The sequence below is a fragment of the Pinus tabuliformis genome, chromosome 2_1, assembly GCF_031772625.1.
Source record: "Pinus tabuliformis cultivar Carrire ecotype Pingquan chromosome 2_1, CPIR1, whole genome shotgun sequence".
NCBI classification, from domain to species: Eukaryota; Viridiplantae; Streptophyta; class Pinopsida; order Pinales; family Pinaceae; genus Pinus; species Pinus tabuliformis.
Window position 1 is genome coordinate 941,602,415 of NC_142299.1, and position 72,089 is coordinate 941,674,503.

General features: G+C 36.0%; 3 protein-coding genes across 3 annotated transcripts; all 3 read left to right on the forward strand.

The window, feature by feature from the left end:
* Positions 1-14,615: 14,615 nt before the first annotated feature.
* LOC149203741 (stearoyl-[acyl-carrier-protein] 9-desaturase, chloroplastic-like) lies at positions 14,616-16,274 on the forward strand. The gene is made up of 2 exons (XM_089400237.1): positions 14,616-15,107; positions 15,424-16,274. Exons 1-2 carry the CDS (start codon positions 14,670-14,672, stop codon positions 15,982-15,984), a joined length of 999 nt encoding a protein of 332 aa, XP_089256363.1. The 5' UTR covers positions 14,616-14,669; the 3' UTR covers positions 15,985-16,274.
* Positions 16,275-17,640: 1,366 nt separating this feature from the next.
* LOC149203742 (uncharacterized) lies at positions 17,641-21,481 on the forward strand. Its single transcript, XM_089401965.1, has 5 exons — positions 17,641-18,247; positions 19,869-19,966; positions 20,082-20,243; positions 20,544-21,042; positions 21,180-21,481. Exon 1 carries the CDS (start codon positions 17,641-17,643, stop codon positions 18,223-18,225), a length of 585 nt encoding a protein of 194 aa, XP_089258091.1. The 3' UTR covers positions 18,226-18,247; positions 19,869-19,966; positions 20,082-20,243; positions 20,544-21,042; positions 21,180-21,481.
* Positions 21,482-45,138: 23,657 nt separating this feature from the next.
* On the forward strand, positions 45,139-50,649 carry LOC149203743 (ABC transporter C family member 3-like). The gene is made up of 9 exons (XM_089401966.1): positions 45,139-45,619; positions 45,722-45,819; positions 46,078-47,112; positions 47,302-47,388; positions 47,561-47,791; positions 48,339-48,503; positions 49,946-50,009; positions 50,217-50,456; positions 50,558-50,649. Exons 1-9 carry the CDS (start codon positions 45,139-45,141, stop codon positions 50,647-50,649), a joined length of 2,493 nt encoding a protein of 830 aa, XP_089258092.1.
* The last annotated feature ends 21,440 nt before the right edge of the window (positions 50,650-72,089 follow it).

A 72,089-nucleotide genomic window follows, 5' to 3' on the forward strand; every position in this document is an offset into this window, starting at 1 on the left:
AAGCCTGTAGCAGCATTTCCCATCGGAAAATACACCGCCCAGAAGGGGTTGGGTAACGGAATTCCCACGCCTACATGTCCACCATTACATTATTACCGGTATGCATACTATTAATTGCATCACATTTTGTGTAATTTGTAGACTAGATTACGTTGCGTAAATTGTAAAATAGATTATGCTACATTTCTCGATTGTAAAATACATCTGGTTTTTCTCAATACAATGAAAGCGAATAGCTAAAACATTTTGTTGTAGTTCTTTTTTGGAAACATCGTTAAATAATGGCAAAAACCTAATTTGGCATCTCTGAAATGCAGCCTTCGTTTTCAAAGATAATTCAGCAGCAAATTTAGAAAAGATTCCATCAGCATTATTGTTGGTAAGTGATTTTGTTACAAAGCTCACTATATTTGGTTCTTGTGAATATCTTTACACTAGTTAGTAGAAAAAGTAATAGATAAACTTTCAATAATATTTGTTTTAATTAAATATTAACTGTAATGATCAACACCCAACTATAGAATGGTGTTTCTAGCTCTTCAATGGTCGATGTCAAACAGAGGCTTCAAGGTGACAGTACAGGTGAGAACGAGAGCACAAACTGGAAGTTCACTGAGGTAATGGAACCAGTCCATTGTAAGTCTATTAGATTAACAGATACACTGCCAACAGGAAAGGCAAGTTCTCTTCTTATATATAGTAGTTTGAAACTACTGGTTTTCATGTTCTCTCAATGCTCCCAATGTCATACTGCACCCTGCTTCTGTAAGAAACTCTATTGTCTATTGAAGGACCAGTCTATTTGATCTATCTTCAGGTTGATCCTTCACCTTTCCTCAGTAATCATCCTCCATCACCCAATTGGGCTTTTAGTGAAGCTGAATTGATGATTACTGGTGTAGTCTCCTTTCCTAAGATTACTTTCCACAGATTTCAAAGCTTTTGTGCTTATGCTAAATTGCCAATTGTTGTGATTATTTCGATGGAACTTATGGGAGAGAGTGAATAATGTTGTGTCCTGGATTTCCATCTTTTGAATCCAATAAACCCCTTTTCTTAATAGGTTTGTACCCCATTGAAAACATATTGATTCCTCCAAAGTAAAACACACCTATTCACATTTATCAACCAAACGAAATCAACTCTGAGTCCTTCCCAAAATTTATCTAGGTCTGTTTTTCCAAGGCTGGTAAACTCACATGGACTTTCTTTTTTATCAAAAACTCTCTTTCTACTACATACAAAAGTACTATTACTGTTTGAGAGACACCATATCTTACAGTTTAGAAAAAAAAAAAAAAAAAAAAAGGCTTTAGATTGACAAATTTGTTCAAATCTCTTTCTGCCCCTACTAGACATATTTAAGCTTTCTTAAAGGATATGAACAACTACTTGAAATGTGGGGGCAGAATTGAAACAAATTATGAAGGATTTCAAGATGACACAAACTTAAGGAAAAAAATATTTAACCTCTGTTCAGGTTGCCATGTTGGCTGTTACTCTAGAAAAGGCCTGTTTTGCTTGAGAAACGACCAGCACTGCTTGAGAAATGATCAGTGTTGCTCAAGAAGCACCTGTTTCTTGTGTAAAACATTTCCATCAAGAAACATGAAATGGTTGCCAGAAATGGCTTTTCTGACACGTTTCTCAGTTTGGACAGGTTTCAGCCAGAAGTGACATAGCTGTCGTTTCTGGTAACAGAGCTATTTACAACATCTTCACTTGGAAAATTAGGGAATACCTTAAAAGAATATGGTTTCGTGCTTTAAAATAGACTAGAAATCATTTGATATTGCATAAATTAGAGAGCAAACAGAGTATTCAAACAGATAAAATAGTGCCTATGAGAATTTGAAATGTAACTGGCAAAGCTTACCGAATTTCAAGAATGATAAAGCATAGCCAACAAACTAACAGACCATTATGCAAGTGACAAATAGTAGAATAATGTTTCTTTATGGTTGCCTAATGGAAAAGTTCAAGTGGGGACGTGACTGCAAATTTATTAGGAATTATAGGCAAGAATTGGTTACTAACTGTTTGCAACACTTTTACTAGAAAACATATGCAAGACTTTAACAGAGAATGGTGTTATGTAGATTATCCCGTGCTCACCACAGAAGAATTCATCTTTCCAGCGACTGTTTTCTCTTCCCGCTGAAGAGTTTCTTATCAATGACTTTGCATGTGCCGTAAGGATCAGACTTCCCTTGTAGGTTGAGATTCTTCTCCTATCAGACTCAATTTGCACAAACAAATCCATGCAACCAACCCTTTCACACATTCCCCTGCACGTGTGTATGTAATTCAGCCCAATTGCATAACGCATTTGAATAGCAATGCTGCACATAAGCTATGGATGTGGCAATGTAATGCTTTGAATCCATCTGGCAAGGTGTGTCTTCAACTTCGGTTTCACTTGCAGTAGTTGAATGCCTCTTCCATTATCGATTTAAGTTCAATTAATCTTTCCAACTTACTTTACAGGTTAAAACAAATGTTCACCCCACCCAATAGCACCCTTATGAAAAATGATACCAGTGACAGAAGCCTAAAAGAGGTTGTCCCTTGGTTAGCTTTGTCAAAGAATGATTCATATATAATGTCTGCTTGGGGTGGGAGAGTGTCCTTGTTCAACATGGTAACATCTAAGGTGAGGAATTCTTCTGCTATCTACACATGCGGTTCTGTTGAATTCATGAGTTTCTATAGTGTAACATTATAAAGCATGTATTACATGAATAAAAGGGACCGTGAGCACTGTGCACTATGGTACAAAAGCACTTCATCTGATGGTGCCACCTAAATAATCGAATGCCATCTTTGTTCCATTGGAAATCTAATAGTACCACTCGAATTCTCGAATGAATAGCCATCCCTGTTCCATTGGAATTGTTTTCGTTGTGCTGAGGAATAACCTCTACTTGTTGCTGGTAGTCCTGCAGGATGGTTGGCAAATCCTGGCACTCTTGTACAATGTGCTGCAATAGCTTCTGGTGCAGCTTCTCTCTTTCCACCTCTAAATGCAGGTTAGATAGTTGATATTCTATAGGTCTAATTTCATTGATGTGTGCATGCAGAAGTGGCACTTTCTCAGCATCTAGTTCACATTTTGTTGTAGTTCTTTTTTGGAAACATCGTTATAAGTGATTATTAGCTATACTTATTTCATGTTATGTTCAGGCCGCTCTTTCAAAAGAATCAGTGCCAGTAACCTTAATTCAGAAGAACCAAAAAGTTGCAACCAACTTTGTTTGCACTATCAAAACAATGCAATGCCAATGCAATATCAACGCTGCAATGTATATCAATGTTGGAGCTCAGTAAATACTCTTTGTTCCGAGAATCCCTTATGCATGGGGCAGGTCGTTGCTGTGCATTACTATACAACTCTGATCATTTATTAAGTTCAATAATAGTGCTTTCGTATGAACTACACATTTTTAGTTTATTCAATTTCGGGTGCTTAGCCTCTGCACTATCAAAACGATGCAATGCCAATGCAATATCAATGCTGCAATGTATATCAATGTTGGAGCTCAGCAAATACTCTTTGTTCCGAGAATCCCTTATGCATGGGGCAGGTCGTTGCTGTGCATTACTATACAACTCTGATCATTTATTAAGTTCAATAATAGTCATATGGGTGCAAGCATTCTACCACACTCAATGCAGGGACTTGCTGCCTCGCAGCCTCCCTTGTTTGAAATAGAAACCAAAGAGTCGAAGGTGAGTGATTCTATTGTACCAGTCAAAGTTTTTTTCTGAAAGTTTCCCTTTTCCGACCTCGGTTCATCTCTTCCCTTCCAGACAAGGTTTTTATGTATTTCAAATAACAATTATTGATATGTGAAGAGTAAGATGCAATGTACAAAAATATGGTCATCGTTTGATACTGTCTTTGTAAAAATAAAATTATTATATTTTTTTAATAGAGGATAATCTTAGTCGACTTACATTCTGCCAATTTTTTATTCTCGCGGGAAATGAACGAATTATACCCTTTATCTTATAGTTTGTCGAATTAGTATTTTATATTTGTTTTTCTCCTCGGATATGAGAGAACTTTTTTTTTTCTTTTCTTACTTGGTATATTGTTATTATAATTTTTTAAAAAGGACATTCCTCTAATGTTTTATTCTCCCATTCTGCTAATGCTTATTCTTATGGGAAATGAATAAATTATACTCTATATCTTATGGTTTGTAGAATTGGTATTCTGTATTTTCTTTTCTCCAGGTATATGAGAGACAAAATTTATTGAAATTTCATTTCTCACTTGGTATATGTATTATTGATAATGGAACCCTATAACAGTGACATGATTTGATACCATAAATTTGCTGTAATATGAGTTACATTTACTCAAATTTCCAGTTATTATTTTCTTCATTTCTATTAATAATATTATTTTTATAGCTTTTTGTTACTGGTTCCAGTTTTTTTAAATCCTTCTGGGAATTTAGAAAGAAAAAGTTGTCACTCGTCCTCACCTTGACTGGTAAACCTTTTCGGCAGCGCCTAACCAGCCATATATTGCGTATTCAATGCACCCGGAGATGCACGCGATATATGGTGTTAACACACAAATTACCTTTTTTATTTAAGGACGAGTTTTCAAATTTGCGTGTTAACCCCATATATCGCGTGCATCTCGAGGTGCATTGAATACGCGATATATGGCTGGTTAGGCGCTGCCAACCTTTTCCACAACCACAGTTTTTCCCTTGCGTGTTATTTTATACTTTGTTCTAGGATACATGTAGGAGGAAGTCAAAGCTACCCATTTCAGCACATAAGCAAGATGGATCGAGAAAAACATCAGGAAATGAATCAGATTTGGGCCCTTCGAAGTCTGTGCATATAAAAAAACAACATAAAATTGTCTCTCTCGCTTTGGAGGCAATGGAAAATTTGCATCATTCAATTTCTCATAAAATCACGTTCAAGGCCATGAAATAAAATATATTGTAAAAGAGATAGAAATACCCAAGGAACGACATCAATTTGTACAAGAAAATCACAGGAAAAATGCACTACAATAATACATATATGAGATTTATAAATCAACCAAGAAGAACCCGTATGTCTTTTAATAGATCAAGCAATCAGTTGTTAAGCTGGGAGAAAGGGTCATCTAAAACTAATCAGTGTAGTCAACAATCAATCAATGGTTTTACATTATATCATTCCTCAAAACCCATTCAGATAAGTTTACGTGGTACAAAGGACTTTTTGGATTCAAATAGGAATCTGAGCAACAACCATATTAATAACATTGTTAGGAATTTTGGGTCGCGCAAGGATGGATTCAAAGACATGGAAGACAAGTAGAATAAGACGGAAGAGAAGAAAGGTAATTCTTCAGTTGGAGTTAACGTGTCCCCGAAAAAACAGAATGAGTGATGGTCATTTGCAAGTCAAAAATATTGTCACTTGGACTCTGCATCAGATGATGAACGTACCATTTATCTTCAGAAAAATGGGAAGAAAGGTTCCTCCAGAGATTTTAAAGAACCATTGCCAAAGGCGAAGGGACGCAGTGGAATCAATAACAAGAAGGAATGTTAAAAAATAATTGAAACCTATAGATAAGGTATCAAAAGAGGTGAATGGGATGCTCAATAGGATTCTGAGAATTTTAGCAAGAGAATTGAATTGGCATCTTTCACATTTTCATCTCCAATAAGGTCTATATGTGGATCCCAAACAATAATTCGTTAAATGGAGAATAAGCGAGGCCAAGCAGTGGATTACTGGAGAGAAATAAATACCACCTGTTGGAGATATCCTTGCATAGATAGCGAACCTAATAAAATCATATCAGAGGTAACATGCTCATCTTATGTTGGTAACCATGATAATTGGCTTTTGTCACCTTTCGGTTCCTTCAAAGGATGAAGGAGATTTGTAGACAATGATGATAATGACCAGAAAACATAAAATTCAATGTGAAACACCATTTTCAAAATGATAGCTATTCCTACCTTTTTTTATTTGGTGTTTCAATTATTTTCTAAAAATTGACAGTGGCATGAGATAGTAATATTAATCAATCTGGACAATATTCTTATATGTTAAGGCCTTGTAATAACAAAATGAGTAGGATAATACAGTGAAATAACACCCCAATTATATATATATATATATATATATATATCACTACTAGGTTTTGTTGGTTTTTATTCCATATTTTGGCGGCTGCGTTATTTTGTTAGTAGTGCCAAGTAGATAGAGGATAAGAGAATTTGAGTGTTCTATAATACTCCAAACTGATTGGACCACTACTATGTATTTTATGATAAAAACAAACTGACTTGCAATTATGTTTGTATTATGTTGTGGCAAGAGCTCCAACTCACCATGATATTCATGCATGTTTTGTATGACTTTTTGGATCAACCTTATGTAATACAAGTAATGTGGTATATGAAATTCTTTAAACTTTCTAATATAACTTTCATATTTATTGACTGTAAAGTTAGAGTTATTAGTATGATCATGAGTTATGTAAGGAAATGGTCGATGTGCATATATATAAATAATTCCTTAGTTAATTTGTTGTTATTTACAAACTTACGGGGTTGTTTCTTTTTTTGGACAACAAAAACCTTCTAATAAGACTTGGTGATTCTGTAGCTAACTATGAACACAGTTTCCCCCTCATTTAGTTATTTGTGAACAAAAGTATGATACGGTCTTAAATGTTCATTTTCTTTCAATTTTATTTCTGGTTTCCAATAACAATGTAAGGAGTCTACTTACAGTTTTACATGCGTAAATATTGTGTGCAATTTTTATATATTCCAAAGAGAAATCATGCATTGATTTCTCATTAGTAGAGTTGTATGTTGTTTATAAGAGTTTTTGAGTGTGGTTTCAATCCCTAGCTTGTCTAGATCTTAAATATGTATTTCTTTAAGATCTTTACATACTACTAAGTTTAATTTACAAGAATATTGTGTTAGCAGAAGTTAGACTCCTATTTCCATCTTCACTTAATTATAATTAGTTCTACTGCCTGTCCATGTGTAAATATTACCAACCTAGTCGAAGTATGGAGGGAGTGTGGGCATCACCATAACCTTCATATCATTCCAAAATACTAATCCTCACGGTACGAGACTATTCTTTAATTAAGGACGTATTTTGGGCCTTTTAACTTAGATTACTAACCTCAACCCAAACAATTCACAAACTCAATTGCATTTTCTACATGAAAACAAGACTAAATTCTTTTGAAATAGTCACTTGAGGTACCAACATAAACACTTTTAGAAACACGACCACCATTGTTGAAGTTTGAATTTCATGTTTGGTTGATTTTTTTCTTTATTTCATACAATGTTTAAATATAAATGTTCATTGGCATTGTTCCTTAGTCCATGAAACCTTACCAGAGAAGGGATTAAGTGGGCTAGGAAAAACTCTTCGAGCTTTACAAATCATTCATCAGTATTTTATGTTGCTCCCATGAACTATAAAAGTAAGCGATGTGGGATCGGAAAAGTAAACAATTGCTCACTAATGTATATTTTCCTCCAGATACCCAAAACATGAGATTATAATTTTGAACTATGTTGATCAAATTTAATTTTTCTTTCTCATCTAAATTATCTAACTGAACATTGTGCATTGAGTTAGTAATCTATTTTGAGACAAATTACATTACTTTTGTCGAAGCACATCCTAACAAGGAACATTTCTCATATATGATTTTTATTTATGTTCTATATATTCACACATACATGATTTATATTTCTATGGACAAAACATGATAGCCATTTCTATTTCTTTTATCGTTGCGTGGATCCAATACATTGGACTTGGAGCATTGTTAACAAATGAAGAGGAATTAAAGAAAATAATTGTGTTTATGTGATCTATAACCTGTAAGGGGAAGGTATCTTCTATCTAGCTCATGTTACCTCTTCATAAAACACTCCCTTTTGGTAACATCAGTGGAAAAAGGAAAACATTGCAGAGTTGCAAGGAAATTAAGGGGAGAAGTGGGATGCTTACACAACTAGATTAAAAAGAGATTCAAGTTCGACTTAAGGAAGACAAAGAGTGACCTGGTCTAGTTAAAAAATTGCAATTGACATCCTTTAATTTGGAATCCTGAATTGAATTCCAGGTGAAGAGGCGGGGTGCAAAGTCATGCACAGTTTTGTTGAAAATTGGAAAAGTTACCCCTCAAGCCTAGTAACTAGTCCAAAGAAAGTGTACCTTGAATCCCTTCTAACAAAAACTATTACCCATTACATTGTTAATTAAAGGAGATATAGGATTACTTGTAATATGAAATATTTTATTTAAATCATTTGGTGTAGTTCTTGAATCTTAATGAAGAGAATTTTCATAAATCCTTTGTAGTTAAGGTGATGTTGTAGCTCATTTATGAAAAGTTTAAATTTCAAACTAAAGAAACAAAATTGCATAAAAATTGTACTTTCTAATACGCTACTCTTTCCTATGCTACCACCATACGACGTTTCTTTTATAACATGTGGTGTAATTTTGAGTACACACACACACACATATAGTTGAACTTGAAGTCAAATTTTATTGTTTAAGTTTTTATTATTTTATTTTTTTTTTTCGAATTTCAAGGTTGTAGAATTTGAACCCAAACTTGAGCTACACCAGCCTAGATCCATCTGAACCCCATATCTATCATGAAAACCTATATTAAACTGAAAAGAGATTTGATCCCTCTTGGAGCTTGATAGATTTCGGGTTAAGGTCGATCAAGGCTAGTTTTAATATACACATACTATATCTAGGTTGTATCCATCTCTCCCAGTGTCTCTCTCTTCCTTCCTTATATACTCTATTTATCCCTCTCTACCCCCTGTATCTCTATGTCTCCCTCCCTCTCACCTCTCCTCTCTATAAGCCCTCATATCCTCTCTCTATCTTTACATTATGATTATGTCTCTCTCTACCTCTATCTCTCTATGTCTTTGTCCTCGCCACTGTCCCCGCTCTCCCCTACCAACTCCATCTTTCTCTCCCTCCCTCTCTCCTCTCGCCACCCTCCTCTCTCTCTCTTCATTCTTCTTTCTCCCTCTCAATTACACCTCCCTCTCTCTCCCCCCTACCCATCTCTCTCTCTCTTCCCTCCACCTCTCACTATCTCCCTCCCTCTCTCCTCTACCACCTTCCTCGGCCCCTCTCTCTCATTATTAGTCCCTACCAAGGCAAGGCTCTAACAATCAATTTGTCTATTGATCACTATTAGTTTACCATTTCCCAATGCAAATTATAATGTTTAACTTTGAAAAAAAATTCAATATTATAGGAAAAAACAACAACAACAACATTTCATTAGACCATAATATACGACCTCATTGTAGCATTTGCACAATATAATTCCATGTGGATAATTGACTTATATATCAATATGCTTACAAGAGTTACTTCCCACAATTATTTATATTTTATTTAACACTTATGTAGAAGCAAAGTTGTAAATGTGTAGACTTTTACTACCCACCAAAAGTTATGCAAGATTTTTTGGTTGAGTAAGCCATTTAGTTAACCACTTCACATCTCAATTTATTTGTTAATGTTAAAGCAATACTATAGGATGACTTTTCCATCAGCCATTATTAATTTACCATTGACCAATGTAACTTGTAATTATTTATGCAATTTTTCCTAGAGCATAATTTCTAACTTGAGATGGAGGGCTAACCTGACATACAAATTAAAATTATAATAAAACAAATAGAATTTTATTTGTTTTGTTACTTTTAACTTTTTTATTATTAATTGAGCCAACTTTTACATGTTTACGTTACAAAATTATGTTTTGTAGGGCATTTTAACGCCTTGAAATCAAGTTATAAATTATACTCTACAAAAATTTGCATAAATAATTATAAGTTACATTGGTCAATGCTAAATAATTAATGGTTGATAGACAAATCATCCTGTAGTCTTCATTTAGTATTATCTAATAAATTGCGATGTAAATTGAATAAGTAAATTGCTTGCAAAGAACTTCCATAAATTTTGGTGGGTAGTAACCACTAGTAATTCTACACATTTACAATTTTACTCCTACATAATTGCCAAAGAAAAAATAAATAATAGTGGGAAGTAACTCATCTAAGTACCTTAGTTGTATCTTATTCCTATCTATTGTTATGCAAAGACTTGCTTAAATGATGGTGAGAATTAATTGGTGGTAGATATGTTATTTGCTTGAGTATAAGTTATTTTCAAATATTTTATTTTTGGATGGTTTTATTGAAAAGCCTATCAATATAGAATTACTACGAAAATATCTAAAAATGGTGAATGGATATCTCAACCATATCCATTAATTATGACATAAAATATGTAACTCAAGTATCCACATGGTATTATATTGTGAAAAGGCTCCGTTCAAAAAATAATATTGTGCAAAGGCTACAATAAGACGTCGAATTTATGGCACAATCAAATATTTGAACTTTTTTTAATAATGTTGAAAAATAAATATTTATTTTTCAATCTTTAACATTATAATTTATATTGGCCAATGCTAAGCTAATAATGATTCGATAACCATATTTATATTTAACTAATAAGCACATAAAAACTTAATACTTACAATATAACAAGTTTCTTAACGATGGATATCCAACCCCACTTTACCATGGATATTATTAACTTGTAAATAGGTTTTTCTACAATAACATTGACTATAAAGCCCACATGACAAAAAACATAACTCATTTCATGATAAAAAGGTAAAATGTGAAATATTTTAGACATTACATATAGAAATGATTAGATAGGGTGAAAATTATCCATCATATGGATGGAGGGGGGAGAGAAAAGGAGATAGTGACAGTGTTAGGGGATGGAGAGAGAGAGAATGATGGGGGTGGGAGATACAAAGGGGGGGAGAGAAGGAGATAGTGTCAACACTAGAAGATGGAGAGAGAAATAGTGATGGGCATGGCAGAGAGAAAGGGAGGTGTAAGAGAGAGGGATAGAGAAAAATGAAGAGAGAGAGGATGGGAGGGGGAGGAAAGAGAGAGGGAGAGAGAGGGAGAGAGATGGAGTTGTAGGGAGAGAGAGAGGGAGAGAGATGGAGTTGTAGGGAGAAAGAGAGGGACGGAGGAATACACGCATAGACATATACACGTAGACAGAGGGAATGATAAGGGAGAGAGGAGAGAGAGGGAGACATAGAGATGGAGAGGAGAGAAAGGGGGAGAGAGGGAAAGACAAAGGGAGGGAGATAATGATAGAGTTGGAGGGTAGAGGGAAAGAGAGAGATGGGGGGAGAGGCAAAGGGAGGTGAGAGAAAAAGTGGGATAGAGAGAGAGAGAGATGGGGGGAGAGACAGATGGAGGTGGGAGAGAAAGGCAGAGAGATGAAGGAAGAGACAAGATTTGAGAGAGAGATAGAGATAAGGTGGGAGAAAGAGATGGAGTTGGAGAGGGGAGAGAGAGGGAAGAAAGGAAATATAGAAATATGGAGGTGGAGAGAGATAGGGAGTGACAAGGGAGATATGGATAGAGAGTGAGTGAGAGAGGAGAGGAGGGAAGAGAGAGAGAATAATAGGAGAGAGAAAGGGAGAGAAGGGAATGAGAAAAAGGGACACATGAAGATGGAGGAGGGAAAAAGGGGAGAGAGAGAAGGAGATAGGGAGGGAGATAGTGATAGAGTTGGATGGAAAAGAGATAGAGTGATGGGGAGGAGAGAGAGGCGTAGGTGGGAGAGAAAGGGAGAGAGAGGAAGGAAAAGAGAGTGGAATTGAGGTAGATAAGGAGAGATGGAGGAAGAGAGAAATGGAGTTGTAGGGCGAGAGAGATGGAGGGAAGAATAAATGCATAAAGAGGGAAATATGGAGAGAGAGAGAGAGGGTGCCAAGAGAGAGATGGACAAAGAGTGAGGGAGAGATTAGAGTGGGAGGGAAGAGAGAGAGAAAGGGAGGAAAAGGGGAGGGAGAGATGGATCGAAGCTAGATATGGTATGTGTGTACATAAAAACCAACCTAGATCCATCATAACCTTTGATCTATCAAGTGCTGAGAGGGATCCAATTTATTTTCACTTTAAAAGAGGTTTGTATGTCAAGAGATTTGATCTCTCTTAGCGCTTGATAGATTTGGGGTTAAGATGGATCTAGGTAGGTTATTTTTTAATTGAGCCAACATATAAATGTTAAATGTTAAACATTTATGCCTCTACATCTACTTCAATATCGATTTTTAATTAGGGCCCACATCGATATTAGATTAAATTTGTTAAATGTTAAATGTTGCATGTTTAAGCTTGACATCTTTCCCATATTGTGTCTAGATCTCTTCTTGATTCAAGGACATAGGTTTTAGATCGCATTTTTAATTTATAAAATTTCTTAGATGGAACTTTTAGTTAACAACCCCATACTGAGTTGTAGAGCACCTCTTGGCACAATAACCTAGGTTTTAAATGAAATTTTTAATTAACAAAATATCTCATATGATACTTTTAGTGAACAAAGTTTTCACAACCTATTACACAATATTATGGTTAAGCTCTATTGCAATGCAAATGATTTCAAACAACATTTCTTAAAATGTGAGAATTAGAAATAGATATTTACATGCTTTCATCACGTTATTCTTACTTATAAGTATGGGAACCAGAAAACAAAACATTATTGAGATTTTAATAATTATTGGTTTAAATTTAAAGGGAAATTTTTAAAATTTTAATTTTACTAATTTCGATTTAAAAGAAATATTATATTTGTTTTTCTTCTTTTAACAAATAACTTTTCCTAATATAGTATTATATAATTGTAACATTTTAACCTAATATAGTATTATATAATTGTAACATTTTAATATAATTGTCACATTTTAATTAAATTTATTTTTCTTCTAATTTATAACTTTATTTTTAATTATGTAAGGGTAGTTTCTTTATCAATAATTAATAATTTCCTCAATCACATAAATTTCCTTTCAATGAGTAATAAATTCCATTTCTAGAAATGGTCCAAACTCTGTTTTTAAATCACCCCACCTAATTTTAGGCCAAACAAATTAAAACATAGTTTACTAAACAAGTACAAGTATAGTTCGTCTCTTTCATTGTATTTAAATTTGTAATATTCACTATCATGAATAATATATTTAAATAAATATTTTATATCAATATATCTACTTATGGTTTTTATATCTATTTAGCTCGCAATAATTGACGTTGTATTTAGTTCTTCGAAACAAATTTGACAACTACGAATATTATATTTTGAAAATAATATTGAACAAAAATTTTCAAATTAGTAAATTACAAAATTATTACTTTATATATAAATATTAAATTATTTCCAAGCTGCATATATGAAATTTTAAATTACGTATAAAACATTAATTTATTTCAACTTTCTACGTAGAAAAAGACTTTAATAAATTTAATATTTCAAAATAAAATATAGACCTACCCTTTAAAATTATATTTCTAGTTAAGACGGACCTGCTAATCTGGGATTTGATTTTAACTGGTCAATATAAAAAAGTTAAATAAATTTTATCCTCCAATATAAAACAAATTTGATGCCCGCGTGACAGATATCTCCCGCCTCGGATTTGATTGATCAATAATCGTCTATAAATAAATCTGGAGATGCTCTTTTGTCTATAGTGGTACTGGAGCTTCTCTCTTGTCTATATTTCGGTTTGCTTTGCAGTTACGAGTAGAAACTCGTTTTTCTTCTCATCACCAGAAGACATGGCATCTGCTCTTTCTATTGCAAAATGCACACCATTCTCTGCGCCTTCGCCATTGTTCCGCGGCGCCAAGCTTCGTTCCTCTGCCCCCCGCTCTAATTTGGCCACAGCGCACAAGATTTCCTTGACCCCAAGGTTGTCTTTAATGTCAAAAGTGTGTTACAGAAACATTTTATTGTCTTTAATATCAAAAGTGTGTTACAGAAACATTTTATTGTTTGGAATTTTTCTATCTTGGGAATTCTATTTAAATGGTTGGTTTTTTTTTGTCCTTTCAATTTGTTTCATGCGTCTATTTTTATGTGTTACCGAAAAATATTGTTGTTTGGATGTTTTCAATTTGTTTCATAGTTCTAATTTTATGTGTTACAGAAACGTATTGCTGTTTGGATTTTTTCTAGTTTGGGATTTGTATTTAAATGGTAGATATTTTTGTTTTTTCCATTTGTTTCCTAGGTCTATTTGTATGTAGTGTTACTGAAACGTTTTATTGTTCGGAATTTTTCTATTTTTGGAATTGTATTTAAATGGTTAATTTTTATGTCTATTTGTATATGTTTGATATGTGTTTGGAATTTTTTTATTTAGTGAAATCCAAAGAGCCTTTTCACTTACATGGCTAGTTTCCTTATAGCCATTTCACTTACAGTGCTAGCAAATCTATCTTATTAGCAAATTAACTTCTGGAATTTCAGAATTTCCATGAATTAAAGTGCAGATCCCTGTTAATCACATGTTTGGTAATGTAGTCATAAGTAGATTTTGTCTCTCAGTGATCCCTATTTTAACTTTTAAGACTTCATTTGTTATTTTGCAGAGCACCTGCATTTAATTCCCTAAATATGCATTTGATTCTCATGAATTTCTGATGTTATATTTCAGGGAAGTCGAAAAGATCAGAATCCATTTCCAACCACATGAAGCTCGCCAACAGGTGGCCCATTCCATGCCACCTGAGAAGGTTGAGATCTTTAAATCTCTGGAGGAGTGGGCAGAAAAAAATATACTGATTCATTTAAAGCCTGTTGAAAAGTCTTGGCAGCCACAAGACTTTTTGCCTGATCCTTCTTCTGAGGGCTTCATTGACCAACTTATAGAGTTGCGGGAGCGGTGCCATGAATTGCCGGATGACTATTTAGTTTGTCTAGTGGGAGACATGATTACTGAAGAAGCATTGCCTACTTATCAGACTCAGATTAACTCATATGATGGTGTAAGAGATGAAACTGGTGCCAGTCTCACTTCATGGGCAACATGGACACGTATGTGGACAGCAGAGGAGAATAGACATGGTGATCTTCTTCATAAATATCTTTACTTGTCTGGCCGAGTGGACATGAGACAGATTGAAAAAACCATACAATATCTTATGGGGTTTGGAATGGTACAGTGTCTTAACGTTGCAAGCATTTTGTCAAAGTATTTTATTATGTTTACTCTTGGTAGCAACAAGATGTGGGATTCCACTTTATTGGTTTATTATACATATTGGATGCTGGTATTTTTATGTTGATGGTAGAACTTCCTAATATTTTGATATTTGATAGACATAAACTAGGTTAAATAATTGATCTTCTTATGTCCCTCGGATTCTGAAATATTCCAGCAATCAGCTCAGGAATTGCGTGATGGAACCTTGTGTGTAGAGTATTTTAGTTTTAAATGAGATTTTTTTGACATTAGCATTTTTGACTGTTCAGTATCCAGGTACAGAAAATAGTCCCTATCTTGGATTCATGTACACTTCCTTCCAAGAAAGAGCAACATTCATATCACATGGCAACACTGCAAGATTTGCTAAAGGATATGGTGACCTGAAATTGGCCCAAATATGTGGAACTATTGCTGCAGACGAGAAGCGCCATGAGACTGCATACACAAAGATTGTTGAAAAGTTGTTTGAGATTGATCCTGACACCACAATGCTAGCTTTTGAAGATTTGATGCGCAAAAAGGTTATAATGCCTGCACATTTGATGTATGATGGGCAGGATGTTAATCTGTTTGACCACTTTTCTTCTGTTGCTCAGAGACTAGGAGTTTACACAGCAGGAGACTATGCTGACATCTTGGAATTCTTGGTTGAGAGATGGAATGTGAAGAAAATAGGTGGTCTTTCTGGTAAGGGAAGGAAGGCTCAGGATTATGTATGCAAGTTGGCACCTCGTATCAGAAAGGTAGAAGAGCGAGCTCAAGAAAGGGCAAAACAAGGACGAACGTGTGCTTTTAGTTGGATATTCAACAAAGAAGTCCTGCTGTAGAAACTTTCCTGTGCTTCATCTTAGGAAAACTGTTGTACTACGTTCTCTGTGTCTGTGTACTTTGTAGTAAAGTTCTGTGTGTCTGTAAAATTATAATCCCTGTACAGGAAACCAGTGACCTCAGTGGATTTGTTGGATTGATAGCCTTGGTGAGTTTGTTGGATTGGAAAATTCGAGCTGCACACTCTAGCATGGGAGGTGTAAAGGAAAACCTAGGAAGGCTAAATGGTCTCGGCCAAAATGTAAAATGTGTTCTCTGGAGTTTATGGGATATAATAACTTTGTCTTTTAGGATGTTTGAATCGCTGTTTTCCGAGCCCTTTCGCGGTCGCTTGCATCGGTATGATGGAGGGTAAGAATCCCGCGTATTGTCAAGGTTGTCTGTAATATTGTATTATAGTCTTTGTGAGGCAATAGTTTCTTCCTTTTTTTAAGTTTTCATATTTTTTTTATTTATTTTGAAATTATATGTTGTTTAATTATTTTAGCAATATAAATTATATGGTTGACGGATGGAGTAGTTGTTTGTAATATTATATTATAAACTTTGTGAGGCAATAGTTTCTCATTTTTAAAAGTTTTCATATTTTTTTATTTGTTTTGAAATTATATGTTGTTTAATTATTTTAGTAATATAAATTATATAGGATAAATATTTATAAATTTAGAATTTTAAAATGTATAAATAATATTAAATTTTATATATAAAAAGCAAATAATTTAATAAGTATCTAATTTAATAAAGAAAAACTTTTTTTAATTAAATTATCATAATATCTATAATTAGGTCGATAGGCCTTTTTTTGAAAGAGACTTTCGTCGTTCTTTTACTTCTAACGTTGACACCTGGTGTCCACATTCAACGGGCATTCAGCGGGAAATTGTTCATATGTGTCATGCAATTTATGTTTATTCTCAGCAATTTCGGAGAACAAGTGCCACCCTTCTGCTTTCGACTGACAGCTGTGCGTGCTGGAGTCTTTTACGCTAGAATTTCAGGAAAATGTGTTTGGAATGCGTTTCAATTTTTTTTTTAACACCACATGGTGAATCGGTAACTGCCAGGCCTAATCTATGGGAGACCAAGGATCAAACCTTATAGCTGCCACTATAACACCAAGAGCATAACCCTGCCACTATAACACCAAGAGCATAACCAACCACCTGCAAGTCGGGTATACTAAGTTCCTATGATTTTAGCAAGAGCAGACTCACGGGAAAGGGGAATCTGCCCCTCTAGCTGCCACCACAGCAAGTCATTGTACTCAATGAGATTTGAACTTCGGTCTGCCCAGGCTTCACCCATATGACTTACCGTCAAACCGCACATCACTGTACCATTTGAATTTTTTATGGAGTTTATGGCAGTGAACATGGAGGACACCATAATGCTCACAAGGACATCTGTGCGCGCTGGGGTCCTATAATCATGTCTTCGAGGTGGACGGGAAACAATGTATAAAGATGCATGGCGTTAGTTCTAAATTTTTGGTAAAACATCCCCTAGATCGTGACGTCCAACTGCATTTATAGTTACAGACGGGGAATGATATGAGAAATCTGGCTAAAAACAGATAATGGCGTGATTAAACACATTTGAGTGTTTTCATGTAATGAAGTGAAGCTGCATTTGGAGTTTCTGGCTTAGTGAGGGCAATGGTGTCAGTGCAGACTAGAGGAACTGAGAATGGATCACAGAATTTACAGGGCAAGAACAAGCCTGGACCATGGCCACCGAGAATAGAACCCTTACCCCATGATACAAATCACAACCCTAAAGTGTTGAAGACTTGGGCTAAGAGGACCGGATTTAGAAGTAATCTCTCTGGCGAGACTGTTAGCACCTCTGGCAATTTCGAGATAAGTAATGTGGATGAAGGGACCAACAGCGTTGTGCCCAAGCCACCGCCTCCTCCTCCGGCGCCTTCGGCTCGTCGAGTGGTGGATCTGGAGACAGGAGCTGTGAATGCTAATGGGGGTATTAAGGAAATTGAGAAGGCGAGAGCTGCACCGAGAGTGGCAGAGAATGGGAGTGCTGCGAATGCTGGCCCAGTTGTTCCATTCCCCCCTGCTTCGGTTCCTAGAGTTAAGAAAGGAGCTGATCCGGATCCTGTGAAGGCTACGGCAACCTCTCGACATGAGGTTCCTAAAGTGCAGAGAGAAACAGAGATTGATGTCATGTCGCAGTCGCAAGATGCTGATGATGCTATGTTGGCCAGGCAGTCACATATGAAATACTAGCTAAGGGAAACCCCTGGACTTGGTAAGTAGTTCTCTCTCTGTTTACTGTTGTATATTTTCGGTTGTATGGAGGTTTAAACACTTGCTCATATAAATCTCAGACTCCACTGTACCAATTTAAACCTTTTTTTTCGTCAGATTTCTCTGGATTTACCTCAATTAAACCCCGAAGGTCAAGTAGAAAACATATGTCAAAGAACTTTGGTGGAAACTCTGCTACAGAGTAGATGTAATCAATCACCAATTCTCTGCTACCATTTTTAATGCTTTATAAGCCCAAAATAACATATTTTATTCTGAATATGCTAAAAATAAATGTGAATCAGGAATTCCAAGCAGAATGATGATAATGGGCTTTTTTTTCCAAGGAAAAACCTGTAAGGTAACCCAAGGGATGCATGGCATATCTAGTAAACTTGTTGGTGTAGATTAGTGCATCTAGCTCGGAGATTTGAACTTGGTACCTGCTGACAGGAAACTAGAATAATGACGATGCATCGCACTGCAAATTCTAATAAACAGGAGAGTATCTCCTATATATACTAATCTCACAATCAATCCACATACCATTTACTTCCACAAATGATCCTTTACATTGGCTAAAGGGCCATAACAGTTGATCAATGTTTACTCATTCAAGACTTTAACAAATGATAGCATTGAACTACCATTACACATTGTGCATTCTAATTAGTGTATACATTTCAAGGTGTTGCTTTAGACTCCCTTGACCTGCTATATAGAAGAACACCTATGCTACAAAGTGCATTTAACTGCCATGGAACTGCTATATAGATGATTATGCATTCTAGGCCGTCACTGGAGAATGATTGTAACTATACAGTTTACCACATTCCAAATGATGTTATGAGAGGATGCATCAGGTTGCACCGTTGCCTATTGCAACTATATTGAATACCACATTCCAGATAATATTATGAGAGGATGCATGGGATTGTTACATAGACAGTCGTACATTCTTGGATGCTGATCTTTTCTGTTTCTGCTGTTTCGATATGCAATTTGATAATGCTTATGCCTATTTGAAATTGGTTGTCAGATTCACAAAATATTGATTAAAAAGTAATTGTTGGTCGCATATTAAAATAACATAGTAGTTCTTTAAGTCAAATAATGCATTGACCATAAGGAGTAAAGCTTATATTTTACTCTTGAAAAAGAGTTTCAGTTGCCCTAGCATTGGTAGGTGGTACAAGGCTATTTGGATGTAATGATTTATTAGCATGTATTCTTTGAAGGTATGATAATTGCACCCCTTGCAGCAATATAAGTATTGGGTTTTTCAAAGTAAGAAAATGAAAGTTTTCTCAAGGTTTTTGAGTTTTTTACAAGTTTTTCGTCACCACCTTGATGTTTTTGACGAGATGACTCAGTTTTTGCATTATTTTCTTATATATGTTGCTTGTCTTCATACTTTTATCTCTTTTGAATCTTGATGTCATATTTTGGATTCCATTTACATGTTTATTTAACGTTACTTGTTACCATGGGTGAGCTTCAATGTCCTTGAACAAAACAGAAAAAATGTTCTAAAATGTGATACAAAATTCACTTTCTACAGAAAATAGGTTATTTGTTGCCTTTGTGCTTCTTATGATATTGGTGGATATATTAACTTGCAGTTCCAATTTTCCTATATGGGATTCAACATTACTTGTCAATAGCTGGTTCACTTGTTCTTATACCGTTAGTTATCCTACCAGCAATGGGTGGGAGTGATGTAAGTAGCTTATATTATTCTCTTACTTCCTGCACTTTATTTTTCCTTCATACTCTAAATAGCTAGCAGTCTATTTGCAATAGCAAGATTCCAATGACAGTTACCATTATAACAGGATGACACTTCAAGGGTGATATCTACTGTGCTTATGGTATCCGGAGTAACAACACTGTTGCATTCATATTTTGGTTCAAGGTTACCATTAGTCCACAGGGGTCCTTCGTTTACCTGGCTCCTGCTCTAGCTATCATCGGAATTTCAAGGTCTCAATGAACATGTAAGTCTATTGTTTTCCTATCTCTTGTCTTTTGTATCAGTCTTCTGCGTGGTGTAGTCTCAATGCAATCCATTATTATATGCTTTATTATTTCTATGTTCTCTGCACAGTGCAGACTAGAGGTATAAGATTTCCTGTCTGTTGTGTGGGCACTGAGCAAATCCTCAAAACTTGATGCAGCAGACAATCATAAACTACCACAGTTTTGATGTTATGAACCTAGTTTTTTAGGAACCTGACTATTATGTGCCCAATACTGATCTAGACCCAAAGACTGTACTAACACTGTAATAATAGCAGGTTGACCCAAGTACTGCACTAACACTGGACTACTAGCAGGTTGAACATAACAACAACAACAAAAACAACAAAGTTATGCAATAACAGTGATAATTCAGCAATAGCAGAGGTAACTTCATTGATAATACTGGCAAATCAAGGAAAGCAGATTGTGAAATTTTGATTTGTAGTGGGCACAACACTCAAAATCACAACTAAATAATAGGGATTTCAGCACAGGGATTCCTCAAAAGATAAGAAGATTGGTGAATATAAGTAAATAATCTGAAGTTTGAACTGTAACTAAAATCCTGATATGATTCTGCTATCAAATGGGGTTCTGATACCATTGATGTGAGCCAACCCAGAATTCCATAAACTCAGATCACCAGAACCAATATGGTTGTGCTGGTCTAACTGTCCGCACTACTCTATACCTTTGAGCATTCCAATGAAGGAATTAAGAGTTTTATTCATAAAGGGAAGCAAGTTCAAAACACTATGGCAACATCAATCTCAGGTAATTAGTCAGGCCATTTATTGACATAAGGTTGTATTTATTTTCCTTAATTTATTGCAAATGTTGCTTTGGTTTTCAATATTCCGTCTTCGAATCCCGCAATGCACAAAACTTTTGACACCAAGGAAGAACTGTAGGTACCTCTGCATTTGAGGGAGTTGCATATCGCTACTGATAGTGTGTTAAAGATTCCAACGTCCATAGGGCAGCTGAATCAAATGGAGAAGATTGTCTTGGAACCTGACAAAATTCTTGGAAACGCAATGTCTAATTCAACTGTGTGGTCAGGGTTTAGTGCCCCTGGTCCTGGAAACGCAATGTCTAATCCTTCAATTGCATTTCCATAATATGAGCATAAGATGTCTATACTATGTTGTAAGTTTATGTTGTAAGTTTTGAATGGAAAGTATAATTATAAAATAGTTTGGGTTGGACATTATGACTCTGTAAATTATACAGAAAAAGAGGAAAGAAATTTACTGGTTGTGTATTCAAGATTATTTCCCCATATCTATATATATATATATATATATATATATATATATATATATATATATATATATATATATATATATATATATATATATATATATATATGCATGGAAAATTTACATAATAAATTTTTATTATGAACAATATATCGAGATGGATTCCCTGTAATGGTAAACGTACGTATTTCGCTGGTAGACCGTGGTTAAGGCATCGTTTTTTACATAAAATTAGTTGCATTACTGGCCCTTCTCTAGCAAATTCTGAATTTGTGAAAAATCATCTTTATTTTTTTGAAAATCTGTGTTCACTGTCTTGCCTCTGAATATAGAAGTTGACCCAAAGTCACCATACCCTATAATTCATGTCTAACACTATTTTTCAAATAATCCAGCTATATATCATATGTGAAATCTAGGCTTCCACTGAAGTTCTTTGTTTGTTGCTAAATGATACATAGAGGTGATTTCTATTTTATTTTGTCAATGAGGTTTTAAAATGATGAAATGACATCTAATTTCATTTTATCACTGACATTTTACAATGATGAAATGACATCTAAATATAACAATATTTCATATTGCATTGTAGAGCCTTGTTACAAAAGGAGAGAGATTTATCAGAATTAATGGTACTTTTGCAGAGTAAAGGTGAACTTTACACGCTAAGATCAGAAGCAGACACAGATAGATTCCTTGACACATCTTAACATTTTGTGGGCTATTTTGGTGATATAATTATTTTATGTTGTAGATTTTCTTTGTAGATGTGAAGGGATCATTGTTGAGGCAGCAACAAATCTTTTGCATTCTCGCCTTTAGCATATTAAACCCTTAAGTTACTTGTGAGAGAATATAGTTACTTTGTAGGAAATTCTGGACTGGGCTTCAAGAACAGATCAGAATATATTAAAGTTAGTGATGTACTTTTCCAAGGCTTAGACAGAATGGAGTTGTATGTTTTCATGTTGATGTTCCTGAAGAAACACATTTATAACAATGGAGTTGTATGTTTTCATGTTGATGTTCCTGAAGGAACACATTTATAAATATGCAATAGGGTGTATGGTAATAATAATTGTTGTATTCCTAAATGAATACAGCTCCTATAAAGTGGTTCTTAGTTGATTAACAATTATCTTGCAATGAACATAGTTTTACATCTACAAACAGATCATATAATGTGGAATGGACTGGAAATCCTATTGACAACATTTGATTAGTAATTTGAACCTAAATTGGACGTTAAGGAAAAAGTTATAGGCTTATAGCCACTCATTCTATGAAGTTATTCAAACGGAGTGATGGCTTCCTCAGCATGGATGGAGATAGTTGCATTTCTAATAGTGTGGTATTCATTCTCTATTTGTAAACTCTATTTGTATTTTATTGTTCTCTATTTGTAAACTCTATTTGTATTTTATTGTTCTCAGAATATACTTCTTTGTTACTGTTAATAAATAATTCTAATAACAATTCAATGACACCTAAAATCAAAAGTTTCGATAACAACTAAAATCAGAAGTTACAGCTAACAATAATGCTTACATTCAAGGTATAAATATAAATGATCTGAAAATGAACAAATAAAAAAAGAATGCACACAATAACACGTGGCCTTTTGTCAAGAAAATTTTCTAGTGGTATAAAAACTCCACCATACATGATACTATGTTTTACCATAAGAAAATAAGTATGATAGGGTGCTCTGTTTCATATTAATGGTGCACTAGGCTACATTCATTGCATATGGAGGATCTCGAGTACCTTACAACAACGTCGTGAACTCCCTTTTTACATTTCTCTGTTTTATCAGGATGGAAACTCAATCCTTTGTTGCTCGAAGAAGAAAAATAATTATTCCGGTTGTCTTCTATTTCCAATATTAAACAGATCTACAACCCACCAAATACACTTCATTTAGTTTCCCACATACTGAAATCTTCAATCTCCAACTATAGTTATAGTTATTTTCCCCACCTGCAAACTTCACCCTTTAGTTTTCAATCTCAAATCTTGATGTAGTATTCTGGCTGGACATTTTACTCTTAATAAGACAATTTAGAATTTAAATCTTCTACGGTGTATATCTCAATATGAAAATTTCTAGAATTTATGTAATGTCGTTGTCGAATAATCTGGAATTAAAACTTGAAACTTGCCAGAAATAATTTACGCAGTAAAACCTTGTCATAAATGAAGTTATTTCATAAATTTCATAAAAAAATAACGTCCAATATTCCATGATACCATTCACTGAAAATAATTTACTGCGATAAACCCTAGATACCAATTAAAAATATTCTAGATAAATAAATCATTCAAAACATAGCATCGATTCTGAATGGGGATTTTACTGGACATTTAATAATTATTTCCAAACCATGTCTGCCCAATACGAAATAATACAATGAAGCTCCTCGCTACAATGGCCTGCACAGATCCTGCAAAACTGTTATTGATAATGAAGCCTACTTGTGGATTTTGGCTGGACCGACCTAAAACACTGGTAGCATTGTGTTTAAATTCAACAATTCTAATTTAATAATCCTATCGGCCTCTCTTTGTACCTTTTGGGACAATTGCTAGTTAGGCCGATAGGCCTTCCTTTGAAAGAGACTTTTGTCGTCCTTTTGTCTCTACAGTTGACACGTGCCATCCATATTCAGTGGGCAAACAATTTTCGTATTAGGCCTCTCGATAGAAATTGTTCAGGTAGACGACCTTTCTACAACACGTCAGCACCTGCGTATTGGCCTCCCTGCAAGGAAGGGGCAAAGGTATTCATAGATGCCGAGGTTGGAGGGCAGAACGCTGGCATTGCCGGTGAGGGAGGCCACAAGAGACAATGGCCTCCCTGACAGACTAGAAGCCTTCACATAGCTGGACGATGCGCCTACGCCTGAAGAAACAAAGAACGCCCGTTCAACAACAAGTCTTCGTCTGATCCCCAATTTCGGAGACCGTTTCTTGCTCTCCTTCCATATCCGTCTATTTTCTGCTCTTCATGTTCTCTTCCACACCCTCTGCAATAATGTTTTTGTGCTTTTCCACTTACTGCTACAATAATGTGTCCCGCTTTTGCTGTGCAATCTGTTGTGCATGACCTAGCCCTCTGTTCACTCAGGTGCTCAAGTATACACTGTTTACACCTCCGTTTTACTCTTCAAAAATTGTTCTGCTCAATTTTCAGGTCAGTGCTCTCAAAAGTGGGTTTTTTGATCCCATTCTCTCCATTCTCTCTCCTTTTGCTTCCAACGTTTTAATTTTAGTCCAGTGTTTTCTTCTCACATGGGTTTTTCAATGGCAGGTACAGCTCTCTGTTTCCCTGTTCAGAAATTGTTCGCCCAGGTTCCCAGGTTCCCAGGTTCTCAGAATTCCTCTGTTCTGTTTAAATTGCAGGTTAGTGCTCTCGAAAATGGGTTTTCTGATCCCATTCTCTTTCTTTTTCTTGGTTTTTCCTGATTCTTGGCTGTATTATATAAATTACCCTAACAAAGCTTTGTAAATTTTATCGCTACAGAAGAAGAAACCCTAACTGATCAAATCTCCAAAGAAATTTGAACCAAAGAATCTACTTTTTGTTTTAAATGTTTTTGTTTTAAATGTCTTGTGTAAAGAAACGAGAAAATGCGAGGTAAGCGATGGAGAAGCCTGGCGACTAAGAGGAAACATGGCCACAAGAATGACTTGGTTCACTTCCAGGGTAAGGAGAAAATGTTGCTGCCACGGTTGCACTGTGGAAGCCATCAACAGTATAGACCTGTAGCTTTCCCCTGCAAATAAGGGGAAAAGGAAGTTGTATATGATCCATGTCCTGAGGAGCTGCGCTGCATAGTATGGCTTCCTTTGGCTTACAAGCCATGTATGAGGCATGTCTATTCTGCTAAAACAAAACCCCCAACCAAACATTGCTTTTTTCTCCTTTTTTGAATCGATTTTTGTATCCACTTTCCACTGTGGAGGATTTGGCAAAGGGATCTTGATGTTCTGTGGTCTTCTTCATTTATTTTTTTCACAAATTCGGCTCTGGTTGGTTTTGTTCTCCGGGTCATCTATAATTTTCCTGTTCTCAAAATTGGTCTTCTATAATTTTGGTTGCTTTCCTTTTGGTTATCTTCTAATCTAATTGTGTCTTATTTTCGTTTTCTGAACTTTTTGGATCCCACTGTGCTCTGAATGATTCTAGAGGAAAACCACAAAAGATAGGGCTAATTTCCCAAATAGTAGTAAATCGACCACCAATATACTTTGAGTGCGATGTTAAAATTCTATAATCCAATCTTCTAACTATAACTGGTTACTAGATTAATGTCTAACTACCGGATAACTGTTATGTTACCCTTGCTCCAAGTTCCACTTGTGATGGGAAATCCTTGTTGTAACAGTTGTGTTGGTTGTCGTGCCACAAAGGTTCGAATAACCTTCTCCTACTTTCCACAATTCAACATGCCCTATTAGGTTGTTCTAAGTTTGAAACTGCTACCTCTTAAAAGATCAAGGGGGACCCTCTTTTCTTCTGGTAGCCCTTGGTTAGAACTTTCTACCACCAAATAATTTGAATGATCCTGGATTGGTTGTGCTATTGTTTATGTTACTTGATCTGTCCTTACCCTCCAACTCGCTTCAACTGCCAAAAAAAAATTTACTTTGACCCTCCTGCAGCCTTATAGTCCAACGCTGATTCACTTTGCATAGAATTGTTGTTAACTGCCAAATGCTTTAAACAAAGGGGAGAAAACATTCAAATTTCTAGGTTGGCCCTACCAGTTCCTGTAGCATATGTAGAGCTCTTCAAAAACATTTCAAAGGCACAAATGTTGTCACTGCAGATCCTTGTATTGGTTGGAGTGAAACTGGTTTCCTCCTTTAAAGCATGTAACAGAAAGAGGGGGGAGAAGAGGGAATTCATTTACTGTATGTTTTCTACCAATGTTATTAAGGGCCAGACCTGTAACTTCATGTATGTTGTCACAAAAGACTGATAGAAATATGAGTATGAGGTCTTCAACTATCACACCATTCACTACCTCACCTGATCCACTTCTTACATCATGGTAAACCCTGTCTGATACAACACTTAAATTTAATATTTCAAGATATGCCTTGGCTTGGAAGTCAGTTTGCACAAGGATCTTAACACTGAGTTGTGATCCTTCAGAATTCTTTTTCTTTAATCAGGAGAGTGATGCTCTCAAGCAACTCAATCGAACTATGTTAATTGATAGCTATTGTCTTAGCGTTAATATTATCCAGTTAAGAGTTCATTTGGGAATTTCCTTGGCTTATTGTAAAATTCTCAACATTCTCAGTCAGCCCCTCAACAATATGGTAGTGGATGCATTGTGAATCCAATCTCATTGTTGCCTCGTTCATACAGTGAGATGGATGGCATGGTCTACTTGGGGCTATAAGATCCTTCAAAGATAATTTTCAAAGCGTTGGGCCTAGATTTTAGCTTTTGGTGTTGTATGACCTTATCAGAAATCCAAAGATTTATCTGTCAGATGAATATCATAAGTTTATATGATTCAATGTGGGGAAGTGAATGCTTCAATGGCAAATGTAATGCACGATGTAACTATCGATTGCAATGCCTAGGGAATGTTGAAGCCCTCTCATAGCACATCCTGCATGAGTTGACTTCTACAGATTCATGGCAATGCATTATACTTTGTTCCTTCATTCAGAATCACCCCACAATAATCACCCCCAGCACCTTGGAGGATCTCGGGCATTTCAGTACTTGTTTTGCCAGCGTCTTTCATGCATCTAGGGTAGTCCTTGTGCAGGCAGTCATTAGACGCCCTGCATCTTGGCAGATTCTGCATTTGAAGATTGTACTTCCATAGTCATCTGGCCGGGTTCATTGAGATCCTTTCAAATTTAGGTCAACCCTATGAGGCATACCTTTGTTGACTGTTCTACGCATGTTCAGGTGCAATTGAAGATTTTACTCTCCTCGTTGGTCTTATGAAATTTTATAAATTGACTTAAGAAATATCTGAACTCTTCCATAAAAACTACTCTTTTAATTTACCCCATAAAAAAGGAGAACCCTTGCAGCCTTATGACAGAATTACTGCAAGTCTGCAATGCTCCGTTAATATAAAGTCACACAGCCTATTGTGGTGAAGTTACGGTAGAGTTCATCACAGAATCTCAGTATCACATTAGTTGCAACAAATAATCATGTGAGAGTAAACCTTTGCATAGAACTCTTTAGGGAAGGAGTTCACTGTCGATTTTGTTTTCCATGACTGATTGTCCCAATTCTCTCTTTCCTCAGTTGTTTCTTCAACAGTGAAGCGACCAGCTTCCATCAAGACTAGTAGTCTTTTGTTAGTTTGACGTTTATGTCTTGTTATCAGAAATCATATAAATTATCTTTTTTCCTTGCATAAAAATGTTTTATTCATTTTATAAGAGCTTTCAAATGTGCAAAGACCACCTACCATTGAAAGAGACTTTTGTTGTCCTTTTGTCTCTATGGTTGACACATGTCATCCAAATTCAGTGGGAAAACAATTTTCGTATTAGGCCTCTCGATAGAAATTGTTTAGGCAGACGACTTTTCTACAACACGTTAGCACCTGCGTATCGGCCTCCCTGCAAGGAAGGGGCGGAGGTATTCATGGATGCCGAGGTTGGAGGGCAGAACGCCAGCGTTGCCGGTGAGGGAGGCCACAAGAGACGATGGCCTCGCTGACAGACTGGAAGCCTTCGCATAGCTGGACGATGCGCCCGCGCCCGACGGAACAAAGAACGCCCCGTTCAACAACAAGTCTTCGTCTGACCTCCAATTTCGGAGACCGTTTGTTGCTCTCCTTCCATATCTGTCTGTTTTCTGCTCCTCAAGTTCTCTTCCACGCCCTCTGCAATAATGTTTTTGTGCTTTTCCACTTATTGCTGAAATAATGTGTCCCATTTTTGCTGTGCAATCTATTGTGCGCGACCTAGCCCTTTGTTCACTCAGGTGCTCAAGTATACATTGTTTACACCTTTGCTTTATTGTTCAGGAATTGTTCTGCTCAATTTTCAGGTTAGTGCTCTCAAAAATGAGTTTTCTGATCCCATTCTCTCCATTCTCTCTCATTTTGCTTCCAATGTTTTAATTTTAGTCTAGTGTTTCCTTCTCACATGGGTTTTTCAATGGCAGGTACAGCTCTCTATTTCCCTGTTCAGAAATTGTTCGCCCAGGTTCCCAGGTTCTCAAAATTGCTCTGTTCTGTTTAAATTGCAGGTTAGTGCTCTCGAAAATGGGTTTTCTGATCCCATTCTCTTTCTTTTTCCTGGTTTTTCCTGATTCCTGGCTGTATTATATAAATTACCCTAACAAAGCTTTGTAAATTTTATCGCTACAGAAGAAGAAAACCTAACTGATCAAATCTCCAAAGAAATTTGAACCAAAGAATCTACTTTTTGTTTTAAATGTTTTTGTTTTAAATGTTTTTGTTTTAAATGTCTTGTGTAAAGAAACAAGAAAATGCGAGGTAAGCGATGGAGAAGCCTGGAGACTAAGAGGAAACATGGCCACAAGAATGACCTGGTTCACTTCTGGGGTAAGGAGAAAATGTTGTCGCCATAGTTGCACTGTGGAAGCCATCGACAGTATAGACCTGTAGCTTTCCCCTGCAAAGAAGGGGAAAAGGAAGTTGTATATGATGCATGTCCTGAGGAGTTGCACTGCATAGTATGGCTTCCTTTGGCTTACAAGCCATGTATGAGGCATGTCTATTCTGCTAAAACAAAACCCACAACCAAACATTGCTTTTTTCTCCTTGTTTGAATCGATTTTTGTATCCACTTTCCACTGTGGAGGATTTGGCAAAGGGATCTTGATGTTCTGTGGTCTTCTTCATTTCTTTTTTTCACAAATTCGGCTCTGGTTGGTTTTGTTCTCCGGGTCTTCTATAATTTTCCTGTTCTCAAAATTGGTCTTCTATAATTTTGGTTGCTTTCCTTTTGGTTATCTTCTGATCTAATTGTGTCTTATTTTCGTTTTCTCAACTTTTTGGATCGCACTGTGCTCTGAATGATTCTAGAGCAAAACCACAAAAGATAGGGCTAATTTCCCAAATAGTAGTAAATCGACCACCAATATACTTTGAGTGCGATGTTAAAATTCTATAATCCAATCTTCTAACTATAACTGGTTACTAGATTAATGTCTAACTACCGGATAACTGTTATGTTACCCTTGCTCCAAGTTCCACTTGTGATGGGAAATCCTTGTTGTAACAATTGTGTTGGTTGTCGTGCCACAAAGGTTCGAATAACCTTCTCCTACTTTCCACAATTCAACATGCCCTATTAGGTTGTTCCAGGTTTGAAACTGCTACCTCTTAAAAGATCAAGGGGGACCCTCTTTTCTTCTGGTAGCCCTTGGTTAGAACTTTCTACCACCAAATAATTTGAATGATCCTGGATTGGTTGTGCTATTGTTTCTGTTACCTAATCTGTCCTTACCCTCCAACCCGCTTCAACTGCCAAAATTTTTTTTACTTTGACCCTCCTGCAGCCTTATAGTCCAACGCTGATTCACTTTGCATAGAATTGTTGTTAACTGCCAAATGCTTTAAACAAAGGGGAGAAAACATTCAAATTTCTAGGTTGGCCCTACCAGTTCCTGTAGCATATGTAGAGCTCTTCAAAAACATTTCAAAGGCACAAATGTTGTCACTGCAGATCCTTGTATTGGTTGGAGTGAAACCGGTTTCGTCCTTTAAAGCATGTAACAGAAAGAGGGGGGAGAAGAGGGAATTCATTTACTATATGTTTTCTACCAATGTTATTAAGGGCCAGACCTGTAACTTCATGTATGTTGTCACAAAAGACTGATAGAAATATGAGTATGAGGCCTTCAACTATCACACCATTCACTACCTCACCTGATCCACTTCTTACATCATGGTAAACCCTGTCTGATACAACACTTAAATTTAATATTTCAAGATATGCCTCGGCTTGGAAGTTAGTTTGCACAAGGATCTTAACACTGAGTTGTGATCCTTCAGAATTCTTTTTCTTTAATCAGGAGAGTGATGCTCTCAAGCAACTCAATCGAACTATGTTAATTGATAGCTATTGTCTTAGCGTTAATATTATCCAGTTAAGAGTTCATTTGGGAATTTCCTTGGCTTATTGTAAAATTCTCAACATTCTCAGTCAGCCCCTCAACAATATGGTAGTGGATGCATTGTGAATCCAATCTCATTGTTGCCTCGTTCATACAGTGAGGTGGATGACATGGTCTACTTGGGGCTATAGGATCCTTCAAAGATAATTTTCAAAGCGTTGGGCCTAGATTTTAGCTTTTGGTGTTGTATGACCTTATCAGAAATCCAAAGATTTATCTGTCAGATGAATATCATAAGTTTATATGATTCAATGTGGGGAAGTGAATGCTTTAATGGCAAATGTAATGCACGATGTAACTATCAATTGCAATGCCTAGGGGATGTTGAAGCCCTCTCATAGCACATCCTGCATGAGTTGACTTCTACAGATTCATGGCAATGCATTATACTTTGTTCCTTCATTCAGAATCACCCCACAATAATCACCCCCAGCACCTTGGAGGATCTCGGGCATTTCAGTACTTGTTTGGCCAGCGTCTTTCATGCATCTAGGGTAGTCCTTGTGCAGGCAGTCATTAGACGCCCTGCATCTTGGAAGATTCTGCATTTGAAGATTGTACTTCCATAGTCATCTGGCCGAGTTCATTGAGATCCTTTCAAATTTAGGTCAACCCTATGAGGCATACCTTTGTTGACTGTTCTACGCATGTTCAGGTGCAATTGAAGATTTTACTCTCCTCGTTGGTCTTATGAAATTTTATAAATTGACCTAAGAAATATCTGAACTCTTCCATAAAAACTACTCTTTTACTTTACCCCATAAAAAAAGGAGAACCCTTGCAGCCTTATGACAGAATTACTGCAAGTCTGCAATGCTCCGTTAATATAAAGTCACACAGCCTATTGTGGTGAAGTTACGGTAGAGTTCATCACAGAATCTCAGTATCACATTAGTTGCAACAAATAATCATGTGAGAGTAAACCTTTGCATAGAACTCTTTAGGGAAGGAGTTCACTGTCGATTTTGTTTTCCATGACTGATTGTCCCAATTCTCTCTTTCCTCAGTTGTTTCTTCAAGAGTGAAGCGACCAGCTTCCATCAAGACTAGTAGTCTTTTGTTAGTTTGATGTTTATGTCTTGTTATCAGAAATCATATAAATTATCTTTTTTCCTTGCATCAAAATGTTTTATTCATTTTATAAGAGCTTTCAAATGTCCAAAGACCACCTACCATTGAAAGAGACTTTTGTTGTCCTTTTGTCTCTATGGTTGACACATGTCATCTAAATTCAGTGGGAAAACAGTTTTCGTATTAGGCCTCTCGATAGAAATTGTTTAGGCAGACGACTTTTCTACAACACGTTAGCACCTGCGTATCGGCCTCCCTGCAAGGAAGGGGCGGAGGTATTCATGGATGCCGAGGTTGGAGGACAGAACGCCAACATTGCCGGTGAGGGAGGCCATAAGAGACAATGGCCTCGCTGACAGACTGGAAGCCTTCGCATAGCTGGACGATGCGCCCACGCCCGAAAGAACAAAGAACGCCCCGTTTAACAACAAGTCTTCGTTTGACCTCCAATTTCGGAGACAGTTTGTTGCTCTCCTTCCATATCCGTCTGTTTTCTGCTCCTCAAGTTCTCTTCCACGCCCTCTGCAATAATGTTTTTGTGCTTTTCCACTTATTGCTGGAATAATGTGTCCCATTTTTGCTGTGCAATCTGTTGTGCACGACCTAGCCCTTTGTTCACTCAGGTGCTCAAGTATACATTGTTTACACCTTTGCTTTATTGTTCAGGAATTGTTCTGCTCAATTTTCAGGTTAGTGCTCTCAAAAATGAGTTTTCTGATCCCATTCTCTCCATTCTCTCTCATTTTGCTTCCAATGTTTTAATTTTAGTCTAGTGTTTCCTTCTCACATGGGTTTTTCAATGGCAGGTACAACTCTCTATTTCCCTGTTCAGAAATTGTTCGCCCAGGTTCCCAGGTTCCCAGGTTCTCAAAATTGCTCTGTTCTATTTAAATTGCAGGTTAGTGCTCTCGAAAATGGGTTTTATGATCCCATTCTCTTTCTTTTTCCTGGTTTTTCCTGATTCCTGGCTGTATTATATAAATTACCCTAACAAAGCTTTGTAAATTTTATCGCTACAGAAGAAGAAAACCTAACTGATCAAATCTCCAAAGAAATTTGAACCAAAGAATCTACTTTTTGTTTTAAATGTTTTTCTTTTAAATGTTTTTGTTTTAAATGTCTTGTGTAAAGAAACAAGAAAATGTGAGGTAAGCGATGGAGAAGCCTAGCGACTAAGAGGAAACATGGCCACAAGAATGACCTGGTTCACTTCCGGGGTAAGGAGAAAATGTTTTCGCCATAGTTGCACTGTGGAAGCCATCGACAGTATAGACCTGTAGCTTTCCCCTGCAAAGAAGGGGAAAAGGAAGTTGTATACGATGCATGTCCTGAGGAGTTGCACTGCATAGTATGGCTTCCTTTGGCTTACAAGCCATGTATGAGGCATGTCTATTCTGCTAAAACAAAACCCCCAACCAAACATTGCTTTTTGCTCCTTGTTTGAATCGATTTTTGTATCCACTTTCCACTGTGGAGGATTTGGCAAAGGGATCTTGATGTTCTGTGGTCTTCTTCATTTATTTTTTCCTCAAATTTGGCTTTGGTTGGTTTTGTTCTCATGGTCTTCTATAATTTTCTTGTTCTCAAATCTAGTCTTCTATAATTTTGGTTGCTTTCCTTTTGGTTATCTTCTAATCTAACCGGGTCTTATTTTCGTTTTCTCAACTTTTTGGATCCCACTACGCTCTGAATGATTCTATAGCAAAACCACAAAAGATAGGGCTAATTTCCCACATAGTAGTAAATCGACCACCAATATACTTTGAGTGCGATGTTAAAATTCTATAATCCAATCTTCTAACTATAACTGGTTACTAGATTAATGTCTAACTACCAGATAATTGTTATGTTACCCTTGCTCCAAGCTCCACTTGTGATGGGAAATCCTTGTTGTAAGAGTTGCATTGGTTGTCGTGCCACAAAGGTTCAAATAACCTTCTCCTACTTTCAACAATTCAACATGCCCTGTAAGGTTGTTCCAATTTTGAAACCGCTGCTTCTTAAAAGATCAAGGGGGACCCTCGCTGCTTCTGGTAGCCCTTGGTTAGAAATTTCTACCACCAAATAGTTTGAATGATCCCGGATTGGTTGCGCTATTGTTTCTGTTACTTGATCTATCCTTACCCTCCAACCTGCTTCAGCTGCCAAACAAAAATTTACTTTGACCCTCCTACGGCCTTATAGTCCAACGCTGGTTCACTTTGGATAGAATTGTTGTTAATTGCCAAATGCTTTAAACAAAGGGGAGAAAACATTCAAATTTCTAGGTTGGCCCTACCAGTTCCTGTAGCATATGTAGAGCTCTTCAAAAACATTTCAAAGGCACAAATGTTGTCACTGCAGATCCTTGCATTGGTTGGAGTGAGACTAGTTTCCTCCTTTAAAGCATGTAACAAAAAGATGGGGGAGAAGAGGGAATTCATTTATTGTATGTTTTCTACCAATGTTATTAAGGGCCAGACCTGTAACTTCATGTATGTTGTCAAAAAATACTGATAGAAAGATGAGTATGAGGTCTTCAACTATCACACCATTCACTACCTCACCTGATCCACTTCTTACATCATGGTAAACCCTCTCTGATACAACACTTAAGTTTAATATTTCAAGATATGCCTCGGCTTGGAAGTCAGTTTGCACAGGGATCTTAACACTGAGTTGTGCTCCTTCATAATTCTTTTTCTTTAATCAGGAGAGTGATGCTCTCAAGCAACTCAATTGAACTATGTTAATTGATAGCTATTGTCTTAGCATTAATATTCTCCAGTTAAGAACTTGTTTGGGAATTTCCTTGGCTTATTGTAAAATTCTCAACATTCTCAGTCAGGCCCTCAACAAGATGGTAGTGGATGCATTGTGAATCCAATCTCACTATTGCCTCATTCATATAGTGAGATGGATGACATGGTCTACTTGGGGCTATAGGATCCTTCAAAGATAATTTTCAAAGCGTTGGGCCTAGATTTTAGCTTTTGGTGTTGTATGACCTTATCAGAAATCCAAAGATTTATCTGTCAGATGAATATCATAAGTTTATATGATTCAATGTGGGGAAGTGAATGCTTCAATGGCAAATGTAATGCACGATGTAACTATCAATTGCAATGCCTAGGGGATGTTGAAGCCCTCTCATAGCACATCCTACATGAGTTGACTTCTACAGATTCATGGCAATGCATTATACTTTGTTCCTTCATTCAGAATCACCCCACAATAATCACCCCCAGCACCTTGGAGGATCTCGGGCATTTCAGTACTTGTTTGGCCAGCGTCTTTCATGCATCTAGGGTAGTCCTTGTGCAGGCAGTCATTAGACGCCCTGCATCTTGGAAGATTCTGCATTTGAAGATTGTAATTCCATAGTCATCTGGCCGAGTTCATTGAGATCCTTTCAAATTTAGGTCAACCCTATGAGGCATACCTTTGTTGACTGTTCTACCCATGTTCAGGTGCAATTGAAGATTTTACTCTCCTCGTTGGTCTTATGAAATTTTATAAATTGACTTAAGAAATATCTGAACTCTTCCATAAAAACTACTCTTTTAATTTACCCCATAAAAAAAGGAGAACCCTTGCAGCCTTATGACAGAATTACTGCAAGTTTGCAATGCTCCGTTAATATAAAGTCACACAGCCTATTGTGGTGAAGTTACAGTAGAGTTCATCACAGAATCTCAGTATCACATTAGTTGCAACAAATAATCATGTGAGAGTAAACCTTTGCATAGAACTCTTTAGGGAAGGAGTTCACTGTCGATTTTGTTTTCCATGACTGATTGTCCCAATTCTCTCTTTCCTCAGTTGTTTCTTCAAGAGTGAAGCGACCAGCTTCCATCAAGACTAGTAGTCTTTTGTTAGTTTGACTTTTATGTCTTGTTATCAGAAATCATATAAATTATCTTTTTTCCTTGCATAAAAATGTTTTATTCATTTTATAAGAGCTTTCAAATGTGCAAAGACCACCTACCATTGAAAGAGACTTTTGTTGTCCTTTTGTCTCTATGGTTGACACATGTCATCTAAATTCAGTGGGAAAACAGTTTTCGTATTAGGCCTCTCGATAGAAATTGTTTAGGCAAACGCCTTTTCTACAACACGTTAGCACCTGCGTATCGGCCTCCCTGCAAGGAAGGGGCGGAGGTATTCATGGATGCCGAGGTTGGAGGACAGAACACCAGCATTGCCGGTGAGGGAGGCCATAAGAGACAATGGCCTCGCTGACAGACTGGAAGCCTTCGCATAGCTGGACGATGCGCCCGCGCCCGAAAGAACAAAGAACGCCCCGTTTAACAACAAGTCTTCGTTTGACCTCCAATTTCGGAGACAGTTTGTTGCTCTCCTTCCATATCCGTCTGTTTTCTGCTCCTCAAGTTCTCTTCCACGCCCTCTGCAATAATGTTTTTGTGCTTGTCGACTTATTGCTGGAATAATGTGTCCCGTTTTTGCTGTGCAATCTGTTGTGCACGACCTAGCCCTTTGTTCACTCAGGTGCTCAAGTATACATTGTTTACACCTTTGCTTTATTGTTCAGGAATTGTTCTGCTCAATTTTCAGGTTAGTGCTCTCAAAAATGAGTTTTCTGATCCCATTCTCTCCATTCTCTCTCATTTTGCTTCCAATGTTTTAATTTTAGTCTAGTGTTTCCTTCTCACATGGGTTTTTCAACGGCAGATACAACTCTCTATTTCCCTGTTCAGAAATTGTTCGCCCAGGTTCCCAGGTTCTCAAAATTGCTCTGTTCTGTTTAAATTGCAGGTTAGTGCTCTCGAAAATGGGTTTTATGATCCCATTCTCTTTCTTTTTCCTGGTTTTTCCTGATTCCTGGCTGTATTATATAAATTACCCTAACAAAGCTTTGTAAATTTTATTGCTACAGAAGAAGAAAACCTAACTGGTGAAATCTCCAAAGAAATTTGAACCAAAGAATCTACTTTTTGTTTTAAATGTTTTTGTTTTAAATGTTTTTGTTTTAAATGTCTTGTGTAAAGAAACAAGAAAATGTGAGGTAAGCGATGGAGAAGCCTAGCGACTAAGAGGAAACATGGCCACAAGAATGACCTGGTTCACTTCCGGGGTAAGGAGAAAATGTTGTCGCCATAGTTGCACTGTGGAAGCCATCGACAGTATAGACCTGTAGCTTTCCCCTATAAAGAAGGGGAAAAGGAAGTTGTATACGATGCATGTCCTGAGGAGTTGCACTGCATAGTATGGCTTCCTTTGGCTTACAAGCCATGTATGAGGCATGTCTATTCTGCTAAAACAAAACCCCCAACCAAACATTGCTTTTTGCTCCTTGTTTGAATCGATTTTTGTATCCACTTTCCACTGTGGAGGATTTGGCAAAGGGATCTTGATGTTCTGTGGTCTTCTTCATTTCTTTTTTCCTCAAATTCGGCTTTGGTTGGTTTTGTTCTCATGGTCTTCTATAATTTTCTTGTTCTCAAATCTGGTCTTCTATAATTTTGGTTGCTTTCCTTTTGGTTATCTTCTAATCTAACCAGGTCTTATTTTCGTTTTCTCAACTTTTTGGATCCCACTACGCTCTGAATGATTCTATAGCAAAACCACAAAAGATAGGGCTAATTTCCCACATAGTAGTAAATCGACCACCAATATACTTTGAGTGCGATGTTAAAATTCTATAATCCAATCTTCTAACTATAACTGGTTACTAGATTAATGTCTAACTACCGGATAATTGTTATGTTACCCTTGCTCCAAGCTCCACTTGTGATGGGAAATCCTTGTTGTAAGAGTTGCATTGGTTGTCGTGCCACAAAGGTTCAAATAACCTTCTCCTACTTTCAACAATTCAACATGCCCTGTAAGGTTGTTCCAATTTTGAAACCGCTGCTTCTTAAAAGATCAAGGGGGACCCTCGCTGCTTTTGGTAGCCCTTGGTTAGAACTTTCTACCACCAAATAGTTTGAATGATCCCGGATTGGTTGCGCTATTGTTTCTGTTACTTGATCTATCCTTACCCTCCAACCTGCTTCAGCTGCCAAACAAAAATTTACTTTGACCCTCCTACGGCCTTATAGTCCAACGCTGGTTCACTTTGGATAGAATTGTTGTTAATTTCCAAATGCTTTAAACAAAGGGGAGAAAACATTCAAATTTCTAGGTTGGCCCTACCAGTTCCTGTAGCATATGTAGAGCTCTTCAAAAACATTTCAAAGGCACAAATGTTGTCACTGCAGATCCTTGCATTGGTTGGAGTGAGACTAGTTTCCTCCTTTAAAGCATGTAACAAAAAGATGGGGGAGAAGAGGGAATTCATTTACTGTATGTTTTCTACCAATGTTATTAAGGGCCAGACCTATAACTTCATGTATGTTGTCAAAAAATACTGATAGAAAGATGAGTATGAGGTCTTCAACTATCACACCATTCACTACCTCACCTGATCCACTTCTTACATCATGGTAAACCCTCTCTGATACAACACTTAAGTTTAATATTTCAAGATATGCCTCGGCTTGGAAGTCAGTTTGCACAGGGATCTTAACACTGAGTTGTGCTCCTTCATAATTCTTTTTCTTTAATCAGGAGAGTGATGCTCTCAAGCAACTCAATTGAACTATGTTAATTGATAGCTATTGTCTTAGCATTAATATTCTCCAGTTAAGAACTTGTTTGGGAATTTCCTTGGCTTATTGTAAAATTCTCAACATTCTCAGTCAGGCCCTCAACAAGATGGTAGTGGATGCATTGTGAATCCAATCTCACTATTGCCTCATTCATATAGTGAGATGGATGACATGGTCTACTTGGGGCTATAGGATCCTTCAAAGATAATTTTCAAAGCGTTGGGCCTAGATTTTAGCTTTTGGTGTTGTATGACCTTATCAGAAATCCAAAGAGTTATCTGTCAGATGAATATCATAAGTTTATATGCTTCAATGTGGGGAAGGGAATGCTTCAATGGAAAATGTAATGCACGATGTAACTGTTGATTTCAATGCCTAGGGAATGTTGAAGCCTTCTCATAGCACATCCTGCATGAGTTGACTTCTACAGATTGATGGCGATGCATTATACTTTGTTTCTTCATTCAGAACCACCCCACAATAATCACCCCCAGCACCTTAGAGGATCTCAGGCATTTCAGTACTTGTTTTGCCAGCGTCTTTCATGCATCTAGGGTAGTCCTTGTGCAGGCAGTCATTAGATGCCCTGCATCTTGGCAGATTCTGCATTTGAAGATTATACTTCCATAGCATCTGGCCGGGTTCATTGAGATGCTTTCAAATTTAGGTCAACCCTATGAGGCATACCTTTGTTGACTGTTCTACGCATGTTCAGGTGCAATTGAAGATTTTACTCTCCTCATTGGTCTTATGAAATTTTATAAATTGACCTAAGAAATATCTAAACTCTTCCATAAAAACTACTCTTTCACTTTACCCCATAAAAGAAGGAGAACCCTTGCAACCTTATGATAGAATTACTGCAAGTCTGCAATGCTCCATTAATATAAAGTCACACAGCCTATTGTGGTGAAGTTACGGTAGAGTTCATCACAGAATCTTAGTATCACATTAGTTGCAGCAAATAATCATGTGAGAGTAAACCTTTGCATAGAACTCTTTAGGGAAGGACTTCACTGTTGATTTTGTTTTCCATGACTGATTGTCCCAATTCTCTCTTTCCTCAGTTGTTTCTTCAAGAGTGAAGCGACTAGCTTCTGTCAAGGCTAGTAGTCTTTTGTTAGTTTTATGTTTATGTCTTGTTATCAGAAATCATATAAATTATCTTTTTTCCTTGCATCAAAATGTTTTATTCATTTTATAAGATCTTTCAAATGTCCAAAGACCGCCTACCTTTGAAAGAGACTTTCGTCGTCCTTTTGTCTCTACGGTTGACACGTGTCGTCCACATTCAGCGGGCAAACAGTTTTCATATTAGGCCTCTCGATAGAAATTGTTCAGGCAGACGACTTTTCTACAACACGTCAGCACCTGCGTATCGGCCTCCCTGCAAGGAAGGGGCGGAGGTATTCATGGATGCCGAGGTTGGAGGGCAGAACGCTGGCGTTGCCGGTGAGGGAGGCCACAAGAGACAATGGCCTCGCTGATAGACTGGAAGCCTTCGCATAGCTGGACGATGCGCCCGCGCCCGAAAGAACAAAGAACGCCCCGTTCAACAACAAGTCTCCGTCTGACCTCCAATTTCGGAGACCGTTTCTTGCTCTCCTTCCATATCCGTCTGTTTTCTACTCTTCATGTTCTCTTCCACGCCCTCTGCAATAATGTTTTTGTGCTTTTCCACTTACTGCTGCAATAATGTGTCCCGTTTTTGCTGTGCAATCTGTTGTGCATGACCTAGCCCTCTGTTCACTCAGGTGCTCAAGTATACATTGTTTACACCTCTGTTTTACTGTTCAGAAATTGTTCTGCTCAATTTTCAGGTCAGTGCTCTCAAAAATGGGTTTTCTGATCCCATTCTCTCCATTCTCTCTCATTTTGCTTCCAACGTTTTAATTTTAGTCCAGTGTTTTCTTCTCACATGGGTTTTTCAATGGCAGGTACAACTCTCTGTTTCCCTATTCAGAAATTGTTCGCCTAGGTTCTCAGGTTCCCAGGTTCTCAGAATTCCTCTCTTCTGTTTAAATTGCAGGTTAGTGCTCTCGAAAATGGGTTTTCTGATCCCATTCTCTTTCTTTTTCCTGGTTTTTCCTGATTCCTGGCTGTATTATATAAATTACCCTAGCAAAGCTTTGTAAATTTTATCGCTACAGAAGAAGAAACCCTAACTGATCAAATCTCCAAAGAAATTTGAACCAAAGAATCTACTTTTTGTTTTAAATGTCCTGTGTAAAGAAACGAGAAAATGCGAGGTAAGCGATGGAGAAGCCTGGTGACTAAGAGGAAACATGGCCACAAGAATGACCTGGTTCACTTCCGGGGTAAGGAGAAAATGTTGCCGCCACGGTTGCACTGTGGAAGCCATCAACAGTATAGACCTGTAGCTTTCCCATGCAAAGAAGGGGAAAAGGAAGTTGTATACGATGCATGTCCTGAGGAGCTGCGCTACATAGTATGGCTTCCTTTGGCTTACAAGCCATGTATGAGGCATGTCTATTCTACTAAAACAAAACCCCAAACCAAAAATTGCTTTTTGCTCCTTGTTTGAATCGATTTTTATATCCACTTTCCAATATGGAGGATTTGGCAAAGGGATCTTGATATTCTGTGGTCTTCTTCATTTCTTTTTTTCACAAACTCGGCTGTGGTTGGTTTTGTTCTCGTGGTCTTCTATAATTTTCCTGTTCTCAAATCTGGTCTTCTATAAGTTTGGTTGCTTTCCTTTTGGTTATCTTCTAATCCAACTGGGTCTTATTTTCTTTTTCTCAACTTTTTTGATCCCACTGCGCTCTGAATGATTCTATAGCAAAACCACAAAAGATAGGGCTAATTTCCCACATAGTAGTAAATCGACCAACAACATACTTTGAGTGCGATGTTAAAATTCTATAATCCAATCTTCTAACTATAACTGGTTATTAGATTAATGTCTAACTACCGGATAACTGTTATGTTACCCTTGCTCCAAGTTCCATTTGTGATGGGAAATCCTTGTGGTAACATTTGCGTTGGTTGTCGTGCCACAAAGGTTCGAATAAACTTCTCCTGCTTTCAACAATTCAACATGCCCTGTTAGGTTGTTCCAAGTTTGAAACCGCCGCCTCTTAAAAGATCAAGGGGGACCCTCTTTGCTTCTGGTAGCCCTTGGTTAGAACTTTCTACCACCAAATAGTTTGAATGATCCTAGATTGGTTGTGTTATTGTTTCTGTTACCTGATCTGTCCTTACCCTCCAACCCGCTTCAGCTGCCAAACAAAAATTTACTTTGACCCTCCTACGGTCTTATAGTCCAACGCTGATTCACTTTGCACAGAATTGTTGTTAACTGTGAAATGCTTTAAACAAAGGGGAGAAAACATCCAAATTTCTAGGTTGGACCTACCAGTTGCTGTAGCATATGTAGAGCTCTTCATAAACATTTCAAAGGCACATATGTTGTCACTGCAAATCCTTGTATTGGTTGGAGTGAAACTGGTTTCCTCCTTTAAAGCATGTAACAGAAAGAGGGGGGAGAAGAGGGAATTCATTTACTGTATGTTTTCTACCAATGTTATTAAGGGCCAGACCTATAACTTCATGTATGTTGTCACAAAAGACTGATAGAAAGATGAGTATGAGGTCTTCAACTATCACACCATTCACTACCTCACCTGATCCACTTCTTACATCATGGTAAACCCTGTCTGATACAACACTTAAATTTAAGATTTCAAGATATACCTCGGCTTGGAAGTCAGTTTGCACAGGGATCTTAACATTGAGTTGTGCTCCTTCCGAATTCTTTTTCTTTAATCAGGAGATTGATGCTCTCAAGCAACTCAATCGAACTATGTTAATTGATAGCTATTGTCTTAGTGTTAATATTCTCCAATTAAGAATTCGTTTGGGAATTTCCTTGGCTTGTTGTAAAATTCTCAACATTCTTAGTCAGCCCCTCAACAAGATGGTAGTGGATACATTGCGAATCCAATCTCACTATTGCCTCATTCATACAGTGAGATGGATGACATGGTCTACTTGGGGCTATAGGATCCTTAAAAGATAATTTTCAAAGCGTTGGGCCTACATTTTAGCTTTTGGTGTTGTATGACCTTATCAGAAATCCAAAGAGTTATCTGTCAGATGAATATCATAAGTTTATATGCTTCAATGTTGGGAAGTGAATACTTCAATGGTAAATGTAATGCACGATGTAACTATTGATTGCAATGCCTAGCGAATGCTGAAGCCCTCTCATAGCACATCCTGCATGAGTTGACTTCTACAGATTCATGGTGATGCATTATACTTTGTTCCTTCATTCAGAATCACCCCACAATAATCACCCCCAGCACCTTGGAGGATCTCGGGCATTTCAGTACTTGTTTTGCCAGCGTCTTTCATGCATCTAGGGTAGTCCTTGTGCAGGCAATCATTAGACTCCCTACATCTTGGCAGATTCTACATTTGAAGATTGTACTTCCATAGTCATCTGGCCGGGTTCATTGAGATCCTTTCAAATTTAGGTCAACCCTATGAGGCATTCCTTTGTTGACTGTTCTACGCATGTTCAGGTGCAATTGAAGATTTTACTCTCCTCGTTGGTCTTATGAAATTTTATAAATTGACCTAAGAAATATCTGAACTCTTCCATAAAAACTACTTGTTTACTTTACCCCATAAAAAAAGGAGAACCCTTGTAGCCTTATGACAGAATTACTGCAAGTCTGCAATGCTCCGTTAATATAAAGTCACACAGCCTATTGTGGTGAAGTTACAGTAGAGTTCATCACAGAATCTCAGTATCACATTAGTTGCAACAAATAATCATGTGAGAGTAAACCTTTGCATAGAACTCTTTAGGGAAGGACTTCACTGTCGATTTTGTTTTCCATGACTGATTGTCCCAATTCTCTCTTTCCTCAGTTGTTTCTTCAAGAGTGAAGCGACCAGCTTCCGTCAAGACTAGTAGTCTTTTGTTAGTTTGATGTTTATGTCTTGTTATCAGAAATCATATAAATTATCTTTTTTCCTTGCATCAAAATGTTTTATTCATTTTATAAGAGCTTTCAAATGTCCAAAGACTGACAATTGAAAACTGAAAATGCAGCTCTCTTGCTTGTGGACACATGTTTGGCATGTCTTGTATTAGAAAGTGGCTTCAGCTACATGAGAATAACATTGGCAAGGTAAGATTATTCAACCTCGCAATTGTTGATTTCCATGGTCTTGATGTTAAATGAGCTGGTAAGGCTATGAACTTTTTCAAAAAGATTAAGTTTCTATGTTTTTGTTGCAACCAAATCTTGGGGATTGTAATTTTCTATTTCTGTAAATGTGTAGTGTCCACAATGCAATAACAAGGCTGAGCTGGATGACATCAGAATTCTTTATGCCCCAGTTATAGCTGTCACTGCTCAACAATAGTGGCAGATCAGTCGTCTTTGTTGCAATACCCACAGTTTTCTATCATCAAGAGACAGCTGAAGATAATTTTTTGAAGGCATTAGAAGGCTACTCCCTCCCCAATTCCCATAAATATTTGTTTGGTGAAGGGTAAAGGTTCTGACAGAAAGGAAAACTTGCGAAATTCTAAGGCTCTTTTAATTTCTGTAATGCACCTGAAAGCTCTTTTAATTTATGTAATGCACCTGAACATCATCTGCTTTCTAATTTTGTATCAGTAACACGATGCTTATCAAAGAAGCACAAAGCATTAGACTAAAAGAACAAAAAGTTAAACAGAAAAAAGCTAATTACAAATCTGGATCATTTCCGCCTTACCTGGGGAAATTGTTACCAAATTTTGTTGATTTTAAAAAGATCTACCCTTTTCAATGAAGGATGTAATAGTCTTAGGTTCTTGGTATGGATCTGCATGCTCTGTACTATTAAGCATAGACAAACATCTTCTAATGTGAAATGATGTAATAGTCTTAGGTTCTTTGTGTGGACCTGCATGTTTTGTATTAATAATCATAAACAAACATCTTCTAATGTGAATATTAATAATGGACAAACATTTTCTAATGTGAAATGCTTGAACTAGGGACATAACACTTTATCTTGTTAAAGATATATTTGAAGCAGAAGCACTAGTGCAAACGATATCATGAGAAACAAGCATGTGGAGGTTAAAGAGATTTGAAGCAGAAGCACTACTGCAAATGATATCATGAGAAACATGCATGTGCAGGTGAGTAAAGTTCTTCATCAAAGCAACATGAGCATTTGAAAGTAGGAGTTGTTAAATGTTCTATGTTTTTGTCTTTTCTTTTTTTGATATATTTTTTGAATGGGATGCATCCAAGCATTGAAATTTCAGAAGTTGGGTTTATTGTGCATATGAAATGGCATGTGTTCATGCTTTTGAAATTTTACTCAGAGAAAAGAAAAGATGGATTTGGTATTGCATATGAATGAGATGTATTCTTCATATATGCTTGGCCATCTATAGAGGTTTCTTGATTTTGGGTAATTAACTTAACCTCTTGATTTTGGGTAATTAACTTACTCTAAAATGAAATAAGACATTCAATGTGTTCCTGAAAAGTAATTGCACAATGATCCAGTCCAAGAAAACAAGGTTTTCCACAAACCAATTAACTCTTCTAGAAAAATTTAACAATTCCAATTTAATAATCCTATCAGCCTCTCTTTGTACCTTTTGGGACAATTGCTAGTAATAATAATTACGCCGTAAGGCGTTTCCCTCTGAAATGGACTTTCCTAAATTTTCCTGGGTACCCTTTTCGTCTTCTCCACTCTTGCTTGTCGTGCTGCCGTGATAGATCTCTGAAACGGGCTCCATCGAACCTAGGAAATTTCATCCATGGCTTTCCTGAATTTAGAAATGAGATTCGGATCAAATAAGGTTAGAGATGAATCATTTGATGATGACTGTTGCGTCCAAATGGTTTTCGTGATTGAATCTGCAGGAGTCGAGGGAGAATCTGCCCCAGAGGAAGAAAAGCCATTGAGAAATCCATTGCCGTTTTCAAAATTTTTCTTCAGATTCGTGTGGGGTGTTGTTGAAGACTCCTGTGAATGTGCCAGAAGTGGTGTAGAGTCCTCCTCACAGACCATTCTAGAACCTCTCTTGAAAGACAATCCCCAAAAATGTGGAAACATTAAGGCAGGCTCTACTTATGCAACAACCAACCTTCTCAGTCAGCTGTCATTTTCTTGGATGAGTTCTTTGCTTGCTGTTGGTTATAAGATCCATTTGCATATTGATGATGTGCCCCAAGTTGCAAAGGCGGACAAGACAGGCCAATTATACCCTAAATTTAGAGCTCAGCTAGAGGCCAAAGGTGATATAGGCTTACTAACAAAAGCCTTACTCCTATCTTTTTCGAAGTAAGTACTTTTAACTGCATTCTTAGTAGCACTGGAGACTTGTGCATCATATGTAGGTACATGTTTTATAAATGCCTTTGTTCAGTTTCTAGGTGGAAAGAAACAGTTTGAAAGTCAAGGCTATGTGCTAGTTTGTGCTTTTTTTGTGGCAAAGGTATTAGAGTCTTTGTCACAGCGACAAGGGGTTTTTCAAACAACATCAGTTAACTTTATGGGTTAGAGCAGCATTAACAACTATTATATACAGGAAGGGCTTGTTGCTTTCTAGTCAGTCAAGACTAAAACATACAAGTAGAGAGATTATCAACTACATGAGTGTAGATGTTCAGAACGTTTCATGTTTCTGTTACTATATGCTGGTATTTGGATTTTCCCTCTTCAATTTGTTCTGGCCTTCATTATTCTATATCAGACATTGGGCTTGGTAGCATTTTCATGGTTGGCAGCCTCATTTGCAGTTATGTTGCCAAATTTCCCACTTGCAAAATTGCAAGAAAAATTTCAGGAGAGAATAATGGAAGAAAAAGACAAAAGGATGAAGGCCACATCGAAGACATTAAAAATTATGAGAATCTTAAAATTGCAGGCTTGGAAAACAAGATTTCTTCGGAAACTAAAAATTTTGAGGCAAGCAGAATATAGTTGGCTACAAAAATATGTTTACACGTCAGCTATCACAACATCTGTTTCCTCTGTTGGACCAATATTTATCATTGTTGCAACTTTTGGTACGTGTATGCTTATAGGAGTGCCTTTGATAGCAGGGAGAATTCTTTCTGCACTCGCAACCTATGGGACACTTCAGGGAGCTATGGGCATGCTTCTTGGCTTAATCCCTCAAATTGCTCAAACTAAAGTGTCAATAGATCGCATTGTGGCCTTTCTGCAGGAGGAAGAGCTACAACACGATGGGGTAGAAAAGGTATCAAAGGAGTCAACAGACTTCACAATTCAAATCCAAGGAGGGATATTTTCTTGGAATCCCGATTGCTCTAGTCCAACTATAAGAGGTTTAGATGTCCAACTAGAGAGAGGCATGAGGGTTGCAGTATGTGGAACTATTGATTCAAGAAAATCAAGCCTTTTATCCTGCATATTAGGTGAAATACCAAAAATATCAGGCTCTGTTAGCTTAAGTGGTACCAAAGAAAATGTCCCTCAGTCTCCTTGGATACAAAGTGGGAAAATTAAAGACGCTATTCTCTTTGGAAAGCAGATGGATACTATTAGATACAATAGTGTACTTGATGCTTGTGCATTGAAGAAATATCTTGAACTTTTTCCTTATGGGGACGAGACAGACATTGGAGAAAGAGGGTTAAATTTGAGTGATGGAAAAAAACAGAGAATACAGATTGCCCGTGCTTTATATCAAGATGTAGACATTTATATTTTTGATGACCCTTTTAGTGTTGTGGATGCACATACCGGAAAACATATTTTCCAAGTATGTTTCTATTATCCTTTACATACTGTAGGTTTTCTGAATTAATTAGTTTTAATGTTTTGATGGAATGATGAAGCTCTACAGTAGCACTCTGCAATTCATTGTTCAGTCTGGATAATATACATTGTTGGTTGTGCACTGCAAATTCATGTCCATAAACATCTAAGAAATTGGACTTGCTTGTTATAGGAATGCATACTTGGTATTCTGGGTTCAAAGACTGTAGTCTATGTAACTCATCAAGTGGAGCTTTTACCCTCTGCTGACATCATTCTGGTAGGTTTGAATTTCTTTCATCCTGTTCTAGTGATATTAAAATTTTCAATGTAATTGGTAAAGGGACAGTGGGTTTATTGATCATTTATTGAGAGTAGGAGATAAGTGATCCATATTTTGTTGATGTAAATGATATGCTTCACAGGTAATGTGAGATGGTGAAATTACTCAGGTTGGCAGATATGATGACATCTTACAATCAGGAACAGATTTCGTTGAATTAGTTGGTGCACATCAGAAAGCTTTGAAAACTATTTCTGCTATGGAGAAATCTGAAGTGTACACATCAAAGAGATTTGTTGAAAGCTCATGTCCTGGAAATACAGCTGCAGTGAAAAATGTTACTGCCAGTGACATACTGGAGCAGTGTGGTGTTCAGAACTCAATAGATGTAGAGGAAGAGGTTGAACCAAAAAACCACAAAGAAAAATTTGATAAAGAGAATAAAAATTCACAGCTTGTATAAGAAGAAGAAAGAGAGAGAGGCAACGTAAGCATGTCGGTATACTGGTCTTACATTACTGCTGCATACAATGGTACTTTGATACCAATAATACTACTGGCCCAAATAATAAGTCAACTACTTCAAATATGTAGTAACCTCTCGATGACATCGGAAGCCTCTACAAAAGAAAATGGGAATTCCCCTATGAGAAAGTCCCTTTTCATTCTGGTTTATGTTGCTTTGACATTAAGTACCTCCCTGTGCGTTCTTGTGAGGTCTATGCTTCTTTCATTGGTTGGACTTAAAAATGCTAATCAACTTTTCAGCACTCTGCACAGGTGTATATTTTGTGCACCAATGTCCTTCTTTGATGCAACTCCATCTGGGTGAATACTGAATTGGGTTAGTTGACATTTATTGTTTTAATAGGCTAATACCTTTCCTGAGAGAGAAGGAAATCATTTGACTCTAGTGGGTCAGTAACAAGCTCTCTGTTTCTTGGCAGGCATCAACTGATCAGAGTGTAGTGGACACATTGATTCCTTCTCAACTAGGAGAATTGGCTTTTACATTTATACAACTTCTGGGGATCATTGCAGTCATGTCTCATATTGCTTGGCAGGTCTTCATTGTGTTTATACCAGTGGGTGCAAGTTGTATATGGTATCAGGTATTCTCTGTATTTCTCAATAATAATAAATACGAACTTGAAAATTTTAATTTTCTCAGAGGAACATAAATTGGCAATAAGAGAGTTTGATTTCTACTTCAAGGTTTGCTGTAGGTAGATCCCATAATCTGATTGAAAAGGATGTTATCAAATAGATTAAGTTGCATCAGGATTCTATCATGACAACAGTTTATCTGTATTTCTTTGTTTCCATGCTTTTGGGTTTTTAGAGTAATAAGAGAATTCTTGTAACTCCTCTGACCTTCCTTGCATGCAGCAATACTACATAACATCAGCTAGGGAACAGGCTCGGCTAGCATCAGTTTGTAGATCTCCAATCGTACAACATTTTGGAGAATCAATCTCTGGAGCAGCCACCATTAGAAGTTTTGACCAGGAATTTCGATTCATGGAAAGAAATCTCGAGTTGATTGATATATATATGAGACCTAGTCTCCACAATGTTGGAGCCAATGAGTGGCTTGGCATTCGGATGGATTTTCTGTCAAATCTTGTGTTTGCATTCCTTTTGGTGTTCCTCATTTGCTTGCCTCAAGATGTAATTAATGCAAGTAGGTATAGAAGCACTATCTTGGCTTACAATTATTTTTCCTAAACTAATCTCAGCAGACTAGACATATTCTTTATAATGAAATATGAAAGTAAATGAAATGGCACCTTAACAGGCACTGCAGGGTTGGCAGTAACATATAGTCTATGTCTGAACATGGTACAAGCCTGGGTAATATGGTGCCTTTGTTATGTGGATACCAACATGATCTCAGTGGAGAGAATAATGTAGTATTCACAAATTCCCAGTGAGTCACCAGTGATTATAGAGAATTTTATACCAAACTCCAACTGGCCATCTAGAGGAATGATAGATCTAACTGATTTGCAGGTCAGAACTCAATACAAATAGACTCATTTTCACGCATTCAATGCTAGGAATTTGCATGTCAGTTCATCTATAAATTTGATCCATACAATCAGGTGCGTTATGGACCACATCTTTTGCTTGTCTTGAAAGGCCTTACATGCACTTTCCATGGAGGCACGAAGGAGGGAGTTGTGGGGCGGACAGGAAGTGGCAAATCTACTCCTATTCAATCCATTTTTCGCATTGTGGAACTAACAACGGGCATAATTGTCATTGAGGAGTTGACATCTTATCCATAGGCCTCCATGACCTAAGATCCAAATTAAACATTATTCCCCAAGAATCAACAATGTTTGAAGGCACTATAAGAAATAATTTGGATCCTCTCGAAGATTGCTTGGATGATGAGATTTGGGAGGTTAGTTCTGCTTCATATTCTATAAGCATTAGTATCAATTTTAGCGCCAATTATTCTTGCCTTGAAGAATATAGATATTTCCCTGAGGATCTTGCTGTAAGTTTATTGTTTATGAATCTACTTCGATTTTGCTTGTGCTTTCAGGCTTTGGACAAGTGCCAACTTGGTGAGATTGTACGAGAAAAAGAAAAGAAACTTGATTCCTCATGTCTGTGTGTCTTTATCACATTCAATGGAAGTCCTGAAGGAGAAAAATAAAACCTTTTACAGTAGCTATTTCTGCTATTTGCTTTCCATCTTAGTGCTCATGTTTTGTTTATTTTTTGGTGTCCTTGAGACCTACCTGGTCTCTAGGACCCCTTTTTTTTAGAATGAAAATTGAGAATCGAATTTAATGGAATGATCTCTTGTACAGTGTCTGAGAATGGAGGAAATTGGAGTGTGGGTCAATGCCAACTTGTCTATTTGGGATGGGCACTACTAAAACAAAGTCGGATACTGGTCCTTGACGAGGCAACTGCCTCAGTTGACACTGCAACTGATGGGTTTATTCAACAAATAATTCGCCACCAATTTTCTACCTGCACAATCATTACTATAGCACATCAGATTCCATTTGTTATTGCGAGTGATATGGTTCTCCTATTAAAGGATGGTATAACATTTATAAGTTGTTTATTTTCTAGTGTTTTGTTACAATTACTATTTTTTTGACACATTTCATTTTTTACTTACTTTGTATTTGTTTTGAATCAGGACAAATTGCTGAGTATGACACTCCATCCAAACTACTTAGCAACAAATTTTCTGCATTTGCAAAACTTGTTTCAGAGTACTCCATCCAATAGATATCTTAACTAGAGCTTTGGACATTGGTCATATTGGGTTTACAATAGAATGGAGAAAAATCTTCATTTCCCTAAAACTCAAGCTGGATAAATGTACAATATAGAGATACAATATAGTAGACTATGAGCTACCATGTAAGCTCATTATTTTTTGATAATATTCTATATTTAGGTCCTTAAGAATAGTTCAATAACTCTTATCAGTGACTTTGACTGACTTTGAAAGTTATGATTTTTCACTTGTTATATACAAATGGAGTTTACCCTTTTTCCTGTGTAACTTTTATCACTTCAACAAGGTAATCAAGGTAATATTGGAGAACTCCAGACAATTTGGATTTGTACAGGCAGTGAAGTTGGATGTAAGGTGCCTCTAACTAATTTGTCTTTTTTTTTTTTTTTCCTGCTTTAATTCTATTATTTTGAGTTTCACATCTACATTTTTTTGTTTCTATTTTAGTTCTGACCTCTATATGTAGTAATACTATGACAATTCACATCAACATTTTATTCTCATTTCTACCAAACAAACTATGTTATACTTGTCAAGGTTCATAGGTCTTGTTATTTATAGGTCTTAATAATAAGTGATGGCTAATTGTTAATGTGTTTTTTTCCTTCATGCAATGAACCAACTCAATTTTATTCATAATATTTTGCAGTTATAAACTTTTAAAGTTACCTAATATTTCAATGAGTAAGAATTTGAGAATTCTACTATCTAACCATCAAATATGCCCAAAAGAGGGAAAAAATATAAGAAAAAATGAGAGATGTACAAAATAGACATAGGCTTTTTGTTCTTTAAAAGCAATTTATTTTTTATTTAATTATTTTTTTCAATATTTTTTTTGTGTAATCTTTTCTTTTGAATAATGATGAAAATATTGGTTTGAGTGGTTGTTTTAACTAATATTCAGTTTAACAAGTTTTGTTTTGTTTTGTTTTGTTTTTTTTTTTTTTTTTTAAATTAAAATTTTCAATATAAAAAAAGATATTCTACATCAACTTCAAAAAATCTTCTAATTCACCTAGTTGAGGTAAATTTTCATTTTTATCAGAGTTAAAACTTCACTTTAGCTATGGGAGGAACTTGCACACATTTTTTTTGGCACAAAAATTAAATATGTTCTTTTAAAAAGTTTCATACTCCATTAAATGTTTTAAATTCACTATGATAAAAGTTCAACACATTCACTATGATAAAAGTTCAACACTCACTGACAAAAGTATAAAGTGTCTTTTTTAAATGAAAAGTATAAATTGTCTTGTTTAAATGAAAAGTTGTGTCTTGTTTAAATGAAAAGTTTAGAATGCACGTGATTGATTATAAGAGTGGCTCTCAAATTAAAATTGAAACTTTGAAAACAATTCCATGAAAGTACAGGGAGTTATCTCCTTTGTATGAAAGTATAGGGAGTTATCTCCTTAGTTTAATGTTCTTTCCATGCCAATTAAAATGTAATGAGGGATCATTCCAAACTTTCTACGGGATTCATACTATGCTTTCTCCCCCATTTAAAACTTTCTCCTCATTACTAAGGGTTTAGGTTTTAGTGGAGTGAAATTTGGAACTTAAGACCATTGAAAGATCAAAAGTGTTAAAGTTGGCAACTAGGGCCAAATTCCACCTTCGAACAATTCATTTGATGGAGATGATGATTGCATTAAATTTCACTTTATGAGAGAGAAGATAATTGTTGGGAATACTTTATGTAACCTAATTGTTGGCCATACTTTTTGTAAAATAATGTAATAAAAATAATAAATAAACTTAATAAATTTAATTATTAAACTTAATAAATTTATAATTTCTATTTTTTTAGAAGCATCTCTCACTAGGTCATCATGTGAAGTTGGTTGGGAATCTCAAACAGGTCATCATGATCGTCATTTTAGTAAATCCTATAATTAATTTTTTTTACTATGCAACAAATTTTTATGTAAGTAGATTCTATGTTATATACATGTATGTCTATTTTGCATGTGTATAAATAAATTGATATGTTTTAATATTTATGTAATTATATTGAAGCAGGGAATTGAAATGTTGACTAAAGTCAACATAGGTGAAGGAGGGTGATCCAAGAAGACATCCATATGAAATTTACAACCTATCCATCTAATATTCATGATGAGTTTCCTTGGGAAACAAACGTCCAACAATGTACGTTACAGAGGTGTGCAACTCATCATTCAAAATTGCAAAAATATCTTTGGAGCTTGGAGCTTCTTGCAAAGAGTCAGTGATGCTTAGAAATATTTTTTCACTCTCTAAGTTAATTTATTGATATTTACAAGAACCTTGGGACATAAACTCATGGATTTATAGGTATGATGAGGCATAGAAATGAGACAGTGATGGGTCCTGATAAATGGGTCGAGGTAAATAGGAGGGTTACAAAAGCACATGCCAAATCTATGTTTAATTTCAAATAAGGGATGAAAATAAATATGTTGAATGTGAAATATTTCGAGCACTCTCAATTAGACCACCATTTGTATCATAGGTTCCTTGTAGCATATGATTATTTTTCTTGATTATTTTATGTATATTTTTTTTTGGGTTTGAAACATGATAATATCAACCTTCCATAGAGATATTATGGTACTCCAAATGGTCAGATATATGATCGGAAGGGTGCCTATAGGGATATTGAATTGCCTCTTCCTCCACCTCCTTTGGTACCTTAACCTCCACGTCTGTTAACTTTGTGGTAAGAGATGGATGGTACTTATAAGATTGATCGAGAAGCAATGGATGCCATTATAGACAACAAACAAATTCGATTGACTAGAATTTATGTTGGTATAGATCGACAAAGAGCACGAGCTGATTCACATGCTAATTTTGTATATCAATCAAATGTGGAGATGGACAATATGAATATTGAAGAGGTTAAAGCGTATGCAAAGGCTTGTCGTGATGGTTGGAAAGGCCTAATTGGTCATGAGGAAGAGGGCATGGGATATTTACATCTTAATGTTTAGGGTTTTAATGTAATGTAATGTATGTGTTAAAATGTTGACTCACATACATTTTGTATTTATTTTTCAGATATAATCTAAGATGAATGTATCATATGTTTACCACTTGTAGTTAAGTCATTTGTTGAACAAAAATTTTGATAATATCATAGTGCGAGGTTCGGGTTCAAATGAAGTCTTGTTGAGAGATGTTAGTTTTTTTTAAGAACATGTTGATACTATTAATTTAGTTTTATTATATTGGTATCATGAAGAAATATTTCTAAAATAAATAATTGTACATACAACTAAATGTTAACAAATTTTCATTCCATCCGGCATTTTCGACACGACACCACTCTCTTCCTCCTTATGAGGAGAATATGTTAACAAATCAAAGTCTTTACACGTAAATTTAATTTTTTTAAATTGTTGCAACATAAAATTAAAAGAAAAAATAGAAATAGAATTTATTTTTGATTTTTAATTTAAAAAAAATATCAATTTTACTTTAGCTTAAAAAAAAAAAACAAAAAAACAACAACAACAACGACATTTGAAAATAAATCAAATTAAAAAAAATAATATTATAAAACAAATTCCATATATATAAAAACAAAAATAATAAAACAAATACACAAAACAATAAACCAATAAAGAAAAACCTCATTAACAAGCAAGTCACTGGAACGACCGGTTGGGACTCCCTCTCCAGTTTTCCCTATTTCGAAGAATATATCGTGCATCTCTCTTTTCTTTCCAAAGTCATCCATGGCGAATTTTAGAGGACTGCTCGCCATGTTTTTTCAGCACCGCAATTGTTCATTAAGGAACTGGCCTACTGTGATTGGGAGAATGATTTCATGTGATTCAAGGACTCAAAATATGCAGGGGATCCATGAGCCTCTGAGCTCTTAGCTAGCGAAGATTAGAGTATCCCAGAGCTCTCAGCGAGCAAAGGAAATGTGATTTCACTGTGATCCAAGCAACAATCAATTTAATTCCAGTGAATAACCAGAAACCCGTCACCATCAAAGTCTATCTTGGCATTTATAGGGAGAATGTGAAAATTTCGTTAGGTTGTTAGTCACGACATCATTTAAGGCAACTTCATATCGAGTGAATCAAGGAGATTATGACAAGAAGAAAGGATTAAATGCAAACAAATCAAAACCAACTGATATCCACCATCTATCATTCTGTTGCGGCTTATTTTGATCTAAAATTTTGATTTCACGGCATGAGCAATCTCCAGCTCTAGAATGTCAGTGAAGAGATCTGGTTATTGCACTGCCCACAATATTTCACACGATTTTCCAGTATCCCGCGATATTTGTAACTGGTTTCAAGATCATTAGAAACCCTAGGCCCGCGGATGAAGTAATTGTCACAATGGTCATCAGGGACAGCGGAAACGAACTATGCCTTGCGATATTCTCGTGGATAATTCCTGTAACAGACAGGCATTACATAGAAAAAACATTTTGGGATCCCTAGGGCAGTCGAAAAGGCTTCTAGGTTAGTAGTCGCAATATAATTAGTGCAGAGTAAGAGAAGTCGAAGGGGTTTTGAATTGAGTAAACTCTTGTGGCGTTACTGTGACTACAACTCTTCTAGTTTCCTGGGATCAATTTTGATTGAGTCCTTATTCCTTGAGGCAAAAATGTTTGATTCTAAAGCCAATTTCTAGAAGCAACAGTACAAGATGGAAATTGATACAACAGCAGCCTACCACATGCAAGGGGAAAACATAGTCGAGATTCGAAAGTCTAAACGTGAGGAAAACCTGCGGGAAAAAAAACGCAGAGAAGTTATTGCATCTACTCCAAATTGTGATCACGATCAGAAGAATTTATCAGTGACTGTTTTTGTGCTTGCTTATGATGATATTCAGAAAAAAGAGGTTGCTGCTATTCATCTGCGAAATATGTTATCTATAGGAGTTGCACCTGCAATCGATGTGATCATCTAGTTGGGTGTAGTTCCGCTGCTTATCGATATTCTGAGGAGAGGTGACATGCCACAGCTTTAGTTGAAGCATCTTGGGCCTGACTAATATAGTAGCTGGAACCTCTGAGCATGCAAAGGTTTTGATTGACTCCGGGGCACTCTCTATATTTATATAGCTTCTTAGCTTTGAGAATGATAACATTAAAAAACAGGTTATTTAGGCTTTGGGAAATATTTTTGGAGGCTCTCCAAATTATAGAGATCTAACACTTGCTCATGGAGCATTGAGGCTGGGTATTGCCAGTGTAATGAGAAAGCTATATTTTCTATGGTCTACCCGCTGCCCAAGTGAGGGTCCTATGATGAAGAAAATGGTTTTGGCCTTGAGTACGTCTACAACAATTATTTCCAGGAATTCCAGGTAAGTGATCTGCGTTTTTTTTATATTTTTCCCAGAAGAATGAAACTAGTTACTCCATAAAACTAATGAGAACTACAAGTTGCTTGTACAGCTTGGACAATGGTGATGGCGAAAATAAGCGTGTTAATTCTCATGGCACACCCAAGTTTTTGTAGAGTTCAATATCTCTAATACCACATTTTGCAGGACAGTCTTTGCATATAAAAAAAAAAAAAAAAAAACCGTTTTTTTGTCACATGCAGTTTTCCAAAGAAGGCTCTAGAGAACCCCACATATCGCCCGATCGATTACAAATTGACGCAATAAATTTATGGGTTTTATAACTACCCCTATTCAGAGAAACACCCACATTTTATTAGAAATTCATTTTTATTTGGCTAGAAATCGATTTTTAAAATCATGTGTCAAGATTACTATGCGTTTCTGGCAAACTGCTATGATGAAAAACATTTTCCATCTTGAAAAAGTACAAAACTCTCTTCGAGGCTTGTAAAATTCTCCTCATAGACATATGAATAGGACATAAACTTTAAGGTTCTATTTCTAGTGCAAAGAAGGATTCCGTGTTCTCATACCTCTTAATAAGGGTTGTACCTACACCTTTTACCACCATTGCTTGGATTTTGTATATTCAGTGCAGATTAAATTATAAATTTGTGTCATTAAGGTCTAAAGGTTGTGATAATAAAAACTTATGGAAAGTATGGAAAGTCTTGTTATCTTATGAGTTGGTAATTCCACTTCCTCCTGCACAAAACATTCCAACTTGGATTGACTATGTCCACTGGGACCCTACATGAATGAGTTATTTGTGTTGTATCTATAGAGATCTTTCAAGAAAATCAGTGAAAGGAGTTATTCCACCATTTGTTGGTGAATTAGGCATGTTGAGATTCTTGATACCACAAATCTACAATCCCAAGTTCTTACATGCACATTCCATGAGTCAACGGACACAAACAGGGAGTTGATTTGTTTATTATGGTTATTGTTTTTATTAAAAATAGAGTGTATTAACGTCATGAATCAGACTAAAATTATGCTTTTGATATTCCATAATATGTTTCATTTTGGCATATAATTTTTGTGTAAGAATCAAGAAGGGAATGGCCATCTCTTCTTGAACAAGATTATGTTCTTTATGCCAAGTTTTTTTAGCAGGTTTTGGATGATCAAATAATCATTAAGGAGATTAAATTGTGATGACAATTAGTTTTCAAAAGACTATTTTCATGAGAAATTTAAAAGAACAATACCATCATCATAAGAACGACATTTCCAAAAAATTACAAGTTCTTTTAACTTCCTGTAAGGGTTTAATGGTTTGATATATTGCATGACAGATTAACAAATTCAAAGACATGAGAATTGTTCCTAAATGTACAAGGATGGTGAAATACCTATCCACACATGAATTCGACGTCTATAGGTGATTGGTCCACTCTGGTCAAACTCAGCTATTTTTGCAGAAAGACCAGAATTAAGGAGCACATTTTTGAGATTTTGCATGGCATAATTCACTTTTTCCCAGCAAGAGTCAATATCCATTTCTCCTTATCCACATACACTTCATTAAATTTTCTACATTCCTAAGCCACAAATAAATGCAAGTAGCTCACTTACAAGCTTTTTGCTCTTCTTTCCATTTCCATTGTCAGTTTCCTTTTACCTACCCTTGAAAATAAAACTTTGCTTCCATACACCATTGAGTCCATAGTCCTTGAGTCTAAATATTTTTCTACAAACACCTTGAAGCTTGCATGCCTTCAGGGTAAGCTATCATGCCGATAAACAAGGGAATACATTAATGTCCCTTGTTAGTCGAATGTTCTAAGTATTCGACAACAACAAATTCATTCATACTTAGAAAGATGTGTTCGGGGCATCTTGACTCTCATCCACACCAAACATGGGAGCTCTCGTGTTGACTAGTAGCATCCATCAAAGGACACTAAGTTAACAATTTCTTGTCATGTTCGACAACGAAACATTTATTCACATGACAAGAATTATGCCAATAAGCCGGTTCCATTGAAGACTTGAAGACTAATCATTTTGTAGCAGATGAAGCCAAATAACTTTCATTAATTTGCAGTTTTTGAGGTAAATGACTTGAGGACAAGTCAAGAAATAAGGCTGGGGGGGAAGTGTCAATTCTGAATTTTTTATACCTTCCAAGCCTTATACATTTTCATCTGCATTTAGCAGTAGATTCTGAACATTCAACAGAAGATCTAGCAACATATTTAGTAGCAGATGCAGCAATAATAAAAGATTGATTCACTTTTTCGACATCATCCACCACTTTCACAGCCAAGTAAAGAAGACTATGATCAGAATTTTGTAGCCACACATGCACAGTTCTCATCCATTTTTGAAAGGGTAAGTTGAGGTATGATATTTTCTAACTTTTAACCATTTAATTCCTTGAAAGCTAGAATGATAATTTTTGGAAAAAACTTCCTTTCCTCATTTCATAAAATTGCCAAAACCATCAGTTTGGGGGAGGGATACATTTACATTCATACTTTTCCATATTCATATATCACATTCTAAAACCCACATACCTTCAAAATATATTTACTATTACATCATCATGAGCATAAAAATGGCTTTGTAAAAAGTATTTAAAAGTTAACTGGATGCCAACACAATCATGGTTGTTACACAAGAACCAACCATGATGCATTTCAAAAAAATACTTTGCAATAAAAATCAAATTATCATGATACAAAGATCATACATTAAAATTGAATGCAACAAACAAAATATGGTTGACACACAAGAACCAACCAAGTTGCAATTCATCAAAAACACTTTGCAAAAGTAAAGTAAATAATATCATGCAAAGTTTAAGCCAAAGCTCAGGTATCAAAAGTAATGTAATAGATTGCATGAGGACATGCAATACCTTGAGTTTGGGGGTATGTTGGGCCTAGGAATTATCCTTAAAATACATCTACTTTCACTCCATTCACACATTTTCTCATCTCTATTCTGCCACCATGTCACCAAATCAACTTCACTTTCATCATTAAATGGTTTACTAGTGTGTTTTTGAAAACATTATTAATTCTTAGTGTTTTTAAGTGAATTTATGGTTAAACTTTAGAAATATCCATATACTTATACCTAACAATTATAATGAGTTTGTTGACATGTGTAGGTACAAAGGAAGCTTCCAAGGCATCTTTATGTGGCACTCTATGTTCAAATTCGAATTTGAGGAGATCACAGACCTCATGGAGAAGATCATGGACCTCATGGAGGAGATCATGGAGGATAGGGTTATGTGTCACCATTGATTGAGAAATATGTGGGTTAAAGGAGGGAATAGTGGATTTACATTTATGAGTTTGTTATCATAGCTTTTGTATAAATAGGAGTGTTATCTCCTTCATTTGTAATCTTCATTTTTGTAATCTTAATTTTTAGAATTTAGAAACTTAGTTCTTCATTTGTAATTTTAGATTTTAGAATCATTGTGATGTAGAGTTTAGGACCTCTTGGATTGTAGAACTTGGAGCTTGTAATTGCAATTTGAAATTGACGATAAATAAAGTGGATTGGATTTTCTTCTACATTTGACTTCTTTCTAAGTGTGCTTGTGGAGCTATGGAGGGCCCCCATTGCCTCACTTGCATACTTGTTTTGGTATAGTAAGATTACTTTCATTTATGTTTTTAACTTGATTAGTTTAAATATCTTGATGCTGGAAATATAAATGAATAGTCTCTTGTAAGAGAGCTTTAATATTTCCTGTAATTAATTTGAATTATGTTTAAATTCCTTCATTTATTACTTAATTTATTAAGATGTTAGAAATATTAATGGACACTCTCCTATAAGGGAGCTTTGGCATTTCTTCACCTAGCTTAGTTTAGTTTGTCTCTAAGTCCATATATATTGGATGATCCTCGAAGTTTACTTACCTGGATTGATAGTAAATGAAACTCTAATTTGCATACGCATTTTAGACCAAACAATGGTATATATATATATATATATATATATATATATATATATATATATATATATATATATATATCTGTGTGTGTGTGTGTGTGTGTGTTTATGTGCATTTACCTAAATGATATTCATAGAATCCTATATACATACATATTGAATGAATTTTTGTTAATTTAGCTAAAAGAAAATTGTAAGATTGGTAGGAATACATATTCACCATGTCCAACTTCTCACCCAATCAGGGATAACACAATATTTGAACCCAACACTTCTGAGACTTCATTTCCACAACCATTGCCAATTGAGCTACCCCAAGAGGACCAATTTTTATAAATATTAATTTATGATAAATTCTATTTTTTTAGAAACATATCTCCCTAGGTCAATGAGAGTATCAGATCAATCAATGGAGGACCATTGTTCACATCATCTTCATATGGTATACATATATGTGTTTATGTGCATTTACCTAAATGATAATTTGGCATAATCATTTGTACATCATATTGAATAGATTTTTCCAATTAAACTTGATAAATTTATAATTTCTATTTTTTTAGAAGCATCTCTCACTAGGTCATCATGTGAAGTTGGTTGGTAATCTCAAACGGATCATCATGATCGTCATTTTAGTAAACTCTATAATTAAATTTTTTTTATTATGCAACAAATTTTTATGTAAGTAGATTCTATGTTATATACATGTATGTCTATTTTGCATGTGTATAAATAAATTGACATGTTTTAATATTTATGTAATTATATTGAAGCAGGGGATTGAAATGTTGACTAAAGTCAACATAGGTGAAGGAGGGTGATTCAAGAAGACATCCATATGAAAATTAGAACCTATCCATCTAATATTCATGATGAGTTTTCTTGGGAAACAAACGTCCAACAATGTACGTTACAGAGGTGTGCAACTCATTATTGAAAATTGCAAAAATATCTTCGGAGCTTGGAGCTTCTTGCAAAGAGTCAGCGATGCTTAGAAATAGTTTTTCACTCTCTAAGTTCATTTATTGATATTTACAAGAACCTTGAGACATAAACTCATGGATTTATAGGTATGATGAGGCATAGAAATGAGACAGTGATGGGTCCTGATAAATGGGTCAAGGTAAATAGGAGGGTTATAAAAGCACATGCCAAATCTATGTTTAATTTCAAAGAAGGGATGAAAATAAATATGTTGAATGTGAAATATTTCGAGCACTCTCAATTAGACCACCATTTGTATCATAGGTTCATTGTAGCATATGACAAGTTGCCATGGAATGAAGTGGTTCCAAATTATTTTTCTTGATTATTTTATGTATATTTTTTTTTTGCGTATGAAACATGATAATATCTACCTTCCATAGAGATATTATGGTACTCGAAATGGTCAGATATATGATCGGAAGGGTGCCTATAGGGATATTGAATTGCCTCTTCCTCCACCTCCTTTGGTACCTTAACCTCCATGTCTGGTAACTTTGTGGTAAGAGATGGATGGTACTTATAAGATTGATCGAGAAGCAATGGATGCCAATATAGACAACAAACAAATTTGATTGACTGGAATTTATGCTGGTATAGATCGACAAAGAGCACGAGTTGATGCACATGCTAATTTTGTATATCAATCAAATGTGGAGATGGACAATATGAATATTGAAGAGGTTAAAGCATATGAAAAGGCTTGTCGTGATGGTTGGAAAGGCCTAATTGGTCATGAGGAAGAGGGCATGGGATATTTACGTCTTAATGTTTAGGGTTTTAGTGTAATGTAATGTATGTGTTAAAATGTTGACTCACATACATTTTGTATTTATTTTTCAGATATAATCTAAGATGAATGTATCATATGTTTACCACTTGTATTTAAGTCATTTGTTGAACAAAAATTTTGATAATATCATAGTGCGAGGTTCAGGTTCAAATGAAGTCTTGTTGAGAGATGTTAGTTTTTTTTAAAGACATGTTGATACTATTAATTTAGTTTTATTATATTGGTATCATGAAGAGATATTTCTAAAATAATAATTGTACATATAACTAAATGTTAACAAATTTCCATTCCATCCGGCATTTTCAACACAACACCACTCTCTTCCTCCTTGGGAGGAGAAGTTTCAAATATTCGCTTGTCGCAAGTATTGAATATTTCACTTTTGCTTTATTATAAATTGAATCATGTTTCATTAAAAAATCATATCTCTATGTTAAAGTTTTAAAATTTAAAAATTCTAGGTTTGTGAGGATATTTTCCCTTCTCCAAGGACATTAGTGATGGACTTGGCTATGAGGATAGGATCGTCTAGACAATTTGAAAAAGTTGTTAGAATATTTTTAACATTGCGAGTTTATGCACTTTCATGTGAAATTTTAAAATTTTAATATATACATGTACATGTATTGTATCGGGAATCCAGAAGGGAGCAACGCATGGGGAACATTATGAGCTATTGCATGGAATTTCAAACTTGAGTCAATTACAGGTATTGGATCATCTAGACAATTTGACACATTTGAACTACAACTTTTTTAATATTGCGAGTTTACACAATTTCATGTGCAAGTTTAAATTTGTAATATATACATGTACATGTATTGTACATGGAATCCAAGACAGTGCAATGCAGGGAGAATACCATGACGTATTACTTGGAATTTGAAACTTGAGTGAGCTATGGGGATTGGATGATTTACAAAATTTTAAAAAGTTGTTACAATTTGTTTAATATCACAAGTTCATGTATTATCATGTTCAATTTTAAATTTTAAATATATAAATGTACATGTGTTGTGCAGGGCTTCCATGAGGGCGCAATGGAGGGGGAATGCCACAGGATTGCATGAAAATTGAAACCTTTTATAATCTTGTTTCGATGATAAAATTATCATTTAATTTTTTAATACATTAAAATTTAATTGAAAAGTACACAATCTTATGTATATATGCATATCACACATTTTGTTCATGGAACCCATGATTTTGATGATAGCATGAGGATGTTGATAGATTGTATAGTTAAGTGAAATTCTCTTTGAAGAAAATTTTTACTTGACAATGTTTTTATTATATTTACTTTTATCATGATACAAATTTTATAAATATTTAAAGTAAAACTATTTATTATGAAACAATCATAAGTTAAAATAACATTATAAAACATGGTGGACATTTTTCATTCATGAATAAATCATCATGTTGTATAGAAGAGCTACTATGGATGTGGGTTGATACTTAACTTTTAATATAAATTTGTTCAAGGTAAGTATAGTATAATATTGCATTGGAAAACATGGTACATTTTTCATGATGCATGCTTTGATGCTCAAAGGTTTTACATTTAAGTTCGTGAATATGAAGCAATGAAAGTAAATTTTCATTTATTTGGTACATTTTGCATGATGACTCTTATAATTTTAGTAGAAGATAATATGGATTTGGGCGACTCTTATGTTTTGTGAAGTGTTCTTTTCAAGTTGTTTAATCAATAATAAAATTCAAAATTCAAAGATATGTTACAATTCGCATTCATGAATTTTATGAATGGTGTACACAATAGTAACTTCAAAGTTAATTGTAAAACATGTATGCATACATTTTTCATTCATGAATATATCATCATATTGTTTAGAAGAACTACTATGGATGTGGGTTGACACTTAACTTTTAATATAAAGATGTTTTGACGCACTAAATCATGCGTATACCCATAGTGTGCATATACTATGCATAAATCCTGTCTGTCCTAGGTTTTTTTAACTCTCTAAGGAGTCAAATCTTCAATTCTTAAGGTTTAAGGCCCATTAACAATTCTCTATGTGGAATGATTTATAGACTAACAAAGTCTAACCATTAAACCACCCTTTCCTTTATATCGGAACTCATTCTCCTTTTATCGGGACTTAATCACCCCTCTTAAACCTTCGTTAACCTTTTATTAACCCAAATATATATATATATATATATATATATATATATATAACTGCACACTGAACTAAATCCCACTCATTCATTTAGACTTACACATGAACTATCGCATCCGATATGCGATAATGCATTATTGGATTTCAAATACCATTAACCACACCCATATAACTGATCGAGTTTGCTTCTTATCACATGCCTCAATATTCTTTGCTCCGATCAATACCACTGCATGTTTTCAATGCAATCACTCTAATGATCGCATCAGCGATCGCTTTTCGTCAAGGTTAGTTCACATATCAATATAACATTGCGATGCGATATTTAAGAAGGCTTCTCCACCGTTGATCTTATTTCTGATCCAATGGTCCACGCTTCAATCGCATATCGCAATCACTCAAGGCATGAGGCTGGTTCATTCACTCCTGAAGCTTTCCTCTGATGCGATATTAATTGCTCTGCTTGCCGTAAATTAATCTTAGCTGTTGATCATAAAGATCCAATGGATCCTGTGCAACAACACTTCATTACTCATCCTTCTCTTTACTTGTGTTTTTACGACATTCTTCAATGGTTTTGGTCCTTCTGTCGTTCCACTGCGTGACTCCCTCCTGAGCTTAATCCATATATTTCTTTAATCAATGTTACTCCAGGACTTTATTTCGATCCTTCAATCAGATTCAACGACCCATTACGATTCTCTGTCCATTCAAAAAGGAATCTTGATTCTACATGCTTACACACAGGTTTTAATTAAGCAATTTAAATACTAATCCCGTGAAAGAATTTCCATCAGTCATTCATGTTATTCATGCAGAATTCCACAGTATTTCACAGGTTCACAATCAAATGCATTATAGGGCTATTAAAGCACATACAAATACAAATTCCCACACATGGTATCCACAAATCCACACTGATTTGATATTAAAATATTTACAAGGGAACCAATCACATTCGACTGATTCAGTCCTTCTCCATAAAATCCATCTATCACTCCTCCTAAATTCTCACTTCTACTCTTAATATCTTCTAACTCTCTCGCTCTAGCTAGCCTTTGGCTAACCTGTCTAACCTCTTGAATTATCTAAGATATTACAATTTATACAAGAATGGATTCATGAACCAATTTAGTTCAAATCCAACAATCTCTCACTTCCTCCTAAAGTATCTCTTCAGCTCCACCTTTATCTCAAACAAATCCTAAATGAAGCTTTTGAATCCCTCAAATCCTCACTCTTTCTAAGATTACTCAACTTCCTCTCAAATATCTACATTCACAATATATTCTTCATTAATAAAGTTTACAATTAAAAATCCCTCAACTCAACTAAACTTAGGAAAATAAATAAAATGATGAAGGGAACCCACTCCCTTTCGTAAATGTGAAATAAGGCTCATGGGTGTTATAGACTTTGAAGAATGCTCTTGCATCAGACTCCCCAGGTTGAAATAATTCATGGACTCTTGTTCATGAGTCTTTCCACTTCCTCTGTTGTAAACTTCATCAGATTTCATCTTCCAACTGGTTGCCTGATCTCTTTCAACTGCAGGTGCATTTACTACCTCCTTTGTTTCTCTTGGGTGCCAAACTCTGTGTTGTGGATGTCCTTTTGCTCTGCATTCATAAGCATCTCCTTTGCATAATGTTTTGGTGCTGATACCCTGCATAAACATCTCCTCAAACAACATAAATCTTTGCTTCTCTATCCGTTGTTGTCTTTTCATCATCTCAATAGAATTGATCTCCATATTTATGTATTTTCTCCTGTCCTATACCTGACTATTTCTTTTGATTTCTGACTCGATCACCAGCATCTCCTTCTATCTATAAACCAATTTCTTTATGATGTCTTGTATATCCTTCCATCTTCCCTTGACTTGTTGACTTTGATAATTCCTCATGTTCATCACCTTTGTAGTTTTCATCATCCACCTATCCAATAGCTTAAGTAGAGTCCTTCCAATCTCGAAAGAAGATTGGTTCTTGTTTAATACAATAACATATGACCTTCCAACTACACATTGTTCCCCAACTGCAAATATTTTAGTTATTGAACTTTGTTCAACTCCCTCCATTTTCCTATCAAATTTAACTGAACTATTCACCCAATTTTCCAATTGCAACCTCAAGATAAACTCTTGACATTTAAGCCTCCTTTGTATTAAGAACAAAATCTATCTGTGGACTGTACTTTCACTTCCCCTGCAATCTTCTTCCTCTTCTGCAATAACTTGTTTAAGAGCTATGCCAACTCTCCTTCCTCTATTCCAAGCTTCTGAGTCAACTCGTTTCTTACTCTCATCTTCTTGTTTCCATAAGGAAAACTGACTTTCTGTAATTCTAGAATTTACACATTCCTTCATGTTTACTTGTGCAAACATATCTCCAAGAGTTGGTTGTCCTTCATCCTGAAAACTGCATTCAACAATTAATAACTCAAAATCAGAAAATATATTACATTTTCCATCTCTTTCCTCACTAACTTTGCTTCATAATTTTTATTATTTGTCATCCTCTTGATGTATATATGACATATCAAACTTGTCATGTTATCTTGTCTTGAAAAAGTCTTCTTTGGCTTCACTTTGTTCTGAATGCTGTCTAAGTTCTGAATTCTATTCTCTGTTCTTCTCTTTGGCCTTCCTTCCTTTCACACTCCTTTTCATTCTTCTTGTTCCTTCCTTACAAATTTGTAAGCCACTAAGTTGTCTTTTCCATTCTTCCTTTGTTTCAATCAAAATATGCCAATCTTTGAGTTTAGAACCTAAAGTTCTATTTGTTTCAATACAAGAAACAAAATCACCATATACCATAGGTTTTCCATTCCACTGTAGAATCCCTTTTACAACAGTGAAAATTACTGTCAACACCATGGATATCACCTTCCATTGCTCCCCTTGGTTGCTCACTGCATATGCATAGTTCACAAAAGCATTCTTACCTTCATCCTTTGAGATTTCCTATCTATTTTTAGTTTGTTGTTTACATTCACCTTTACTCTTTTTGCAATTTGTACAAATAACATTGTCTTCAATTTCCAGCTGTGCATCAATGTCTACCAACCTCTCTTTGAGTTCCTGTTTGTTCTCTTTTCCTTTCTTCTTCATAACCTTGAATGGATTAATTGTACCTCCTTGGGTTGAATTCTCTTTATAAGCCTTGTTTCTACCATCTTCCATAATACACTCTTTAGTAAGAGTCCTTTCCATTAATGATCCATTATGTCTTTCCAATATAATTTCTTGTCCATTAACTATTAATACAGGTTCATAATTTTTGATTAAAAATTGAAGAGATAATTCCATTACCTCAAGTGTTTGTACTGCATCTACACTCTTGTTTTCTCTTTTCATAAGGTCGTCTTCATACCTCTTTTCTACTTCTCCTTTTGCAATCTACAATTTCCTTTTGTTTTCATACTGTCTACCATCTTTTTACCAAGTCTTACTAGATTCATCATCTTCATCCTCCTTAGTAGTCTTCAACATTTGTCCATCTCTAGTGTCCTTGAACACATGTTTAATCAAGAATTTTTCTATCACATCCATCTCTTCTAACAGTTTCATTTCTTCAACAACTTGCATAAACATATCTTCTAAAGGTTGTTCATCACCTACATACATGCACAAATCATTAGTTTCACAAATACTAGGCTCCTTTTTCTTTGATGTTTCAATCATCACATCTCTTTGTTGGTTTGAACTTGTCCAACAGTTCAAGAAATCATCAATGATTCCTTCCTCAGCAAGGTAAACCTCTTGCTTGTGTCTACAATAGCTATCTTCCATCTCTAACTCAGCTGCTCTGAGTTCTTCTCTTAATTTGATATACTTTCTCCTCTTTATCTATTTCTACAACAGCTTCCACTTTATCTTCTTTCTTTTCATAGTCCAACCATACCTTTGGTCCTCTTCACATTTTTCTAGTAGCACTATTATGGCATCCATAATTGCCTTCAGTTCTATAATTTCTCTGTCAAATATCTCTTGACTCATCTTCTCTCCTTTGCCTTTTTCCTTGGCATCTTCCTTTCTTCTGTTGTGGCTTCTCTCTCAACCCCTACTATGACTATCAGTGGTCATTTCCTCATTATCTCTATGAGCTTCTCACTCACAATGAGCTGCATTAAGCCTCTGCAACAACAACTCCTCCTTGCTATCACTTACCTCACCAATCCCTCCTCTGCACTTGGTCTTTTGGCAACCATTGGTTCTCTATCTCTAGAACCTCTTGAGCATTCTTTCATGCTCTCTTTAGGCTTGTATCCTCAACTCACCTTCTCTTGAGAACACTTTAATTGTCCTCCCTGTCCAACTTTCAGCTGGAATATTTAGGTTCACTGCCACTAACACAACTCCTCTCTTTCTTTACACAGTCTGCTACTGTGTGTTGCTGCTATCACTCTCTTCCCTTATAAAAACAATTCAAATGAACCAACATCAAAATACAACTCATACCTGCTGATCTATCTCTTTCATCCTTCACTGGCTGGGCAATACACATGCTGCTTTACTTTTCGTTATCTACACTTCAATTCTTCTTTCAACCGAATTTTTGTTCTTGCTGAGTACATCCATATTCACTTTCTTTCCTTACAATATCTTTGCTGCAATTTCTTCACTTGCTCCTTTGTCACAACTACTTGCTAGAATTTCATTACCTGCTACTTGCATTCACCTACACATACCATTAAAGCTTTAAAACTTACAAGATCCTTTTTGATCCTATCTTCCTCAACCCTTTTCCACAGTCTATCTTGAATGAATCAACTGAAGTCTTCATTGCCTGTAACATTTCAGAGTTCTTCTATGCATGAATCCTTGTGCTCTATTCTCCCTCTGTATCAGATCCATTACAATGCAAATTATATATATGCTAGGAATAAAATTCAATCCCTCAACCAATCTCTACAGAGCATTAATCTTGCTCTGATACCAAATGACGCAGGAAATCATACGTATACCCACAGTGTGCATATACTATGCATAAATCCTGTCTGTCCCAGGTTTTTTTAACTCTCTAAGGAGTCAAATCTTCAATTCTTAAGGTTTAAGGCCCATTAACAAGGAAGAATGATTTATAGACTAACAAAGTCTAACCATTAAACCACCCTTTCCTTTATATCGGAACTCATTCTCCTTTTATCGGGACTTAATCACCCCTCTTAAACCTTCGTTAACCTTTTATTAACCCAAATATATATATAACCACACATTAAACTAAATCCCACTCATTCCTTTGGACTTACACATGAAATATCGCATCCGATATGCGATAATGCATTATCGGATTTCAAATACCATTAACCGCACCCATATAACTGATCGGGTCCGCTTCTTATCGCATGCCTCAATACTCTTTGCCCCGATCAATACCGCTGCATGTTTGCGATGCGATCACTCCGATGATCGCATCGGCGATCGCTTGTCACCGAGGTTAGTTCACATATCAATATAACATTGCGATGCGATATTTAAGAAGGCTCCTCCACCGTTGATCTTATTTCTGATCCGACAGTCCACGCTTCAATCACATATCACAATCGCTCAAGGCATGAGGCCGGTTCATTCACTCCTGAAGCTTTCCTCCGATGCGATATTAACTGCTCCACTTGCTGCAACTTAATCCTGGTTGTTGATCATAAAGATCCAACGGATCCTGTGCAACAACACTTCATTACTCATCCTTCTCTTTACTTGCATTTTTATGACATTCTTCAATGGTTTTGGTCCTTCTGTCGTTCCCTTGCGCGACTCCCTCCTAAGCTTAATCCATATATTTATTTAATCAATGTTATTCTAGGACTTTATTTCGATCCTTCAATCAGATTCAATGACCCATTACAATTCTCTATCCATTCAAAAAGGAATCCTGATTCTACATGCTTACACACAGGTTTTAATTAAGCAATTTAAATACTAATCCTGTGAAAGAATTTCCATCAGGCATCCATGTTATTTGTTTAGAATTCTATAGTATTTCATAGGTTTGCAATTAAATGCATTATAGGGCTATTAAAGCACATAAAAATACAAATTCCCACACATGGTATCCACAAATCCACACTGATTTGATATTAAAATATTTACAAGGGAACCAGTCACATTTGACTGATTCAGTCCTTCTCCATAAAATCCATCTATCACTCCTCCTAAATTCTCACTTCTACTCTTAATATCTTCTAACTCTCTCACTCTAGCTAGCCTCTAGCTAACCTATCTAACCTCTTGAATTATCTAAGATATTACAATTTATACAAGAATGGATTCATGAACCAATTTAGTTCAGATCCAACAATCTCTCACTTCCTCCTAAAGTATCTCTTCAACTCCACCTTTATCTCAAACAAATCCTAAATGAAGCTTTTGAATCCCTCAAATCCTCACTCTTCCTAAGATTACTCAACTTCCTCTCAAATCTCTACATTCACAATATATTCTTCATTAATCAAGTTTACAATTAAAAATCCCCTCAACTCAACTAAACTTAGGAAAATAAATAAAATGATTAAGGGAACCCACTCCCTTTCGTAAATGTGAAATAAGACTCATGGGTCTTATAGACTTTGAAGAATGCTCCTACATCATGTTCAAAGCAAGCATACTATAAAATTACATTATAAATACATGGTACATTTTCATGATGCACGGTTTCATGATTAAAGGTTTTACATTTAATTTCATGAATATGAGGTAATGAAAGTAAATTTTCATTTAGTTGGTATTTTGTATGGCTCACATATGTAGAGCCTTAGAACCCATCTTTTGATACCCTTTGTAATAGTTACGGTTTCCCCATACCAACATTTTCAGTGATTTATTTTTCAAGTTAGATGATAAATAGAATGCATCAAGTTAAAATGTGGATAAGTAGAATGCATCAAAATTGTGAAAAAATGTAGGACCACATATAAACCTGATGCAGGAGCATCTAGGCCTAGTCAGCAATGTGATGGAGTGGTGACATGTTGTGGCTAATGCAAGTTTGGAGGAAGACTTCGTTGTTTAATTTGTATTAATTTCAAATTAAATGTAAGTAATTAATTATTGCCTAGTTTTGAACTGAATTGGGAATAAATGGCAAAGTGATCCTCCCTGCGTGGAGATCAAGCCAAGTAGTTAGAATTATTCAGATTAGGATAAGATTTGATTTCTAAATATGTAGTATATCCCTTCAATTGAGAAGGAAACTGTTAGATAGGAGATATATGTAATTCCCTTTCTTTTTTGAAGGGGGATTTGAGACAGAGGAGACGGAGAGAGAGGGTTCGAGAGCATTGTAAGCCTACGGGTAGCGTAGGAGGAGAAGGCTGCTAACTAGAATAATCAGGCCAGAGAGGGGTAGAGAACCTCAAATGTAGTTTTGTATTTATGTCTGTACACAGAGAATTGATTTTGAGTGTGGAACTGTGTAATTGATTGCATTTCTTTGAGACAGAGGTCTTTGATGTTGTAATCTGGGCAAGGCCAAGACTCTGTAGTGGATTCATTGTGAATAAATCAGTGTTGCATGCATTATCACATAAACGGCCCGTGGAGGCCTTGAATGTTTAGTTTTCCCTGTATTCGGATGAATTTGGTGTTGGCTCTGCGTTTTCATTCTTTACAATAGAATTTCCCATGGTTAAAGAAAATTTGGTGTAGTTTGGGTCCGCAAGCGGAAATCCCATTTACACAGAGAAATCGCACTAAACACTTAGCAGATTCGGGGAAGCGGACTTGAAATTTTATGAGCAAGAGTTTTGGGACTTATCGGGTTCGGGTAATATTACATGTATCGCATCGCTCAATCGGATCGGTATAGGTCATAGGTCTATTCCCAAACCCCAGCGATATGCGATTACTGACATATTGCATCGGCACTTCGGAGCGGGAGCAATAAAGTGTAAAGCGAGCATATGGCAATCGCCAATAGCGATTAGTGATATCGCATCAGAGCTCTGCCAAAGGGATAGTGCCGATAGTGTAGACCATTGAGACTACCGATTGCCGATATGGCGATTGAATCTGAGCCATCCCATCAGCCAGATCTCGATCTGCGGCAAAAGCAAGTATAATTGTTTAAAAGGTGGAAAAGCTTTGTTTTGACATTTTCGAGAGTGCATTGGTCCCGAAAGGGAAAAAGCATTGTTTTAAGCTTTAACAAAGGCTTTTGGGTTCCGATAGGAAAAGGGTTGATATATTGGAGAAAAGGGAGCAAAGTGGGGT

Excerpts from the sequence above, each read along its gene's own strand:
- LOC149203741 (XM_089400237.1), top strand. The coding sequence starts at position 14,670 with ATGCCACCTGAGAAGGTTGAGATCTTTAAATCTCTGGAGGAGTGGGCA. Across the intron at positions 15,108-15,423 it reads ATCTTATGGGGTTTGGAATG|TATCCAGGTACAGAAAATAG; the intron begins GTACAGTGTCTT and ends TTGACTGTTCAG.
- LOC149203743 (XM_089401966.1), top strand. The coding sequence starts at position 45,139 with ATGGCTTTCCTGAATTTAGAAATGAGATTCGGATCAAATAAGGTTAGA. Across the intron at positions 47,792-48,338 it reads CAATAGATGTAGAGGAAGAG|GCATCAACTGATCAGAGTGT; the intron begins GTTGAACCAAAA and ends GTTTCTTGGCAG. Across the intron at positions 50,010-50,216 it reads AAAGAAACTTGATTCCTCAT|TGTCTGAGAATGGAGGAAAT; the intron begins GTCTGTGTGTCT and ends TCTCTTGTACAG.
- LOC149203742 (XM_089401965.1), top strand. The coding sequence starts at position 17,641 with ATGGTGTCAGTGCAGACTAGAGGAACTGAGAATGGATCACAGAATTTA.